This window comes from Carcharodon carcharias, chromosome 20 (genome assembly GCF_017639515.1).
Source record: "Carcharodon carcharias isolate sCarCar2 chromosome 20, sCarCar2.pri, whole genome shotgun sequence".
In the NCBI taxonomy this organism is placed as follows: domain Eukaryota; kingdom Metazoa; phylum Chordata; class Chondrichthyes; order Lamniformes; family Lamnidae; genus Carcharodon; species Carcharodon carcharias.
The window spans coordinates 76,427,125-76,499,213 of record NC_054486.1 but is presented as its reverse complement, the minus strand read 5'-3'; the positions used below and the strand labels follow the sequence as shown (position 1 = coordinate 76,499,213).

Genomic DNA, 72,089 nt, shown 5'->3' with positions numbered 1-72,089 from the left:
TTTGCGTGGGCAGGCCAATTAAGGCCCACCCAGCAGGGTTCCAACTCCCATGTTCATCGGGAAAATTAAATCAGCGGCAGGCGTGTTCAGACCGCTGGTTCCAATGGGGAACCGGCAGTCTGTATAAAGAGCAGCCAGGCATGCTCCTTTAGGCTGTTCACCAGGCAGCACAGGAGGGGAGGGCAGAGGAGGAAGAAGGGGGCAGGCTGTAGAGTAGGCCAGCGGGGGCCACTGTGCCCCTCGGTTCTCAGATGCCTGCCTTGCTGACCTCCTCGAAGAGGTGTCCAACCATCGGGATGTCTTGTTTCCGGAGGATGGGAGGAGGAGGGCCCCCCCACATCACCAGGCAGGCGTGGCAGGAGGTGGCGGAGGCTGTTAGCTCTCATGATGCTGTGCTGCTCACCGGAACCCAGTGCCGCAAATGAATGATTTGCTTTGCTCTGAAAGGGGGACTACAATGTCAGCCTTGCCCAGAAGGTAACCTTAGCCTTTGAGGCCACCACCCCCCCTCCCCCCACCACGTCTTAGTGTCGTTACTGCATTGGGCATTTGGCGCACGCTGGGTGGGCAAACAGATAGTGACCATGCTTACATCAGCTGTAGTGGTTGAGGAAAATATGGGTTCTCCCCACAGTATTTGTTGGTGTTTGTGGCATTTGAGTAGTCTGGCGGCAACCTACAAGGGAGGCCGCCAGACACATACTCAGAACTCCAACACGTCATATTGATGGTGATGAGATGGTGGAAGGGCAGCTTCAAGGTGTCATGACCAAGAGCCATCTGCTGGCATTGGCGCCGCACCTAGTTGCGCCTCCTTGCCATGGGTGCTAAGACCCGTGTGTTATTCAAAGTGATGGACGCCAAATGTGTCCAAGGTGTCTGTTGGGGGAGGGGTTTGGGACCAGCCGTACTATCTCTGGGGACTGGTCACCAGTAGTGTGGACAGGAGCCACTGGAGACCTCAGATGGGCCACTGTGGTTGGGGTGCGGCGTGCACGTGCAGAGTACATGAGCAATCAGCCCCAATAAATGCTCTTCTATGTTCCGCAGGCAAAAACTGAGAGCAATATGTGGCAGCGGCAGCAGACTGGTGGTGGGCACGCCATGCTGCAGCGCCTCACCACCTATGAAGAGCAGGCTATGGAGCTGGGGAGGAGGCAGGCGGCCAGAGCGGCAGGTGTCAGCGAGGCTGGGGTGCAGCGGCCAGGTATTTGAGATCCACAGTCCCATCCACTCTGTCTCCCCACCATCCAAACCATTAATGGTTGCTGTAATCCTTAATGCAGCAACACTGCTCATTCACAGACTGATACAGTCAGGTGTGTGGGTCATACACAAAGGTCCCTCGGCCCCTTGAGGATGCGCGTCTCTAGCACCTTCCAAAGTCGCCATATCCCATTTGTGACCACTATCCCCATGGCCTAACATGCCATGGCATTGCTGCTGCATATCCAAAGATTTATTGCATCTTAGGAGGGTTTGTACCTCCACCACCCTTTCAGCCAGTACGTCCCACATTACTCTGTCCAAAAGGTCCTCAGCACTTCACCTGTCAACCTCATGGTACTGAACTTAAATAAATGCCACCACCTTAGTCATCCCTGCGCCAAGGGGAAATGTTGCCTTCTGTCCACCCGTTCTATGCCCCACATAATGGTATGAAGGTCAATAATGTGACCTGTCAATCTCCTGTGCTCCACCGCAAATATCACAAGTGTTTGCAATATTTCCTCATCACTCCAACTCTCCAGGCCAGCATGCATCCAGGTCAGGAACCTCTGCACTCTCCCCACTCAAATGCCATCCCTCCATGAAGCTTGACAGCGTTTTCTGCACTTGCAACATGAGCTCCCTTTTCCTAAATTCTATTCCTTGGCTAATGAAGGCTAGTCTGGCTTCGACCTTGTTAAACGCCTTATGTATCTGTTCTGCTACCTTAACGGGTCTGCCCAGCAAGGTCCCTGTAATCGTTGTGACTTCCCATGGTCCTACCATTACTCATGTATTCCCGAACCTTGCTTGTCTTGCCCAACTGCTTAACCGAACACTTATCCACATAATATTCCATGTGGCATTCCTTAGGCCATCTAACCAGCCTGTCTGTGTGTGCGTGTAATGTTTGGGCCTCCTCTTGACTATTTACCACCCCACCAATATTTGTCTCCTTAGGTTCTTGAAGGGTGAGCAACTTATGAGGCTGGGGGGGGAAAAGGGATGAATGTTGTTACTGACTGAACGCTAATTGATGCACTGTCCTTGTTGTTAACTTCAGTATCACCACCGCATGGCTGCCACCAATACGTCCAGAGCACCCCCCCTCCACACCTGAGGGCCAAGACTTGCAACTTGTGTCACATCCTTTCAGTGAGCGCAACGACAAACAATTTGGTGGGGATTATGACGTCGGCTACTGTCCCGGGGCACAGTGGAGAGGACACTTCACAATCACTGGAGGAGATGGCACGGACAGAGAGTGCCGATGGCGCCAGCAGCCGGAGGACTGCAGGGGATCAGGCACATGCTGAGTCCGGCAGTGATGATGTGCCTCTGGAGATGTCACCAATGCAGGACAAGCGGCAGGACAAGCGGCAGGAATCGCGGGAGCATTTGGCAGGGTTGTGCTTCAGTTGGTCTTTGGGGTGGACAAGTCCAGGCAGAATGTCAGTGAAGGCATGAACCTTAGGACAAAGCTTTAGGCTTCCTTCACTGAGAGATTGGCGACTCTCATGGAGAGGGGCTTCGATCGGATGGAGACTCTTCTGATTGGGTTACGCTCTGACCTGCAAACCCTCACAGCGCTAATGGCCACAGGTGGTCATTCCCAATGTGGGAGATGTTCTGGGCACCAAATATTGCTGCTCAGTGCCCATCCATCTGCGGTGAGCAGGGAGGTCGAATGAGACCTCACGTCGGCAAAGCAGCTGCCTGTTGTTGCTGCGAGCTCCTCTCAGGACACTCCGGATGAGGGCAGCAGCTCCTCCACCCCTGCCAGTGACTGTTGCATCCGTTGAGGCTGCGACAAATGGGGAGGTGCCAGTTCTGGAACTGGCCACTCCCTCCCAGGCAGGGCCATCACAGGCTCCATGGGCCAGAGGACGGCTGCCAAGATCATTGAGGCCAACAGGACAGCAGAGTCAGCAGGCTGTCTCACAAGCCACTCCGAGCGATGGGGCGGCACCGAGACATAGCACCCCAAAACGAAAGCATAAATCACGTTAGGCACTCCACGGGTTTGTCACTGGTGATTTTGTGTTGGCCCTAGATTAGGGAATATATCATTATGTACGTCTGAGCGATGGTTGTGGTTTATTTTGGTGGGAATAAAGTCCACTTTTCTGACAGTGGCTATGGGTGTTTCCTTTGTGCTGCATTTGTATGTTTCACAGACATCTCACAAGTGTTTGAGTGGACATTGATGTTACTGTACTAAGCCCTTAGTTGCAGCTGATGAGATGGAAGATGTAGCACCTAAGTGCCACGTGTGGAAGCACTAGACAATGCCGGTCCTGCTGATCCATGTGTGTGGAGCTAGCTGAAGGTTCATTGGATTAAAGTGTCCTGGGTGTCCCTGCCTCCTTGGTGTAGTAGCGGGTTGGCGTGCTGCCCCTCATCATTGCCCTGTGTTTCCTCATCCTCTGAGCCACCACTGGATTCATCATGTGCAGCCTCATCCACTGCATCAAGGTCTTCATCGTCAACTGCATTCCCCCCTTTCCAGCGCAAGATTGTGGAGAACACTGCATGCTACCACTATCACAGAGACGCAATCTGGGGGTACTGGAGTACACCCCCTGAGTGGTCCAGGCAATGGAAGCGCATCTTCAGAAGACCGATGGCTCTCTCCACCCTTGTGGTGCCATGGCTCCTATTGTAGTGCTGCTCAGCTTCTGTTCTTGGATGGCGGAGAAGTGTCATGAGCCACCTTCTGAGGGGATAGCCCTTGTCACCCAGCAGCCAACCATCCAGCCAAGCCGGAGCACTGAAGACCGCTGGCACCTGGGAGTGTCTGAGGATGTAGGCGTCGTGGGAGCTGCCTGGGTACCTTGCACAGACTTGTAGAATCAGCATCCTGTGATCACACACTATCTGCACATTCATGGAGTGGAATCCCTTCCTGTTGACGAGAGCACCGGGCTCACCTGCTGGCACCTTATTGGCCACATGTGTACAGTCTATTGAACCCTGGACGCAGGGGAAGCCAGCAATCGCAGGGAAGCCTCTGGCTCATTTTATCTGACTTGCCTGGTTGCAGAGGAAGTGGATGAAGGTCAATGCACATCTGAACAGAGCGTCTGTAACTTGCTTGACACAAGTGTGTACAGCTGATTGGGAGACACCGCAAAGATCACCCACTGACCCCTGGAAGGAGCCAGAGGCATAGAAGTGGAGGGCAGCTGTGAGCTTCAGAGCCGCTGGCATGGGGTGTCCACCCATACAGTTAGGAGAGATCTCAGGGCCAATCATCTGACAGATATAGTTGACCATCTCCCTTGAGAGTCGGAGCCTCCTTCGGCACTGCACCTCAGTCATATTGAGGTAGCTGCTTCACCAACTGTATACCCTGGCAGCAGGATAGTGGCGTCTTCTGTGGCCCCTTGCACCTTGGACAACCTCTTGGCCGTGCACCCCTTGTGCCTGTGCCTGGCCTCCCAAAGGTGGCTCCCCTGGAGGCTGATTGTCCAGTCCTGGTCTCCTCCTTATTCTATCCCTCCCTTCCTCCTCACAGCAGCTGCCTTCAGTGGAGATGTCAGAACCCATACCCAGGCTAAATGGAGGCCCCAGGAAAGCTGCAGGCCTGATAAAGATTGCCGTCTGCAGACTGCTGAGCTGAAGCTTCAAAGTACAGAGAAAGCTGTTGGAAATTGATCTGAACTGCTAACAATCACACAGGCAAGTTTAAAATACTTTCTGCATTAAATACATCAGAAAAAACATGAACAACCCCTCTGAGCCCACATATCCTGCCCATGGATGAGGTTTGTTAAAAAATCAGTTACCCGTCTGCCCGTTGGGCCCGTGCGCTGAGGTGAAGATTGCTCAGGCTCCTCAAAATCGGCTTCAATTGCCAAGTTAAGGGCCTTAACAAGGCCTTTAATTAATGGTGGGCGCCCATCACACTGCATAGTGCGCCCGCCCGACTAAATATCACGATGCTGCGCGCTGACGTCAGGACACCCACATGACATCAGCGCCCGACATTTTAAGTGCTGACGTGTGGGCTTCGCCACCCGTGCATCAGCCAGAAAATTCTACCCTTAATGTTCAACCATACAAGACTCAGAACCTCTCTGTGAGACCTACTGAACATACAACATACAAGAGTTCCATCAGTCAAAAGTCATTGATCTGAAACATTAACTCTGTTTCTCTCTTCACACATGTTGCATGGCCTGCTTCCTGCATTTTATGTTTTTAGTTACAAAGGCATATTCAGAACACTGCTTCAGAATAACTAGGACAGGAATTTAGGAGGACAGGTTCAAATCACTGTAGAGCAAATTCAGGACTGATACCATGAAGATATTCTTTACAGAAAAGCAGTCAACACGTGGCATGAGCCTCTGAATGTTGTAGGAAAATCATTGGAATCATTGAGGAAGTAGGTAATACTGAGGTGGGGGGCGGTTAGGCAGTGGGGGGTTAGGGGCAGGGGATCATTGCTTTTTTCTTCTGGGTGGATGAACTAAAATGGCTCCATTCAATTGAACATATTGTGTCTTGTATGATGAGTAAATTATATAACGTTGCAAGAAGTGCTCTCCTCAGTGTTATGTGGGAACAGTGTTAGCACCAAGGAACCCACAAGACACACATATGGAACCCAATAAGTCTCTGCTTTCTTTTCTGTATTTCACTACCTTCTACTTTCTACGTTAAGCTAGTTTTCAATCCTGCTCGCTAATTTGCCATACAATAATTGCAGTGTTTGTCAAGATAGTTTGTGTTTGAATCAGAATTATACTAGATCAGCATTTGTATAATGTCCTGGAAAAATTGTTGAATAGCAAATTTTTGCACCAGTGCTCATTGTTTAGCAGTTGAGTCCAAATAAAAATTTCAGAAAAGTTTTGGCTTTTGCTTACACAGAATGATTTATTATATATGATGTCTTGCTATCTGAGGGTGAATTTTGGCAGGAATTATACCATAATTAATTTGCTTGATATTAGAACACAATTAATTGGAGACTATTTTGTGTTCGGATCAAGAGTCTGTACTGCAGTGTTTTGTTTGGATCGGGGACCTTGTAGAATGAGAGAGAGTGTAGGAAGAGTTTTGCTGTTGTGGAATTTGGTGCTTAGTACAAGAATGTGCCTATCTAGGATCGACAGAACAAATCGCACAATGCTTGCTTAAATTTGGCTCAGAGAATTACTAAAAATTGTCAGACACACTTGGAAACCATCAAGTTCCTCGCAATAACCTTCCAAAAAAATGTCTTCCATGCACTTTAACAATGGTACAGTAACCATCTTACTATGTGCAGACGCAAAGTTGAATTCCTGGTGATTTTCAAAGTCACCTTTAAAGAGAAAGAAAAAGATGTTGGATCCTGGTCACCAGTTTGTTGGGACTTATGGATCCGGGTTGCATGCTTGTTGTGGGGTGGCCAATTTGGTACAATAGACAGAGTAGGTCAGTAGACACTTCTTAGGTGGAACACATTCTAGTTATTTACAAAGGTAATCAGCAGCTATGCTTGTGGGCACTATTAATCTCAATCTCGTCTTGAAATGGCGTTTCATCAATAATTCCACAGGTTTGACACCTGTCCTTGTGTGAGGGGTGGTCCTATAATGGAAAAGAAAGCATGCTTGGTTGCTATGGAATCTCCAGTTAATTTCTTAATACCTGCCTTGAATGTTTGAACCACCCTTTTGGCCAATCCATTTGAGGAAGGGTGGTAAGGTGAAGTTTTTACATGAGTGATACTGTTGAGGCTGATAAAACGTTGAAGGTCAGCACTTGTAAGTGCTGTGCCGTTATCAGATATGACCACTTCTGGTCCGTGAATGGTAAAACTTTGATGTAGCTTCTCAATTGTAGCAGAAGATGTTGGTGACTTCACCTCATATATGTCCATCCATTTTGAGTGGGCATCAACAATAAGCAGAATAATTGTTCACATGAAACTTTCCATGTAGTCAATAGATAATCATACCTATGGCCTTTCTGGCCATTCCCAAGGGTGTATCGGAGCTGTTGAAGGTAACTTTTGCTCTTGCTGACACTGCATAGAATTCTTCACAAAGCTCTCTATTTCTCCATCCATCCCAGGCCACCATAGATAGCTAGGTGCTATGGTCTTAATTCAAGAAGTTCCTGGATGTGCACTATGTAGTTCAATTAACAACAGTTTCTTCCTTTTGGAAGAACAATCACTCATGCTCCTCACAATAGATAGTTATAAATAACCTGGCTGGTTATTTCATGTCTTCTGTTAAAATACGGTTTCATTTTGTCAGATACCGTGAAGAACCCGTTTTCGTACTTTGGATAAGACTAGGTCTTGACTTGTCCAGTCTCTGATCTGTCTAGCACATACCGGTGATGAATGTAAGGTGTTCAACAATAAAACAAATTCTTGATGAACTGGGACATCCTCATCTTTTTCTTGTAAGGGTAAACGACTCAGTGCATCAGCGCTTGCAATTTGACTTCCAGGCCTGTGGATGAAAGTATACTCATACCCTGCCAGGATCAATGGTATTATTTGTGTTTCTGTCTCTTCTTTCGATGGGCATTCTTCTTTCTGACACTGACTTTATTTTCGGCCTTCTTTTCGGCTTCCATATTGGCCAGACTACTCTTAGATGCAAGCTCGCCTTGAGTGAGCTCAGTGGTTGAGTTTCCCAGAATTTCATCATTTGTCTGCTTCTTGGAAAATTCTGCAACTTTTGTCCCCAAAGCCTCTTTAGCTTCATGCAGCTGTTTCTTCAGCTCTCCATCTATTTTTTGCATTGGTGTACTGCCTCCTGGAAAATTAAGCATTGTAGTGTCTTCTCTGCCAACTCATCCTTCATTTTACTCAGAGAAGTGCAGAACTCTTCCTGTTTCTTCTCATACTTTTCCAAAGGTACATACTTAGACAGGATGAGAACTGGTTGTGTGTGAAGGACTTCTGGCAGGTTTTCACTTTTCTTTTGGGGGTGGTTCACCATGATTCAGATATTTGAAGGTGAGTTCACCAATCATTGTTGTGGAAGCTCCTGTGTCCACTTCCATTCTAATAGGCCTGTCATTTACCTTCACTGTTACATAGATTGGCTCTGTTCTGCCAACCTTCAAGTTATACAATGGATAAATATCTGAATCTGTTACTTCAGGCTCTTCTACATTGTAGATCTCATGGGGTTTTTACTTTTGTTTGAAAGTCTGACTGATTCTTTCCTTGCACTGTCTCATTAGGTGTCCGTTTCGATGACAATAAAAACATCTAATTTTTTTAAACTGCCAATCATTGTACAGTTGTTTCCATCTCTGTTGCCATTCTTCCATGTTTTCACTGCTAAGTAACTTATTTTTATTTGTCTGTTAGCGGTGGCTGTTTCCCACTTCTCTGCAGAGCCTGGCATTTTTGCCTCCTTTTTGGCTGGGGCTTCCCACCCAACATGGAAGATGGCGCCATTTTGTGCTCCCTATATGGCTTCCAAATCCCTGACTGCATTTTCCACGGCCAGTGCTATCTAAAGGTGCACCAAACTCACAATGTCCAGTTAACTGTTTCAATCAAGCAACTGTCTCCCCCAGGGCTCTATTTTTTCAGTTAAATTTGAACCGTTGCATTGTTACTGAGGGTTTTGCTGATAATAACCTTTTACAAGATCCACCAGTTCATCAAAACTTTTTGAATCTGAGGCACTGGATGCCATCAGACTTTGAATCAATCCATAGGTTTTACTCACACATGTGGGTAAGAGGATCGCTCGCCTCTTCTCTTTCCCCGCAATGTCATTCACTTGGAAAAAGAATGTAACAAGACCAATGGTCCGTGGCTGGATTGAGAGGATCAATTCTTCTGAAATGCGGCATTCTCTGAGGGGATTGCTTCAACGATTAGGATGGGTATTCTACTTACAATTACCATGCGAGGTACATCCCGACTTCATTCCTCTTGATTTCTTTTGTTAGCTTGTTTTATTCTTGAAGGCAGTTTATTGTATCTTTGCTGTTTCCTCACTTTTATCTTGCTTATTTTTCTTGCTTTTTCCTCCTCATCGGTTTGTTGGATCCTGGTCACCGGTTTGGACTTATGGATCCAGGTTGCACACTTGTTGTGGGGTGGCCGAGTTGACACAATAGACAGAGTAGGTCAGTAGATACTTCTTAGGTGGAACGCATTCAGTTTATTCAGCAGCTACACTTGTGTGCTGTCAACTCAAACCCTGTCTCTACACTACTGACTCTACCTATAGACTGCTAACTACTAAGGTAGCCTGCACTACTTCTCTATTGGATACTAAGATCATGTGATCTTCTTCCATTATAACATTCTTCTTAAAGGTATATTACACAACAGATTACCACACTTGACAGAGCTGGGCACTTGTTTCATCACAATTCAATGATATTTCTTTCTAACTTGTGGTGTGGTAACATCATTGTGACCTAAATTACATCTTGCATCTTATGATTGCAAACCAATTTTCAATCCAGTACAACTTGATAAAGAGCCATATTCCGGATTAAGAACTTTAAGAACCATTGCCTGAGAATAAGAGAATGTGATGCACGTTCTATCGGTATGAATTACTTTAATTTTCATTCCATTGTAGGAATCTATTTGCTGACCCAGGGATAGAATTTGACATGGGATGCCAAATCAACAACAAATGGGTGAGTGCATTTGGGCTGCCCACTCCATAAAATGTCTAAAAGTCCTGATCCATTATTTGGAATTAGAGCAGGGAAGTTTAAGTGAGACTGAATTGAGGTGTTCAAATTTACAATGGGTTTTCATAGGGTAGGTAGAGAGAAACTGTTTCTACTCACAGGGAAGTCAGTAACCAGAGGACACAGGTTTAATATAATTGGCAAAAAACTAGAGGGAAGATGAAGAGGAATAATTTTATGTAGTGAGTTATGATCTGGAATGAATTGCCTGAAAGAATGGCAGAAGCAGTGACTTTCAAAAGGAACTTAGACAAATACTTGACAGGGAAAAAAATTGTAGGCCTTAAGGGGCAAGAGCAGAACAGTGGGAATAACCAGATTTTAATAAGCCCATGACAGGAAAGCTGCTCTCAAGTTTGTGAGCATTAACAGACAGATTGCTGATGAGAGTTGGGAGGACTTCCAGTGGACAGAGTGTCAATAAAAAGAGAGACCATATCTCTGAAAGCAAGCCGCAACCTCTTAAAGTGAGGACATCCTTATAATTGATTGCAGGTTGGAAGGAGAAAATGAAGTGTTGCTTTGGCACAGACAAGGCACAAATATTTTCAGACGCTGCTTGGAGATTTTATTGGAGCAAGCACAGAGATATCATCTTCCACTCCAGAACCAACTAGATTGCAGGCGAAACACTATAACAGAGTTGGAGGCTGATATCCAAAAAAGTGAATGCTGTCAGCCTCACCCAAGGACATGGCTGCAATGATGTAAGCTATTTAATAAGATGGCATAATAGAGATCAGAGAGGCTTGAAGCAAAAGCAAAACTGTTTTAATGGGAGACTTTCATTTCCATAGAGATTGGGAAGAATGGAGTAGCTGAAATCAGAAAGGTAATGAATTTATAGAGTCCATTCAGGATAGTTTATTGGTGTAACGTGTTCTGGAACCAGCAAGAGGACAAGCCATACTAGATTTAATATTGAGCAATGAGTCAATCTTAGTTAATAATCTGTAGTAAGGGAATATTTATCTAACAATGATCATAACCTCATCAAATTCAATGTTAGCTTTGAAGATGAGAAGTTAAGTTTGGTTCTAGATTTTAGTGAAAACGTTAAAGGATGAGGCAGAGGGGGGTAAATTCCCTTGTTTGAAATGCAGGTAGAAAGCTAACTTCATGCTGCATTTTCATTAGAATGAATGCTTTATGCACCTACTGCTAACTGTGCTGTTCATTGGCTGTGAGAATCAGCAGCCAGCCTACAGTCAAAACTTCGTAGTATTTCTTAAAGCTAACCTGCACCTTTCAAATGGGAGCTGCATTTTGGCTGGAGTGGTGCTGGGAGTAGACAGGGAGTAGATCTGACCTGGGAGACAGTGAAGAATGGCACAGCTTGGAAGAGAAAATGCTCCAAAGTTTACCAATGCTGCAGTAGAAGCCTTGATGGGAGGAGCTGGTCGGTAGGAGTGATGTCCTGTATCTGAAGTAGCTGGGAGGCCCTCCAGACACACAGTCAAAAGGCAATGGGAGCAGAAGGTCATGGAGGTCAAAGCCAGGTGTCATGCTCCGAGAACCTGGATACAGTGCCGCAAAAAGTTTAATGACCTCACGTGTTTGGCCAAAGTCAATGAATTCATCTCCAAATGCCATATTCACCACACTCCCTATCACTCACCTACCGACAATCTTTAACAATCAGGAATCAGACCTGATATTCATTTACTCCACCTTATCCTCACATCCAAAGCACTACAGCAAGTCTTACACCCACATCTCACAGCTTGCACACACTGCCAGATATTCCACCATGACAGCCACATCAGTCAAACAGATTGCATGTATTCACTCTCTCTAGCCAGAGAAGATGATGGGCAACCAGAGACAGGAATTAACTGCAGGGGTTGCAGGTGCACCTGCATGTTCTAACTCTCATGGAGGAGATGGTGTTAGCCATTATTGCAAAAGGCATTGCTGAGGCCATTGCCAGCGGCAGGGCTGAACATTGAAGATGATGGTATCCTCGTACTTAAACCTCAATCTCACATCCCACCTGTCCCTCATCCCACACTCTCTTTTGAATCACCAGCTGCAGTGGTGTAACGGTTCTCTTATATTCTCCCCCTTCCCTCTTGCCACAGGCTTACCCTTGTGTCTTTTACCTTACAGAAACAGAACCCAAGAATTGCAGCCACACCAGGCAGTAGAGGATCAGCATCGTTACTTGATTTCACACTCGCAGCCATCAATTCTGCACATATCTTAGAGGATAGATTAGAGGTGCAATCTGCACTTGCTGAGACACTAGGCACGAGCAGCCAGGACAAGGTACCAGGACGGTTGGCTGCTCACTAAGGCTGGCCAGAAACCCTGACCAGGTGCAGAAAAGAGTCTGGCCGCAACTTGTCAAAGAGTTTTGTGCAGAGCTTGGAGTCCATCCTTTGCAACATGGAAGTGGTGGCCAACTCTTTTAGAACACTTGTGGACTTAACCATGATGCAGGGTCTGGTGGCCAATGTCTCGGCTTCCATTGCAGCACAAGGAGCTTTCACTGGAAGTCTGAGTGCTGCAGTGGACATCATGGCTGATGTCATGCAGGCTCAGGCTGCTGACATCATGGCTATGGGCACCAATGATCAGAGGGGCTTGCTGGATGTCACAAAAGTCCAGCAATCTGTCCTTCAATAGATTGTGAGGATTGATGAGGCACCAACTGGGAAAGCGACAGTGTCTTCTTGGAGCTCAAAACTGCTATTCACACTCAGGGTGACTGAATTCGCTTTCTCACTGCTGGCATTTGGCCAGTGCCCTTGCTGTTGCCTCTCAGTCAGGCAACCTGGACTGCTATTGACCATGCCAAGATGGTGGAGTCCGCAGCCAGCCTTTTAGGCCCAGAGTTGCTCGAGGTCACCTACAAACCATCTACAGTTGCCTTCACTGGAAGTCAGCAGCCTTCCATCAGCCATGTTGCAGACACTGGACAGTATTTCATGGGAGTTTCATGGGTCAGTCACACAGGTGACAGACACTAAGGGGATGCATGGGAGTGATTATTTTAATTTGCATAGAATATGACATGATTTGATTTATAATTTTTGATTACAACGTTTATTTTGTGATGAATTTAATTTTTATATTGTGGCCAAGCAGATACTATGATGGTCATTGATAGATGAAAGTTAAGGAATGTGGGAATATTGGTGCATGTGAAACTGGGGTTAACCTTATGGGCAGAATTATCTCATCGGTGTGCTGGGCCCGCCCCTACACACCAAACTGTTATAGGTCTGTTAATTAAGTCAACCAATTAAATTAATTCTCAATGCTGCCCATCCAACCTTAAGGTTGGCAGGCAGGCAGAGAGCCCAAGCAGCCTTCGCGTTTTGCATGAAACCTCATCCACGGGCGGAATGAGGTTTCATGAAGGTTTTATTAAATTAATAAATATTTTTCATACAATTCATAAACAAGACACTGTCACATGAGGGGACATGTCTAAATAATTTTATTCTTTCTTTATTTGAAACTTTCATTTTGAACTTAATCTCTGTGCCTCAGGGAGGTTTCTGCGCTCTTTCGCATGCATGCACAAAAGAGTGCAAGCCCCGATTGTCTCTCCTCTCCTGCCCGCACAGGTAGTGCTGAGCATTACCGTGTGCACGTCATGCTGGGCAGGCCTTAACTGGCATGTAAAATGGCCACGCGCAGCCAATCGCGGGCAGCGATCGGCTCCCTGCTTGCCTGCCCCTGCTCCTGACCAGCCTGCCCGACAGGGAGAAAATTTTCCCCTATGGTATTGCACTTGAGTTAGTTCTTAATGGACAATCCAGGCAAAAAAAGGGCTGCCTATTTTGATTCCTCCCTTCTCCTTCCCTTTCCTCCTCCTGCTTCTCCTCCTCAGCTGCTCGCCATGATTGGCAAGGGCTGACCCCTCATAGAACAAGATTCTTAGGTCGGTGTGTGGGCATGATTAGCGGGCCCGGGAGCGGCCAGGGAATGGACTGCCGCCCGTGATCGGCCCCTGACCGCGATTTCATACTGGCTGGCCAATTAACGATCTCCAGGGATGGCCATCCATTTCCTGGTTCATTCCCCATGGCAATGCCTTTACCAATCAGAGTTAATCTGCCTGGTTTGAATTTGAACAAAAATTTGGCAGTTAACTGTTCCCTGCTGAATTCTCCATGACAATGCCTCTACCAGCCAGAGTGCACTTGCCAACCAATCAGCACTCTCTTCTCATGCAGTATAATTTGTTGTTCCCTTTTATTGTTGGTATTTCCTGCGAGCTGTCCTAATGAGTGCAAGATGAAAAGCTTCAATAGCATATTGCCTTTTCCTGCAATACTCAAGTTCTGTACTACCAAATTACTATTTGTATTCATATTTACAAATTTCTTTAGTGGGATTTGAACTCATGTCTCTGCATTGTTACTCCTGGCCTCTGAATTATTGATCCATCAACATATCCACTATGCTAACATATTCAGCAAAAATGCTTGCAAAATCCCAGGTCTGCTTGTTAACCTTCAATTTCTATATATATAATATATAATCACCAAAAGCAATGCCATCTGAGAGCCATTATGTGTTATTGTTTATAAAGAGTTTTCGAGTTTAAGTTTTGGGATTTGGAAACGTGATTGCGTTAGCTTTGAAGTATCATTAAATAGTCGGATTATCTTCAGCTTTTTCTTTTAGACTTTTAGTGCACCCAAAGCTTTTCTTTTCAAATCCATCTTACTTCAATGTTGTCATTCACATTGCCCAGAGAAATTCAGCAATCAAATTTAATAACGCGTTCACAAAAGGAAAGAAATTCAGAAACAATTTTCTCATCCAAGTATGCTTGGATGTAGAAATGACAGAAGCTGTGAGAAGTTTCCACAAGAAAATGACATTAAATTTAAAAAATAGAAAAACAAATTTTGTGGCATCTTAATGCACAGGTTTCTGTAAACTCCATTCTCCTAGGACATAACTTGCAATTCTCAATTCAACGGGCTCACATGTTTTGAATATCATGGTCACCAGACACAGAGTAACCAAAAGACAATTTAGTAATAGAAGGAAATATGGATGTCACTGCTGTTGGACAAATAGACACCGATGAAACGTGTACCCTTTTCAAAGTCTGCTGGTCTTGCATAATATATGTTGATTTTTTCATTCTGGCTAACTATTGCATACCTTTCAATGAGGAATTCTGTCTAGCCAGAATACAGTAGACTTTAATCATCAAGACGTGTGTTCATTTTGAGAATTCTAGGGGCCAACTAATCAAGTGGTGATTATTATTTGTCTGATGTCATGCTTCGTACTGTTTCAGTTCTGTCAGTTTATTTTAATCTTTTCCTTTTATGTGTTACAATAGAAATATAAAAATTAAAATTGAGATTGAAAGCTTAAAGGAGTCAAACATTTACTCCCAAGCCCATTGCCAGGTAATATCTATACAAGTAATAGTTGTGATTGTTTAGAATTAAAACCACAATATAACAGCAGAGAGGCTGTTGAACTCGCTGCCAAATGTCTCAATTGTACTGATTGTCTCTCCAAATTCCTTAAAAATCATAAAAATTAAATTGAAAGCATTATTATATTATATTGTTTTATATTATATTGATGGCCTAACCATCAGGAGAAACTTATGCCATTGGTTTCTGTAGTATTATTCTGGAACATTTTGGTTATGTAAGGAAACTGGGAGCAAAGTGAGTTATTCATCTGGAAATTTGAGTTAGCATGGGATGAAATTGTGGTTGAACAATAGATCTAAAGAGCACATAATATTGGTTTCATATTCATTGAGCCAGTGAACTGGAGACATCAAATGAGCCTCCCCATGAGCTGGTCACAGAAGAGGACACAAAGATTTGTGGTGTTGTAGCAGCCCTCAGGTAAGACATTAACAGGGAGGGAGGAGCAGGCCAATTGGGAAGGAGGAAATGGGAAAGGGAGGCGGAAGGAGTGATAGAAAAGTGGGGGTGTGCAATAGGGAAGTGGGGCAATTGGGAAGGGGTGCGATTGGGAAAGACGCTTAGGAAGAGTGTGATTGGGAGTAAAGGTATAGATGCGTGGGAATGGAAGGGTAGAGGCTGTCATAATGAGGTGAAAAGCCTGTGTTTCAAAAGCTTGTGTTTCAATTTTAATAATTCTTTAAGCTCGATGAGCTAAAAATTGGTTTGCTCCCAATTTCAGGCATGAGTCTCAATTCAAGAAACTTGGTGCTGGCTCCTCACTTAACTGGAGCCCAGCAGCATGTGTGACTAACATGCATTCCAACTAGCCTGCACTTCTTAAAGGCAGACAGCACCTCTTAAAGAAGTGCTGCACACATTGTAAGGAAGGTGTTGCTGACTACCTCTGCAGGAATTGGCGGTAAAGAGAAGCATCCCAAATGGGGCAACAGGGAAAAGAGAGGGATCCCATGTTCTCAGATGCAGTGTTGGTGGCCTTAATCAAGGAGACTGACAGGATGAGAAAGGCCATGTTTCTGTGTGGGACCAGGAGGCTCTCATTGCCAACCCTCAGGATAAAATGGGTTCAGGTGGCCAGAGAAGTCAATTTCTGGAGTCTTATACTGTGGAACTGGTAGCTGTGTCACAAAAGTGCAATCTCACAAGGGTAGGCAAAGTCAGTGAACACACCTTCACATGACATCTCCTACCTGCCACTCCAGCAGCTTCTCCCACTGCTCAATGCACCATACCCCATCATCCAGCCGGCACTGATCTCTAGCAGTCAGGATGCAGCCTAACATTCAGATACTCCATCTCACCATTACACACCAACCAATGATACAAGCCTCACACCCACCTCTCGCTGCCTCCACATACCTCCATCTATTCAGCTGTGGCAAGCATATCTTTGAAACATAGCACAATACACTCACTGACATTCCTGCATCTCTTTTGCAGGAAAAGGTGGCCCATAACTACAGAGAGCAGAGCAGAACTGGATGAGGACAGACACACCTGCATACCTAAGCTTGCAGGGTGAGATGGTTCTCTGCATTATGGGCTGGCTGTTACAGAGGCCTTTGCATCCTTTTAGGATTTTCCTGCCTTACTTTCATTACTTCGTAATACCTCAGCTTTGACCTTCTCTTCATCCTGCTGCCTGCCATGAAGTGAAAGCTGTAGATCATGTGACCTTTGCTTTCCACACAATTCCTTTCCTTAACCCCAACACTCCTTTTTGATTTTCTGCTTTCAGAGACCCAAGAACTGCTATTTTGACAGCCACAGCGTTCTCATGAAGAATGACAAAAGCTGTTAGAGACCTCTGAGGAAGAAGCCCTGTCACTAGATCTGACACTCGCATCCAATTACTGGCACAGTGTGTATTTTAGAGCAGTGCTTCCCAAATGTTTTCCAATATGAACTCATTTTAAGATTTGACATCAACAAAAAAGCAACAAAACAGCATAGTAAGAGATAGTATACAATTGTTTAAGTTTTCATATTATAGATCAACATATAATACATCATATAAATATGAAAATCTGTGTTTTTAAAGTTCTTCGTAAAAATATTATTTTATGCACTCACCAATCCATTACTTAATTTGAGCCACTCCAACTCAAGGCCAGGAAGCAGCAGAGGTGCGGACCTTGAGGTGGTTGAATGTGGAGCCCAGGCTGTTCTGCAGGACCAGGGTAACAAGGTTAGGCTCAGACAGGTCACTGCTCAGCAGCAGAGGCATCACTGACAGGTTCTTTGTTGGGCTGGGCTTTGAGACTCAGTGAAGCGGCCATGGGCTGTGTGAAGTTTTTGGAAAGAAACAATAAGATTTAGCAAGATGCATTCAGAATCACAACTGCATGTGCTGTTAAAACATGAATACCTTTATTTCCTTTCTAGATTCCCTCTGTTGGTATATGTGTATGGTAGCTTTAAGTGAACAAAGTGCACAATACAATTCTCAATACAGGGACCTATGGCCTGGGGAGAGAGACTGAGAGACAAGCAGGGTAAGGGCATGGCTGAATGCTGCCTGGGCTTCAGTGCTGGAACAGGGAGGGGGAGTCCAGCCTGGGCTTCACATCCACACTGTTCAATCACTTTGAGGCAAAGTAGTGTCACGCTTGGCTTCAGGGTTTTAACTTTTATCTTTCTGTAAAATGCGCTTTCACTTTGAATTCCTGCTTAATCCATGGCAAATTGTGCACCTTCTGCGTGAATGGCAATGTTGTAAGAATTTTCTTCATTTGACTGCAGGCGTAACTAGAAAAATACTGGTCTCCAACAAGAGCTGCTACAGGGGACTCAGATGAAGACTTTGACTGGGCAGCCTACAGGACAATATTAATACTTAGTGCATGACCAGTCCGCCAGGCAGCCACTTCTCACTATCTAGGAGGATAGAGGAGTCTGGTTCCAATTTGGCACAGAGCATCGCAGGGAGCATCAACAGCTTGGACCCCATGCTTTCTGGTGTACAAGTGGTGATCAACTTAATTTGCAGACCCAGCCACGGTCCAGCATCTGATGGCCACTGCTTCAGCTTCCACTGCAGCGATCCATACTTGATGCCATACAAGCTCTAACTGCTTCTATCAAGGCTGGGATCTGAATACTCATCGGGGTATGCAGGCTCTCTCACAGCAGTGCAGTAATCTGAGCTTCAGCAGATTGTTAGGAATTCTGAGATGCTGTCTGGGGGAGGAGGGTTCCTCTCTTAAGATGACAGTATTTGTGCTCCCAACATTGCCATTCTGCTCGTACCCTTGATGTTGCCTCTCAGACAGCCCAGACTGCTGCCACCCATGCCAAGCTGGGGCAGCCCAAAACTGGGCCATCAAGGCCCACAGCTGCTCAAGGTCATCCTGTAAGGCCATCTGCATCACCCCAGTAAAAGGCTGCAACCTTCCTCAGCTATGCTACAGCCACTGTAGTAGCACTGCATTGGAGCACTAGTACAGGCAAAGGCACCCACAATCCAGGTGGAGCAGAGCCATCAGCCATGAAAACAGGGCACATGCCTTACCCCGCAGGTAACCAGCCTCTGGTTCATCAGGTTGCCCAAAGATGGCAGGAGTGGCTGACTGCCTCAGGATGAAAGTTTCATTTTAGCTGCAAGGGTAGTGAGCATTCACTGACACAATGTTCTGTGCATGGTCACATAGCAAATGCACTTTCAGGGAGTGGAATCCTTAGCAGTTCATGCATCTCTTCTCACATGGGATCCGCAGAGTTATGTGCGTGCAGTCAATGGCTCCATGCACCACTGGGAATCTCACTACCTTAGCAAAGCCACATGCCAACTCATCCTGCTCCTCTCCTGTTAGAGAACAAATGATGAATATAGAGTCCAGAGTCTGTTACATCTGGGATGCAGTGATGAACTGTGACCATGGGCAATGTCACCCACTGCCGCCTGAAAGGATCTGGTCATATAGAAGTGGGGAACCACAGTGACCTTGATGGGCATTTGCAGTGCCACCCTCACCCTGTTGAAGCTGCAGGTTCTGTTGAAGGAGCAGGCACGGCTCTGTGAACATCTCTTTGGTGAATCTCAGGCATTCATCCTGGCTAAGTAGGAGAAGAAATGCTGTCCGAAAACCCACATGATAAGTCAGGCCTTCTGTAGAGAGCCCTCCTCTTCTTCCCATTTCACAGAGCACCCCCTGTCTGCAGCCTCAGCTCTGTTTCCCTATCATTTAGTGGATGCTGGAACACTACAACCGCAGCCCCATACCTGTTGCAGCTTTTCTGTGGTCAAATCACCAAACTCCTCTCCCCTCCCTATCAGGATGCAGCAACACTCCCTTCCAAATCCAGCAAGTCACCAGAATTGCTCCAAACTGAACACCTAAATGTTTCCACAAACTTTGGCAGAGCAACAGTAAGTTTAAAGCACTTCATCCACAAATTGGCCTTATAAATAACTCTCATTTTGGGGTCTTTCAGGCAGCTGAATATATGGTCAACTGGAGTGGTGAGCACTGGGAGTTCACTGGACCTGCAAGCTCCTGACGTCATGACCAGACCAAAGTCAAAGTTTCTGAAGTATGCATGGCATGCTCACTCTCGCACCTTATGGTTTGGGATTCACAGGTTACCCGAAAAGGGGCAGTTAAACTTATAATCAATTTTTGAGTAGTTATTAAGTCGATTATTAAGAATCAACAGTTTAAATATGATACAGAAGCTACACAGGCAGGAAAAGCATACCACACATGACAGGTGAGAATGGTTTAGATGGTTCTTTCTTGTCTGTTCTGTTTGCAGCTTTCTTTCCTTTTGTTCTCTGTCTTTTGGAGCAGACTGTGGGTGATCGGGGTTTAGGGGGGGGCGGGTGGAGGAGCAGTTAGGAAATTATTTTCCAGATTGCTTCTGCTGACAAGACTACAGCCAGCATGGATCATTTCAAAAAAACTCTTTCCTGTCTAAAGTGATTTTTTTTCTCTCATGAGAGCCTGTTTTAACGTTTGCTTCAGACAATTGGTTTACATTTGGGTCATGAGATCCAACATTATTCAGGAATATCTGTACTAGAGACATGTCCTTGGCAGAGATAACAGGTTTGTTCTTTGTCTTTCAGACTATGGAAGTTTTCTTCATAAGATTCCTGAAATATTCAGTTCATTTCTTAAGATCTTATAAGGCTGTTGGACAACAATTTCTTTCATTGCATGAGCCTTTTGCTGGAAGCGGCTAGAAGCTCTGAGCAACATTTTGAGGACCTCTAGCTTCAGTAGCACAGAGCCAAATTTTGTGACCAGTATTTCTCCACCTGATTTAATTAATTATACAGTAAGATGGGTAAGTTGCATCTTAATTGGGTGTTTAATTTTATTCAGAAAATGGGCATTAACCACTGATTTATCTGTGCTTGTCTATGCAGGAGCAAACTGAAACTATGGTTCTTAAATTGGAAGTGCATGATACATATCTCATGTATCTGTAAGTAAAAGCTCATATGTGAATAAAGTCTAGGCTCCAGTTCTACCCTTTGCTGTCTAGCTATCTGAGTTGTCCTTGCTCTCAAGATTCATTTTGTCATCAGTACCATTCGGGTTAAAGACAGTGTGATGACTCTATGGAGCAGACTGGTTTAATCAAGCAACAGTTAAGCTTTATCACAGAGACATTTTCAGTGCTTGCACACTCGCCGGGATTTCGCATCAGAAAAACCCTGCCCTGCGGATTGCCCATGCTAACAGCTCACTGGTCAGAACCCCCACAGTACATCACATGATCCGTGATTGGCAGGAGGGAGTAACTATACATCCAGTTACCACGGATAGGCTTTTTGAGAAAATGATTAAAATCAATTCTGTCTACATGACTGTTTTATCTTCGTTAGGAACAAAAGTAATGTAAAACCAATTTGATATTCTTACAGTTTGAATGCCTATTATTCTATGAAGATGAAATGCAACTTCCATAGGGAAGTAATGGTAGGCATGGATTGGTTTCAATGGAAAGGCAAATCGGACAGGATGTCTAACAAGTATTGATCTGGTGCCACCTCCTTACGTAGAACACAAAACTCAGAAATATTACAGTGTAGAAGGAGGCAATTCAGCCCATCGAGTCTGCACCGGCTCTCCAAATGAACATTTCACTTAATACTATTTTCTCATCACGTGCCCATTAAAGTTGAATTCGACTCTGCCTGTTTTTGTTTGAGTAGCTAACTGCATTTCATAAATTAGTGCAGGTGGTCCCCAGGAATGTGACCGCATTTGCAAGGGTCCCCCAGCAGTTTACTGTTTCGCAAGTGGTCCGGCAGGTTTGAAAATGATCAGTTGAAAGCCAAGCCAGCCACACTGGAGCAAAAATATTTGCTAGATTTTGTCACTAGATGTCAGCCTACTCATGGACCTTGGTGTTCAATAGCAGCATCTTACATAACTCCAGCATCTTTCAGAATATCAAAAGAAGACTAATAATTTCAAATTAAGTATTATTAATAAATAAATATTAGGAATGTTAGCCTAAATTCATCTTACAACAGAAGTTGGCTCCTTGTCACTTCTAATGGGAATAGTTACTAATCCCTTTCTCAAAGATTTACACTGCAGAAGAACTATTAAAAAACTTAAAGCATGAAAAAATTGTCTAATTGTTGGATCCTAGTCACCAGTTTGTTGGATCCTGTTTGCACGCTTGTTGTAAGGGGTGGCCAATTTGGTATTAATGGTAGAGTTGAGTAGCGGATGCTTCATAGGTAGAAAGTCTGTGCTTATTTACTCAACAGCAACTAAATAGGTGTTAATACTTCAAACTCTACCTCTACACTACTCCGCTACTAACTACTGACTATAGACAACTAACTACAGAGGTAGCCCGTGCTACTCTGCTATTGGATACTAAGATCATGTGATCTTCCATTATAATATTCCGCTTAAAGGTATATTACACAACAGATGACCACACAAATATTTGTAAATTAAAGCTAAAGTCCTGACATGGCAAACAGGACTTATTTCTTACTACTTGCCGGAAGTTCACTCCCCACCATATTGCTAAAGGCAGATGCCCAGGAATTAGGAGTGTACATTCGGATTATTTAAATGGTACAATATTTAATTTATCTTCCAGGCCTTGTTGTCAGGTTTTGTATGTTCCAGCATTCCACTCTCCATGTGATGAATTTGCATAGCAACCGGCACTAATGGGCAGGAAGGAACAATCATCAGGAGCACGGAGTACCTGGTTACTGGTTACTCATTTTCAACTGCTGACTTGGTTCTGACCTTATTTTTTGATATTTTTGTCACTCTGGACAGTTCAGTTGATGAAGCAGAGCAAGAATTTTTGAGTGTTGTGCTTGTTATGGCTGTCTCACAGTTAGTTTGGCTGTGGCCATGGGTGCTCTGGTAGGGCTGCCTTAGAGGCTGGAAGACAAGCTGGGACAGCAAGGAAGACACCTCAGAGCAGAGGGAAGAGGAAGACAGAACTGCACAAGAGGCTGTATCCACACAGGTTATTCAAGAAGCATTTCTCAGATATTAACTATAGTCAGGAGCAATGTCTGAGGCACCATCACTTCACACAAGGAGGTTGTCACCGAGCTATGTTACCTGCAACAGCTACAACTTGAGCATCACACCAGGGTATGGGCAGCACTGCCTGTGGCCATCAAGATCATTGTGGCTCTTAATTTTTATGCCGCAGGATCCTTTCAGTGATATCTCCCTCTGAGTTGCCACTCAGCACGACCATGGCTCTCCCTCCCCCCATGAACTCCAGGATGTAAAGGACCAAAGGGGAGTAAGTGTACGGGTGAGCTCGGCCTCCTCCAGTGCCAGCCTCCTGGCACAGGTTGTGCACTACCTTCTCCTGCAGCAAAGAATTGTACCTAATAATGACAGTGTTGTGATGTGTTTAGAGAATGTGGCTTTCATGGCAGAATTGTTGGCGTGTAGTATGTAAGATGTGAAGCGTGTGGAAACGAGGGTTGCAATAGTGGTGAGTGTGTGAGTGTGAGGATTAGGGGGTGTGGAGAGCAGTATTTTTCCTGTGTCAACTCTGGTGAGGCCACTGAACTGATTTTGGCATGCACAAATCTCCTCTGTGAACTCTTCACATTGGTGGTGGAGGTGTTTCCAGGAGGGCTTTGTGCCACCTGGGTGAAACAAGGAGCAGAATATTATGGGGGAGCAGAGGGCTTGCTTCCCCCATCCCCCCACCTCCCCAACCCACTGAAAGAACAGTCCACAGCCATATAGTGCTGCAGGTGGGCTAAACAGGGCCAGTGTGGGACTTTCACCCCTCACTGGGGAGTAAGTCTCACCCTTCAGCTGAATACCCACCCTATCTTACTGCCCTGCTGAAAATATGTCTGAAGGGGGCCTGTAAAATGCAGCCCCAGGATTTTATTTGTCCTGCCCACTGTCTGAACCAAGGCCTCCAACACAGCATCAGAAAACCTGAATGCCTGGCCTGGAAATTTTGTAGTCATTCTAGCCTTTGACAATGGGCTCAATTTCATAGATTGGGGAGACTTTGCGGAGGGTTGGAAATGGCGGCTGGGACCCAATTCCAGTGTTCCTTACCTTCCTTATAGGGGGTGAGCGGGGGGCATGCCTTGGCATGGGCGGGGGCATGGGAGGGGCACGGATAGGACATGGGGAGTGAGGGGTTGTGAAGGGTGAGGTCTAGAGGGCCTTACAATTTTCACTATAATTGGGACAAAGTCCCACAGCACCTAGACTGGCCTTTTAAACAGGCTGCCTCAGCGCCTGGCAGCCCCTGTGGCTGCCTCTGAACTCTTTCTGGGTCGGCTGGCCTGCTGCAGCCTGCACCCCTCTAACAATGAAAATCCCAGCTTGCCCGGTACTTTTCTCCAACTGGGCACACCGAGCCGTGAATTTTGCCAACACTCACTACCCACCTCAAGGATGAGGATACAGCCCATTGTTTCCTCCTGTCTGCCTGGGTGCACCTCCCCTTTAAGAGGTGCTGGTTGCCTTTAATTGGTGTCAAAGACACCTGGTTTCACCAACCACCCCCCCACACCCCCCCCCCCACCCCCCACCCCTCCCGGACCACCCCACCACCCCACGGCCACTACTTCACACAGGCACGCAGCCGATGAGCAGTGCAGGTATGGTTGCTACACATATTTAATAAGGAGCCAGCATGTTAAATCTGCCTGAGATTACATACGCAGCCACATATTGCAAAGCCCCACTCTATGAGCGGAATCAGTAGTGGGCAAGGGAAAAGTCATTTTACCTGCCAGCTGCAATGGCGGGTTTTTGTGTGGTAATGTCTTATTCCCGGCACCTCCTGCCTCATTAATAATGCATTCACGGTGAACACTCCAGATCGCTGGCGGGCTCAGATTTGCCCGCCATGCCGTGACCAAAGCACTTCCTTGCTCCGGGCACCATATTTAAAGCGCATCAGAGCGCGTGCCTACGTCATGTCTTCAGACCAGGACTGCTCCAGGCACAGATGACCCCGAAAGCAAAGGTGACGGCAGCCCCCAAATTTAGATGCATCTCTGGGGTGCCTACTGGATGCATTGGAAGGCCGTTGCGATGTCCTCTACCCCCCTATTTCTGCCTGGATGAGGTCCACCAGAGTCACCAATCTGGCCTGAGAGGCGGTGGCGGCAGTGATCAGCACCACTGGAGCACAGAGGAGGTCAGCCATCCAATTTAGGAAGAGGATAAATGTTCTTATCTGTTCTGCCAGGGTAAGTCACTCAACTCACACACTCACAAACCCATCACACATCCACATTGATCTCACACCTCAAGGTACAAAACCACTAACTCTCACACACACCCTCACATCACCATCAGGGTCATTTCCTCTGGGGCTGATGTCCTCATCCTGTCCATGGCTCCGCTCACCACACAATCATTCCACGCAGTGCCATGCGTCCTGCTCACACTCCCTCCATCTGTTTTCATACAGGAGAAGCTGACTCATAACAGCAGGGAGAGACTGGGGGTGGAGTGGCCCACATTAGTCCCCTCACTCACTTTGAGGAGTGTGCCATTGTGCTGACTGGTCAGGATGTGGACTGTGCCTGTAGCGACAATGAGGTCAGCGGTGAACACTCACATGAGGATCCTGCACCACATCATCCCTCTCTCAACATAGCTGTGAGTGCTCTCGCTCCTGCTTTTGACTCTGCTGCCATGCTATAAACATTTCTACTTTGGTTCACAGGGAGCTCTGCCAGGCGATTGACACTCTCAGTCAGCCAGTTACTCAATCTCCAGCCAAGAGGACACCTCCTCCTTTGAAGAGCTAGAAATAAGCAGCCTGGAAGACCCATCAGCGCTTAACCCCACCCTCCACCAGCGCAGAGACACATGCCTCAGTGTGAACTAGGAACGTTTGAGGACTCTGGGTCTATATTCGATGGAGTTTAGAAGGATGAGGGAGGATCTGATTGAAACTTACAGAATACTGAAAGGCCTGGATAGAGTGGACATGGGGAAGATGTTTCCATTAGTAGGAGAGACTAGGACCTGAGGGCACAGCCTCAGAGTAAAGGGAAGATCTTTTAGAACAGAGATGAGGAGAAACTTCTTTAGCCAGAGAGTGGTGAATCTATGGAATTCATTGCCACAGAAGGCTGTGGAGGCCAGGTCATTGAGTGTATTTAAGACCGAGATAGATAGGTTCTTGATTGGTAAGGGGATCAAAGGTTACGGGGAGAAGGTGGCAGAATGGGGTTGAAAAACTTATCAGCCATGATTGAATGGCGGAGCAGACTTGAAGGGCTGAATGACCTAATTTCTGCACCTATGTCTCATGGTCTTATGGTCTTATAGATCTGGAGCAGGCTCGAGTTCACAATCTGGTGGTCACGTCATGGACACGTGGCCACAGCAGGAGGTGGCAGGATCAGACGAGCTCCCTGGTACTCGGAGGATTGCTGGGGAAGAGGCATCTGTGAGGCGGGAGTCAGATGACAAGCCTCTGGATTCAGCCTTCCAACTCATCGTGGAGGGTCAGCAGAAGGTGGGGAACATCAAGCAGAGCCTCAATATAGTGGCACGCGGTTTGGAGGAGTGTGTCCGCCTGCTCTCTGATGAAGTGGTGCCCACATGTGTGTGTATGGAGGTCTCTATGGTCCAGCAGAACACGGAGATGCACACTGACCTGCAGTAGCCATGAGCGAGTTCCTGCAGTGGCACTGCAAGAGGGAAATGAGGCACCTCGTTGTCCCTCCAGGTGCTCCTTCCCCTCCAGGAGTAAAGCCAAGGCCGCTGGGCACCTGTACGGAGGAGAAGCAGCAGCTGTACACCCCTGGGTCATTCACTCAGGAAACTCAGAGGCTGTCTGGTTCTTCCAAGTCTCCTTTGCCTGTGAGCCCCTCAATTTCATCCTCTGTCACCGCAGAGGGAGTAGCTAGCCAACAGGAGGACAGCCAAAGCAAGATGGGGCTCTCAAGGCCCTGGGTCTCCAGAGGACACACGCCGAAGGCATTAGAGGTAACAGGGCCAACCGCTGCATAGGCTGTCTCCACCCCTCCTGCAGATTTCAGGGCAGCACCTAGAAGAAGTGGTAGACCTAGAAATGTTAAGAAATTCTGATCACAAGTGGTTGCACGGGTGAACATATTTTGCCACTTTATAATCTGAAAATATAATCACTTGCACTGAGTAATGTGTAATGGTATCTTTCAGCTTCATTGACAAGCTTCGCGAATCCTTCCACTGCATCCCTCCCACTAGCAGTTCAGCTGCACACAGCCACACCTGGAGGGAGAGGTGTGTGTGAGGTGGGGCCTTTCGGAGCCTCATGCAAACTCTCTCCCACATACACAGAGCCTTCATGCATCACACTCATCTCAACGTTCTGAGCATTTTCAATGCTGCCTGCTGGGGTTCTCTTTCAGGTGTCCATCTGAGCTGACCTGCATCTCCACCCACCCACTAATTGCACACCCATGCAGCGCCTGTGCCCGTCTAAAACAAGGCTCCGCTCACTTTCAATTTCAACAACAATGATTGTAATCAAGTTTTGGATCAGCTCCCCTATCTTTCCCCTCCCCCAGTCACCCATGAATTTTCCCCATCACTGTTGATACCCCTGGCATCACCTTCCACTTCCCCACTGTTACCTACCAACCCAAACCCTTTTCTTTCCAGGATGTCCAGGTGAACGTGTACATTCACCACCTTCCTGTGAATCCCACCACCATCCACATTGACCTCCCTGACCTCCTCCTTCCCACTCCCAGGGTCCGTGCCTGCATCCAAGACCCCACTAACCACTCTCACCATCCCTTCCACTGCTACCAAAGCACCACTTTCACCCTCCCACCCTTCTGGCTCCCTCTGCCCCCTCTCATACTCACCATTCCCTCCTACAATGCCCACCCTCAGTTCACTCCCCAGGAAGTAGTCATTGACTCCACAGATCCCTCCCATGCACATTCACCTGGACAACCCCCACTCCCTGTCTCCTCCACCTTTACTCCATCCTCTTCCAGACTCCTTTGCCCCTCTGAACTTTCTCCTCCCCCCACACACCTTCCTCCCCTTGGACTCCCTCCCCCCACTCCGAACACCCTCCCTTACACCTTCCTCCCCCTTACACCTACCTCCCCACTTGCCGCATTCTCCCCGTTACACCCTCCTCCCCATACTCCCTCCTCCCCTCTCCCAACTTCAACCCCCTGCTACCTTCATCCTTTCCTCCCGACCTCATCCCCGCCCCCAACACCTTTGTCCTCCCAATCCCAACCTCACCGCCCCTTGGTACACCTTCCTCTTCCAGTCATACCTAGACCTTCCTCCCCCATGCCCCCGGTACACCTTCCTGTCCCACTAGCAGCTGGACCTCCCTCTCTCCCCTCCCTCGCTGATCATCCATAGCAGCCCATGGCCAAGACAGTGATGTCCCGAAGCAGATCCCAGACATAGCGGAGATTACCCACCTTCTGTGAGCTATTTTGTGGCAGAGCCATGGCCGTGAGAATCCACCAACATTGCGATGCACGTGTTCTTCCAAGGTCCAGTAGTTGTAGGCCTCCAGTACCTTCCACTCCTCAAATGTCCACGATCTGAGCAAGGCCCTAACAGTAAGTCCTGATTTCTGCACGTCACACTTTTCCAGACATGTCCTTGACCGGTGTATTCTCTCACCAGGGTAACAGTAAATCTGCCATGGGGGAGACGATTCCAGTCGGGCCTTACTTTGCATCACACAAGCGGGATACAAATCGGGTTCATGCGGCCTCCAACGGAATTGACGTTTCACCATGGCGGACACCATCGGATGATCCTGCTGTGCTTTTTGACTTTCTCCCCATATTGTCCTCCCTGCCCGCCATGATGCCCAATGCCAATGGAGCCAGAAGTTTCTGGTCTGTGTATCCTGTTTTTCAGATATTATCAAATTTCCATGCTGCCATTTTTTGGATGAGACATGAAAAATCTGGCCTGTCAAGTAGATTAAAAATCCCATGGCAACATTTCGACGATCAGCAGAGGAGTTCATCTGGTGTCCTGGCCAATATTTATTCCTCAACCAATATCACTAACACTGTTACAAACATGAAGTTCATAAGGTTGTTATGTTTTGCAGCTGAGTTTAATTTAGGGTAAAATGAAGGAGGTTATGTGACCTGTTCTGAAGTCTGCCTGACCACAGGCCGTGGCTGTTAAAGATTAAAGGGAGGTCCAGGTTGTTTTGCTGGAAAGGTATAAGGTGTTCACACCTGGAGACAATGACAGAAGCCTCTGTGTTTACAGTGTTAAGTCTCCAAAGTCCCAGGAAGACATTGAGAACATTGGTTTTTAAACGGTTATACTTAAACTGTCCATTTATTTACAAGATAACATTGTGATCTAAAGCACAGCTAATAAGCATTTCTACCTTGATACAAGACCCATGTGATTCATGTTTCCATGGAGATGGGCTTTGAGAGGCAATTGAAGGATCGGGTTGCAGTCTTTCCCAAAATATCACTGAAACTCATAGACAAGAATCTGCCAGGATCCGGGAGAGAGAGAGAGAGTTAGAGGCTGAAAGTCTCTATAGTTCACCATGCAGAATACGGATGGGAGCCCATGCTTGGATTGAAAAGACAAAATTCAGGAGAATTTGAACCAAGGCTGGAAGCTTTGCCTTACTTGAGCCAGAGGGAGAAATTGCAGGCAAAACCCTCACCGTGAAAGATAGTTCTGGGATTAAAAGTTACCAGACCGGGAAAGGAAATGAATGGAAGTAAATCCTTGGGAGCTAAGAATCACTTTGGACAGGTCCCAGAAAAATTGAATGTCTACCTAAAGAACAGCATAAAGTATAATTATGAAGTGGTATTGTCAATTGTATAAGTTGCTTACACAAATAGTGTTTAGTCAATGTTGCTCCTAATTTACTTGTTACAGTAGAAGTCTTAAAACGTGAAATTTTGTCACATCATTGGTTCAGCTATTAACTGTAAGCTTAAATTGCTGTTTAGAAGTTACTGGTCTCTAAGGGGATCATAACAACACTAAAAATTATCTGGTTATTTATTTCAATACTATTTGTAGGCCACTGATCAATGAAATTGGCTGTTTTTCCCTACATTACAACAGCAAGTCATTGACTGGGACCACCTGATGGATGACACTATATAAATGCAAGCTCCTTCTTTCTCATTTCATTTGTCACCTTTTGCAGCTATTTGCGTGGATTAACTTGTCTCCCATGCTTGGTGGCTGGGATTTGAATCTATGAATCCAGAAATAGTGAGTTAGCCTTTGACATATTTCTAACTGAAGACTTGCTGAGTAGTATACTAAGGGAACAGTTAACCCTGCAAATAGACATCACTGACTACATAGTGCTATTTATTCAATGCCTCTGCATTTAAGTACATTGTATGGCAGTCAAGCATGAGTATCTATTTGGTCAATGGCTGTAAATTGAATTTTTGTACGCAATTATGATGCAAAATGAACTTTGTCACTATCATTAAGTAAAATGACAAGTTATATAAATACATGAGCATCAGAAGTATCTGAAATTTTTAAATATATATACTGTATATATTCATAAAATTTGATCCCATGTAAAAGTTGACCTGTGATTTTTGGCCTAAAAATACATAGTTTTTCATTTACCTCATGTAAAAGTCAACCCTAGTTTTTCAGGGGACAAAGACCAAAAATTTCAGAAATAAATTATAATTCTGGTGATGTTCATGATTCAATTTAATTGTAAATGTTTAATACTAATTAACTTCAGTACTGGTAAATAAATGCTTAAAATTTATACATTTAAGTTTTGTTTTTATTAATTCAAATTATTAATGCATGGCAAATTAAGTTGTGATTATTAATTACTTACTGGCAATTAATGTGTATAGTTAATAATGTTATATGTAATTATTTTTGGATTTCACTTGGGTCTAAATTAATCATGCATATCAACCTCTTGAAAACATTACCTGTGCAATCACTCCCACAACTTTTGGCCTAAAGATTGGTCTCAAAAGTTTGGCTTTTACACTAGTATATACAATAGCTAAATCTAATGCAGTAGACTATAATAGTTATGAATTCAGATTTAAATAGGATTAAGTTGTCTTGGTTCCAGCAGATCTGCCACAATAAAAGAGGATTTATTTAATTGCTGTCACCATTCTGCAGGTTACAATACAGTGGGAATTTAAAAATACCATCATATTATATACGTTCCCTTGTTTAAACTCTTGGACTAGCACTTCACATATTTAGAAACATATACATATATTTATGACAAATATCAGAAACATTCAAACAATACAGTTCTTAACAAAATGCTAGAATATGCCCTAACAATTATAAATGTTCTTAAATAGTACAATACAATAGAGGTATATTTGATTTACAAAATAAGATTCAGATAGATGTATAGTTTTTTCCATAGTTTGTCAATTTATTCACATTTGGAAATATAATTGTGACTGAAAGGTCTTCGTTTTTATCTTGGAGAAGATGCTTTTTCTGTTTCCAGAGGAGATGTCTATATTTAGCATTTGCCATCCATATTTCACACTTGGAGAAGAAGATAATCCCTGTAGTGCCCAGGATCACAAGACATGTCAATAATCCAAGCACAGTAAAGCAGATCACTTGGCTACTATTGAGCAGTGTGTTGGATTTGTGGATGGTTTCTTTGACTGTGATCTTGAGCATCCCATTATCTTGTTGATGTGTTGATCTTGGAGAGGCATGCAATGGTGGATGGAAAGACTTGCCACGCCTGACCCAACCTGTTCTTGCATGCACATTTTGCTTTGCATCATGATTAACACTCTCAAATGTTTGATGTTGGCAGGTTTCTCCTCCGTATTCAGGCAAGCACGTGCAATCAAAACCTCCCCTAGGATGATCATGGCAAGTGCCTCCATTTCGACATGGATGGCTAAGGCAAGATGTGATTGAATAATCACAGGTCTTGCCAGTGAATCCAACAGGGCAAAAACAGCTAAATCCAGAAACCAGATCTGTGCATGTTCCATTGTTTGCACAAGGGTTTGGGTTGCAGTTATTGATGCTTATTTCACAGAAGTCCCCCGTAAAACCAGGCATGCATAAGCAGTAATCCTTGACTGCAAACCCATTATCATCCAAGCAACTTCCTCCATTCTGACAAAGTGGCCTGCAATCAAACAGATAAATAACAGATACTGAATTGATCTATCCACATCCTTGAAAGCTTGACACCAGCCTGTTTGGAATATATGGTTATGTCTGATATCTTTACTTACTTTAAAAATGGGCATTGTTACTGTAAAAAAAATGGCAGTGATTTTTCTGTTCCTAACCCTGAGAATTTGATCATCTGAGCATACTCAATGCAGGAAAGTTGTGCTGGGAAGAGTGCATGCCATTAACTGAGCCATTCATTTTTGTGTCCATTAATTTAATAAGTTTTGAAAAAGATCACTCTGGCTCTCTTATGGTCATGCATTTCTCTATGCCTTGTTTCCCATTATTAAGGGCATCAAAGCCATCCAATTACTCCCACTCAGAAATAAAAATCTGCTCTAAAATGACAAAGGCGTCTGCTATTCTTGCTTTCTCCAGAGGTGATGCTGCAACCTCTTTCATCCTGTTACAACAAACTCAACTCAGATTCATCCCATTCTTTCCCAATTAACTGTGGACTTCAATAAACTGCAAAACTCAATGATACCATATACAGTAGAGCACTGTTGCCACAAAGAATTCTCACTGTGCACTCCTCACTGCAGCTCATTCATGGTAAATAACAAACTTGCACAAAGTAATTATTCCAAAAATATATACACATAACTTACAACCAGCAAAAGAAAGTCCATAAAGCCAGTTGAAAAGGGGGCTGTTTAATGGCAGCAGTTGCATGTCATTTGCAATTGTGCAGCAGACCTGCAAAACACAATAACTTTATATATATGGGACTAGAAATTGGGGAGCACATCAAAATGTGCATGGGTATTGTGCAGATTACCTGAGCCTTTTGTGAGTACTTCAGACAGCATGTAAAATCTGTGCTGCCAGCTGATTATAGTTACTTACATATGCAGCCAGCACTTCCAGTCCTGTTCATTGGCTGCATGCTGAGAGACCAGTATCAGGAGGCCATAGTGCTACATAAAGGCAGCCATCAACTCTTAAAGGAGGAATAGATTCTGGCTGCAAGACTTCTTGTGTTACATTGCCAAAATGTTTTACTTCAAATGACTTTTGAGGCACAGACTGTAACACCATTTAACTGGGGATTAGATAGAATTTGAAAGAATGCGGAGAAAGAAAAATGGAATTGGATTAGATGGCTACAGTTGAGCTAGCCCCAACACAACTGCAATGGGCTGAAAGGCCTCGTTCTTTGTTCCCATTTGTCACATTATTGAATACTATTCAATGTACAGACCTGACAAAGTGATTGTCAAACCATTTGGTGTCCAGTTAAACATAGACTTTTCGCAGCTTTGGATTTATTCTTAATATGACTTTTTCAGAAGTGCAATAAAACATTTAAATTAATTCTAGTACAGCATAATGTACTTCACCTGCCACTGACATAGGTGGTATAGGCGTGAATGCAGGAATAACTAAATTGAGTATGTTGGGCTTTGGCTCTCTCTTAGGCATATGAACAGGATGGAAATCAAAATGAACAAGTTGAAGTGGTCACATTTTTAAATTAGCGAAAGACAAATTTAGGATTGCTATCAGGCAATTCTCCTTCATATACAGAATGATCAAACAGATTAGGGTGCGATGGGAGCAAAAATGCTGGTATTATTTATGAATCATTCAAATGCTACAGTGGAGGACCTTAGGGTCATTCTGGGTGGATGAAGTCAGATGAGCCAAATATAATTCACTTCTAATATCAATTATTGAATCTGTTGCATACTGCTTGAAAGCCTGTCGATTTTAACAGCATGCAGGTATCCTTTACCCATTGATGTAGCAGGACTCTTTCCTGAGTTGACAATGGCTTCCTATAAACTCCTGTCCACAGATACATATGTAACCACCATCTTCACTCTCTACGCATGTAGAATTATTAGCACAGGGCTGTGCAGGTGAGCAACTGTGAGAAGCTGTAATAAAAAAGATGCAGTTAATTAAAACACAGAAAACATTCATGAATATAAATACATAAAGAAAGGAGGTGTTCAGTTTTTAATGGTTATTAATTCAAATTATTTTACGTGAAGAATAACTCAATATTTACTAATGCACCTTGTTAAAGGCACCTGAACGAATACATATAAATCATTCAATATGCATGAGATTATACGCAGGTACAGTTGAGGACGGCAGAGTTTTAAAACTGTGGCTTGCCTATACTTCCCTCAGAATGCCCTTAAAAATCATAGATCATCATAGCGCTGAAGGGAATTTCATATTTTTAGAAAGAATACATGACATTTTAAATCAGTCTGTTATTAAGATCTAACTTGAAATCTCAAAAATAATCAACCTAATAGCAAGAACTGACCATGACAGAAATTACAGATTTTTTTTGAGCTAGTTTGAATTCTTAGCAGAGGAGTGGGAATACCACTCACACATATGAATTATCCATCACTAAACCCTGGCAGTTTCCTTCCAGAGACATTTGCCGTACAATGTCACTCCTGATCGACCGTTGGCATCAGGGAAATACAGGATACAGCCAGACATCACTTCTTGATCAGCGGCAGCAATTTTGAGTTGAGGGGTTGAGGAAAGATCAGCAGCTGGAAGAGCTCCCTGTTTCTCAGGTACATCACTGGAGGTGTAAGAAGCATAAGTGAGGCCAGAAGAGGCACACTGTTGAGAGAGAGGCAATAATCTCTGTAAGTAAGTAGTGCAGGTAACTAGTGAGGGAATTGGCAGATGGAGTAAGTCCCAAGAACTACCACACAGAGCAGGAAGCAGCTCAATGACCACACAAGAGTGGTCAAGGCAAGTCAAAGTGCTAATCCTCTACCACTCATAAGGGTTGATTTTGCCCTTTGCCTGATGTTAATGAGCTGTAATGGTCTCAAAATGGGGTCAGTGGCCAGCACCATTTTAATGGTACGTGTATGTGGCTGTTACATCACCACCCTGATTCAGGCAATAGACCCCTTTTAATTTGGAACTTGGAGTCCTATGATGTAAATAGAACCACAGTTGCCGTCTTAGGGATAACTGGTCAGTGAACATGAGTCAAGGGCACTCAGTATCCATTGCAGAGCTCTGAGTTCATTTCTGTGCGTAGTTTCTTTTTGTTGGGGTTTAGATGATTATACCACATATGCAGACTTCTGTCTTATGAAGGAAGCTGACAGAAGTCTTTGACAATGATGGACTTTGTAAGGGCGTGGAAACAAAAACAGACAGTATGGAATGACTTTTTTTTGGCGGGTGAACATTTAGCAATTGAAAGTTCTGGGCAATCAGGTATGGCTTCCTTTCTCTGGCTTCCAGCTATCTAGTTACTTTTCTGCTTTTCTTCAAATCTTCCTGGAAGCAGCAAGACTCTTTCCATTAATTTCAATAGGAATGAAAATTGAGATCTATGCATAATGGATGCCTGATACGATATCGGTGTTATACAAAATTGGTCAGTGTTAAAATTACCCCTAGCATTTTAGTTCTTCCCTCGCACCAGGGAAACCCTCCCAACATCAGCTGCCATTTGTAATGATGCACATAAGAGTGGTGGCATGGGGATGCTGTCACTCAGGGAACATTAAATCAAGGAAAAGTCATTACTGGCTGAGTGCTGTTGTGTACCAGCCTGCTCTGTCTGAATTCTGTCTGCAAGTCAGGTTAATAGTATGGTACTCAGAATGGGCAGAAACCAAGTTTCAAAATTTTCATAGACTAAAAATTAGGAGTTAAATTAGGAATATGTCCTTCACAGTAGGATAATGATTAAATGGAAAATATTATACAATCACATATATTTAAGTAATAACATTAAAATTGAAAATGCTTAAAACACTGCAGGAAGTTGGGGTTAACATTTCAGGTCAATGGTCTTTCACCAGATGCATTAAGCCTATGGCCTGAATTTTTCCCGCATCGGGTGGGCTTGATGGGTGCAGGCAGGGGTGATCGTGGAGTCGATCGCTGCCCACAATGGGCTCCGCACTGCCATTTTACGTGGGTGGGCTAATTAAGGCCCGCCTAGCGTAATGCGTGAGCGGTAGCATTCAGTGCTACCTGTGCAGACGGGGAGGAGGGAGAGCTGGGTCCATCAGGAGATTGAAGCACTTTTGAAAAAAATAAATAAATGCAATAAAAATTTAATGAAACATCCCCTCGTGTGACTGTGTCACATGAGATGGGACTTGTTTTTATTTTTCAGAAAAAGTTTTTATTTAATTCGTAAAAGCTTTAGGAAACCTCATCCCGTTAGTGGATGAGGTTTCCTAAAAAACGTAATGGCCACTTGGCCTTTTCGCCCGCCCGCCAACCGTAAGGTTTGACGGGCAGCGTAAACTTGAAAATAACTACTTCATCAATGGCCTTAATAGGCGTTTCAATTATTGGCGGGCGGGAAGCCGACTCTGGCGCGTGCCCGCCGAATGAAATATTGCGACAGTGTGACGACATCAGGACACGTGCCCAATGTCATCGCGTGTCATTTTACGTGCCGGCATGTCGGGCCCACCCCCGCACACCAACTGTAAAATCCTGGCCTATGTTTCTCTCTACACAAATGCTGCCTAACCTGCTGAGTCTCTCCAGCATTTTCTGTTTTAATTTTAGATTTCCAATGTCTGCAATCATTTGCTTCAAATAATCAAGTGACTGTTTAGGGATGTGCCTGTGTTTTGAGCTACTATTTGAATACCTTCATTATGTTGATTTGCAGCTGTAAATCACACACTAAAAATGCTGATATCCTCAGGACTCCTGTAACCATGCCAACGTAAACAGCTAATATAAAAAACAAATACTGCAGATGTTTGAAATCTGAAATAAGGTTGGAGAATGCTGGGAATACTCAGCAGTTCAGGCAGCATCCTTGGGGAGAGGTTGGGCAAATACAAGATGCCATAATTCTAACTTTTTCCACTTCTGAAAAAAGGTCGTTGGCCTGAAATATTGGCCCGGATGTTCACTGAGTCAGGCTCATTCAGGAAGCTTTTAAAAATGCCAGGCAGGACCCAGTTCCAGGATTCCTGCCCCCATTCCCATTTCCAGCAATTTTCACCAGCATGGGATAATAGTGTGGGTAGCAAGCCTATACTATGGGATTAGGCAGGTGTTTCTCACGTGTCGGTGCAGGCTCGATGGGCTGAAGGGCCTCTTATGCACTGTGTGATTCTGTGATTCTGTGATACACACAGCAATCCTGCCCTGGCTGGCTCCATTGAGAGGGTGGGCAGCTCAACTTGCACCCCCACTTACCCATATCCCACACAATTTTGGTGGAGTTAGGCTCCTTCTGCATGGTTCACTGTCTTTCAGAGGAGTCGGGGGAAGACTAGACCTGCAGGGGAAGACTGGACCTGCGTCATCAGCCAAAAAAATCATCAATTCAACATTCTCATTGAAATACATTGGCCCCCTCTACCTTCGTCAAAAGCTGTCAACTAATCACATCTATTCAGTGTCAATGTCAGAAGTTGCTTTCTACTTCACACCTTGTAATCTTGTGTAAATAATCACACAAATCACATCAAAGAAAATGTAACTTATTAGAAGGTGCTGGAAATGTCTATCAAACAAAGCTCTCACTCCCCTGCAAGCGGTATAAACATTGGCTGCTGAGCTGAGCTGAGTGCATTAGTCATTATTGGAGCTCAGCCAAGCATTCATAATGAGACTGTCTAGGAAAACGGACATATAAATCTATTGATACAGTTGCCAGGTGACCTATCATGAATCCTTGGCCAGGCTCCAAGAATGACTAGTGCACTTAGCTCACAATGTTTATACAGCTTGCAGGGGAGTGCGAGCCTTGTTTGACATCTATTAACCCTTGTAATAAGCTCATTATTCTTTGATCTCGATCTCAATTTTCCAAGCTCCAATAACCCAATGTCCACAGTCATTTGGTAGAGAGTTCCAGATTTATACTACTTTTTGTATGAAAAGGTGCATTCTGATTTTGTACCTGAATGACCTGACTCTAATTTTAAGGTCATGACCCCTTGTTCCTGATTCCCCATCACAGTCATTAGTTTCTCACTATCTACCTTATCAAATCATTTTAACATTTTTAACACTTTGATCAGATCACTCCTCAATCTTCCACAACTAAAGGAAATACAAGATAAGCATACACAGCATGTCCTCACAAATTAACCCTTTTATCCCTGGTATTATTTTGAATCTGCAATAACATCTCTCCAAGGAAATTATACCCTTCCTGAGGTGTGAGGCCTAAAACTGAATGCAGTACTCCAGATGGGGCCTGACCAAGGCTTTGTACAACTGAAGTATAACGCCCCTTTTTTTATCTCATGGAAGCTGGGACACAGAAATAAATGAAACAAAACAATTGCTCCAAAATCTGCCTAGAGATCCCATAATTTCTACGACATGGTTGAATTGTATACAATAACATTTAATCATTTGCTAGTATGCTGTCTAAGAGTCTCCTTGTCCATGTACTATGCAAAAGTCAGAACAAATTTTCTTCCTATTAATAAAAAACATTTACATTTACTGGTATTACAGTGGTGTTTTGGGGCATTAAATAATGAAAGAAGGCTGTAGCTTCATTTATGGGATCAAATAGAAATGTTTCAGGTTACTAGAAGCTAAACCATTGAATGGAACTAAAAATAGAAAGGTCATTTGATCCAGCTGGCATGAATCCCAGAATCTGAGGAAGCTTGGGGAGGACACAGTGGAAGCACAAGCCAAAAGGTTCTAATGTCTTTTAAAACAGGATTTGTCCCAAAGGACAGGAGGATGGAAAATATTACACCTCTATTGGTGAAAGAAAAGGAGTGACATAGAAAATTATTGTCCTGGTGTGGTTAAACCTCTTCAGCCAAAAGATTCACAAGCTATTTTAAGGAGGCAGAAGGTCATGAATGGCAGTATCTCCATCCACCATGCTGAAAGGGCCTTGACTCGGTCCCAAATCGCATGAATGGGGTCATTAACATAAAGAGGGTGGGTGATTTAAGCATGTAGAGGTACTAAAGAGGCACCTGCCCCAAAAGGAGACAGCGAGAGGGTGCAATTTGAAGGAGCAGCAAGGCTTTATTAGTCTGAAGATTAATATCCGAAACACAGTTTTATTATTCTCGGGAAATATCTGGACAATAAGCTTTAAGCAATCAATCATATTTTCAGTGAATTGGAAATGGCTAAAGGGTGAGAAGTTTTTAAAATAAGAATAGTCTTGAGGATAAATAATTGAAAGATTGCTTCAACTGATTGATAATTTGGTGAATGGTGTATATAATCAGCATTATAATCAGAATAATTAAAGAAGGTAGATTTTTTCACACAGAGCTATTAGATTAATTTACCATAAGTATCATTGGGATAGAAGCTCAAATATATTTAAAGAAGAAAAATATAACAAAGTTAAAGGATGGAGAAATTGTATTAAAGAAGATACAGCTCCAGTTAAGGATGCACTTCTGTCTCTAACTTCTAAAATGCTATAAAATGTTAACAATATGGAAGAAAATACTAGAAATGGAAAACAAAGCTCATATTAACGCACCTTTGTTAAAAGTTCATGTGAATATTTCTAGGGAAGTTTCAGTCTTCAAACTTAAAAGTTCCCTTAAAAATAAATTTACTGATAAGTTTTGACAGCCCAAATTGTTGATTCTGGATATACAATTCTGGATATTTTCCAGTTGTTTTTAATTTATGAACTGTATTTTATGGTTTTTCTTTTGTATTTGCATGATGCAGCAAGAATCAACAGACCTGTGTCGCAGAGGCTGCCTGCCCAGCCCTCCTTACATACACACTCCCAAGATTTGGTGCAGGTCCCATGTAAACAGCCAGGAAACGGAATGCACTTATCACACAGCTCTCCCTGCCAACCAGACTTACACCTGCGACAGAGAAACAGCCATTAGATTCCAAGCAAAGTGCAGCAAATGGTGCTCGGCTATGAACCAGGTTTGCAAACTTCCTCTTTTCGTACAGTTGATACAAGCAATGATTATTAGCTGGCACTGAATTGAACTCATGACTTTTGGTAACTCTTGAGAAATATTGCTAAAGCACTTGCCTTTTATATTGCATTTTCGATTCCTATTTGCATTTTTGCTCTGTTCGCAAGTTTCCTTCGCTTCTGTTCTCTTCTCATTTTTTTTTCTGCTTAAAACATGCTGAATGAGTATGCCTAAAGATAGCACAACCATACTTCACTGAAATAAATATTTTTGGCAAGCTACCTAGAAATGATGAAATTTTCAAGGTAATCAAAGCCTGGCTAGTAAAAATGGATTTAAAAAATTAATTAAGTGTTAATGCCAAAGACTTCAAACTTAGCATATTCTTTGATATGGTAATTGAAGGAAGATATTTTCTTCTCCACTTCCAACAAACCCCAAATCTTGACTGACAAGGAAGGTAGGCAAATTTCTCCCAGATCTCTGCCAATGTTTGCCCAGTCACTATCAGTTAGTCACATAAATGATGTCCCTTTAATCCTTGCTCCTTCACAATGGCAAAGGGGCTTGGATTTCTTCTCATAATAGCATGTGAAGAAATATAGTCACTATACATATATAGATAGCTGACCGTTTTATGTATAGGATACTGGCAGTCCAGTATAATACACCACTCCACCACCTTCTCACGTTCCATTTTGAAAAAGAAATATTCCATTTTGTTTTGACACTTAAGTCAACTAAAAAATTTATATTAACTGTGCCTAGCCACACAATCATTCCTGTAAGTGTGGCCACATGATATGCTTTTCAAAGCAAACTGAAGCAAAAAATAAAATGGAAGGTATTTATTGTAATTAAATTAAATGAGGCTAGTTAACAACTACCTGGAAAACTGGAAATCAAAATGAATATAATGCCTCAAAGCATTAGTGAGAAATGGACAAAATAAACCTACAGCAGCATGATCATTAAATTATTCTCTCACAATCAAGAAACGCTTTGTAATTTTATGCATGGTTGTATGAATCTGCAGCAAAGGAGAAAGCATGATGTTTTAACATCCACACTTGGAAAGTAAGAAATAAAAATAGATAATTGAAACATAAAAATAGATAATATTAAAATAGAAAAAAAAAATTAGAAAAGGAATCAAAAGCTAAACATAAATTACTGAAAACATGAGAATGCAAAAGCGGGATGTTTCTACCCTACTCCGGTTGAATAATGCTGGTGAAATGGGAATAGTTCAGAGGAATTTCCTGACCGTCGGCCAAAATTATTCATGGGATACCAACACATGAAAGCTTAAAAAATTTGTCTAAAACTCTATTACTTTAATTGAGGCATTATCTGTTTGAAAAACATGCTAGTACCCTCACTAAAATATTAAGATAGCAGTATTTAAGATAAATAATTTAAATAGTTGCACATTAAAAGCCACTGAAAATCTATAGATGCCATTACAACTTTGCAAATGTAGATGAAGAAATTTAATTTAATTGGTCAATAGTTTAAAATTAGCAAGTGACAAGGGGCAGAATTTCCCCAAGTTTGCAGTAAGTGCCCGCTGACGGTGATGGTGAGTTTTCACTCCATATCGTCCCAAGCCGGACTCATTATTTATGCACTCCCGGGAAACACGTCATCTCCATGGCAGGCAGGCTCCTCATTCGCCCACCTGTGATCACCCCGCCATTGCATCATGCCAGGCACCATCTTTAAAGGTCAGCACTCATCGCTTCCAGCTCACCACTGCTGCCCAGGAGGCACGGCCCTCAAAGGTAAGGAGACTGCAGCCCCCCGGTTTAATGATGGGTAACTCGAACGACTGCTGGATGCCATGAAGGCCCACCAGGATGTCCTGTACCCCAGCTCTGGCCGCTGGATGGGCAGTAATGTGACCAATCTGGCTTGGGAGGTGGTGCAAGCAGTAGTCAGCACCAATGCCCTTCAGAAGAGGACAGCCACCCAGTGCCACAAGAGGATGAATGATCTCTTCCGTTCCACCAGGGTAAGTCACTCTTTTCATTACTCTCAACTCACACACTCACAAACCCAGCACACATCCAAAGGGCCCTGACTCACTGACAGTTCAAAGGACATCACCATTCACTCTCTCACACATGCCTTCATTGTCCTCATCCCATCCATGGGACCACTCACCAGCCACACAGGTCAGGCACATCTATCATCTGGCCCGGCAAGTGTCCTGCTTACACTTTCTCCATCTTATCCATTCAGAACAAGCTGGGACATCACAAGAAAGAGAGAGTTCATAGACTGGTGGTGGAATGCCCGAAATCAAGGTCCTCATGGACTTTGCAAACAGAGACATCCACCTGGCTGACAGTGAGGTCAGCAGTGCTCTACCAAGTGAGGATCCAGTAGTGAACATTCATCAGACAACCATGCCATGAGTGATGTGTCCTCTTTCACAGGCCACTGCCATGCACTAATTATCTCTCCTTGCTTTCACAGGCACATCTGCCAAACAGCTGACAGAATCCATGACCCAGGGCCTCCAATCAAGCCTCAAAGAAACCTCTGAAGAGGAATCTGGAGGCACCCTCCCTGAATTCCTGTCACAACGCTAACCCACACCCTCCACCAGCGCAGAGACACACACCTCGGTGGGACTAGCTTTAGAATAGCCTTGGGATCACAATCTGGTGAGCACATCGCACTGCCTGATCCACAGCAGGTGGCAACAGGGACTTCCCAGTGTCTGGCACACGGAAGACTACTGGAAGCCAGAAATTTGCTGAGGTTGAGTCAGACAATGAGCCTTTGGATTCGGTCATGTCTCAGTTGCTGGAACAGCAAAGGCAAGCTCAGGAACATCAGGAGGGGATGTCCACTACATTCCTCAGATTGCAAGGCACGATGGAGGAGCCCATCCACCTTCAGGCTGAGGTGATAGCACCGGGATGCCAACACTCCGAGATCAACACTGGTAGGATGGTAGCCACCATGGAGACCTTGGCCCAGGACCTCGCTCTTGCATTGCTGTGTGGGCTCAACTCCATTGCTGATGCCATATTTGGGCTCCAAAAGTGTGTACACAAGAGGGGTGCCAAGCAGCTTGATCTCACTCCAGCTACCTCTTCTCAAGGAGTAAGCCTGGGGTTCCCGGCCACCCATAGGGAGGAGGATCAGCAAGTACAAACTCCATGCCCATCCACCCAGGTGGCCCTGAGAGTGTCCGGCCTATCCAACTCCCCTCTTCTTGTGACCTCAGCAGCTCCAGCTCCACAGGCCAAGGAAGGTACCACTGCCACACAGCAGGACCCCGAAAGCAGGCCGGGGCCTTCCAAGTCTCAGCCGTCCAGAGGACGCCTGCCAAAGTCATCACAGGATGTCGCAGTCAGCAGCCTGCCTCCACTTCCTCTGTGGATGTCCGGGGAGCACCAAAATGTAGCGGCAGGGTTAGGACAGTTAAGGAGAATTAGTTGCACAGCCTGGGCTGTGTACATTCTGTTCACTATTGTCAATAAACTCCCAAGAATGTCTCCCTGCCCGTGGCTCCTTGTTCTAATGAGCAGTGTTCATATTAACCAGATGTAAAACCTTTCTGCACAAGATAAAGGCAGGTGTCTCAGTCTGAGGCCTCTTCCCTGTGCTACGTGCAGCCTTCAGACCAAAGTGATGGTCCAGCCTTACACTCACTGGAAACATTACTGATGCCTGCACCTCGGCGGTGCTTGTCATTGTTGCCAGAATGTAGTGGGCAGGTACCATAGAGTTCTCTCATTCTCTCGATGTGCTCTCAGTACCTATAAGGAGGGGCTGGCCCCCATCTCCAGCGTCTGTGACTACTGATGCTGTGCTCCAGCTCCTGAAAGGCTCAGGTGCTGAAGGCAGACAAAGCATCAGCTGCATCCCTATGTTTTGACCCTGATCATGGAGCACAAGTGAGCTGCCCTCAGCCAGACAGGAGTCAGGCATTCTCAGAGGCTGTGTGAAGATCTATGGAGAGTCCTCACTGCATGTTGTCATTATCTTCCTGGAATCGAGCAACTATTAGGGCCTCCATCACCTCTCTAAGACAGGAGCATTCTCACAGAGGGTATTCGCACTGCCATTAGCCAGACTGGAGTCAAACATTCACAAATGCGATGTGAGGAACTATGGTGTCTCCTCACTGCATGTTGTCATCATCCTTCACAAATCTAGCAGCTGTGAGGGCCTCCTGAACGTGCCTGCCTTGTCTAGCCAGTGTGAGGGCCTTACCTCCATCATTGTTGTCTCCGAGGATCTCCTCACCCTCATCCCCATCAGTGTCCTCCACATTGGAGGAGACGTGCAGCTCCTCCATCTCCTCCTTAGCCAGCTCATCTTCCTATTGGAGCACCAGGTTGTAAATGGCGCAGCAGACGACGATGATGCATGATCTGTGGACCATATTGCAGGGCTCCTCCAGACCAGTCCAGGCACTAGAACCTCATCTTCAGCATCCCAATGGTTTGCTCCACCAAGTTGCGGGTTGCAGCATGAGCCTCATTATACCGTCGCTCTGCTGCAGTTCGAGGCCGCCGCAGAGGTGTCATCAGCCACGGCCTCTGTGGGTAGCCCTTGTCGCTGAGGAGACAACCCTGCAGCTTCTGTGGGCCATGGAAGACTCCAGGGATCAGTGACTGACTGAGGATGTAGGAGTCGTGCACACTCCCTGGAAACAGTGCGCAGACCTGCAGGATGCGATTCTGGTGATCGCACACCAGCTGCACATTCAGCGAATGAAAGCCCTTATGGTTGATGTAGTCCACCGTGCGTTATGATGAAGATCTGAGCGCCACATAAGTATAGTCGGTGTGCACCTGTGGGAAACCCGAGACCTGGGCAAATTCAACACTCTTGCAGCCTGGCTGTCCTGGTCCCAGGTAAAATGCACAAAGTTGTGTGCCCTCGCAAAGATGGCATCCATGATGTTATGGATGCATTTGTGGGTGGAGGCCCAAAAGATCCCACAGAGGTCACTTGTGGAGCCCTGAAAGGAGCCACTGGCATAGAAATTGAGTCCTACAGTCACTTTCACAGCCACTGGCAGTGGATGCCCTCATGTCCCCTTGGCGGCAGGTCCTGCAGTAACTGGCAGATGTGAGTGACCAATTCCCTAGACATGCGCAGTCTTTGGTGATACTGGTTCTTGGTCATCTGTAGGAATGAAGGGCAGCATCTGTAGACCCTGGGTGTCACTAGGCGCCGACCAGCGATGGCTTGCTGTGGCTCTTGGGCGGCATGTGCAGGAGTCCCAGCCCCACTTCTTCCTGAGGTTGCTGCTCCTGCACAGCCAGGAGCCTCAGTCACTCTCATCCGTCTTCTTTGCTCTCTGTAGGCCATTAGGCATACAGCTAGTTTACCAGGTCTCATGATCCTGATGTACTCCTCCTGGAGGATGGAAGAGAGACATGTGGTTAGCATGGATGTACTTAGAACCTGTTCTGGTTAAGTGTGATGACCCCTTAACACTTCCCGGAGAGTGCTGGCCAACACTTGGATGGCTAGAGATTAGTGCACTGCATGGCCACCCGGTTAGCTTGAAACATGGGGTAGACTGCTCCTAACTGGGATGCTGACATTGCAAGGGGCTGTGAGCGCCTCCAGCAGAGACTGATCCATGGCCAGCTTTAGCGAGGAGAGTGTACAATATGTGCAGCCCAATTGCTCTGCAGTCCACTAAAGTGCTCACGAATTTGCAGTCTGTGCCAGGGTGGGAGGGGTGGGGGGTGGGGGTGTGGGGGCGGTGGGGGTGTTAGCTCTGAAGCACTTGGTGGCACTTTGATGCCTCTGCGTTGCTTGAGTGGGCAGATAAGCTAGAAGCCCGACCCCAGTCATATTAATGTGCTGTGTCTGAATTGTCTCAGTTGCAGAGGAATGGTCACTTTATACGGGTTTCCCGAATGCGTGGCCACTTCGCTCAGCCACCCCACCCCGAATGCTTGCACATTGTATTTAACAGGTCCCCAACCCCAACCACCAATCCGATTGCTCCATATTGTCCGCTCACGCCACCTATCATGCCTGCCTATCAGCAGGCATGGAAAACTCTGTCCGGGGGCTCTGGTTTTAAAGTTAAAATTGAAACATTCATTTATTTGTTGTTCACTCCGTGGGATAATATGCATCATTGAAAGACAAAAGTATGTGAGGAGTGCTTTTAAGTATAAAGTATTCCCCTCATCTAAAAAATGTAAACATCTCTTATTTCAGAAAAATTTTGAGTTTGCACGGTCTTCCTTCCTCTCGAACCCTGCCATTTTCAAGTTCAGCCCAGTCGATGCCATGAGTGGTGACATGGGCACCCAAACTGCAGATTTCCAAAGGAAAGGGGGAAAGAGACAGACTGAAATGGCAAATCATGTATAAGGTAAGAGCTTGTATAAATGGTTATCAACCATGGCTGTTGAATGTTGTACCTCTCCAGAAAAGGGGAGTCAATACTAAAGAATGGAGTTTGAACTCACTGCAGCCTCCTGCCCCTTTTTTGTAATAAGTGAAAGCGCCTGCACGAATTCAAGCATACACAATCAGACTAAAGATAACATTCCTATTTATCAATTGGTACTGTTCACCTCAAAGTCATGTGACTCAACATTTTATTCCATTATTCTTATTGTGCATAATTACAGGTCAGGCCATTTCTAATCTTTGCCATCCTATCTTCAAGACAGCATTGATGCACAAGTGACAGTTCAGAAATGAGTGACAGCAGGAATTCTGGGACTCAAGCGTATGAGGAGGGAGCTTACATTCTAAACCTATTGTAGACAAAAGACTGAAAGAAGACAAATCTATGTCCTACATACATTCCAGGCATAGTTGACAGAATTTAAGTAGGCTATTTGGCTTTGAAAGGGAACGTGGAAGAACAGGGATTAAAAATCCTCAAGCACAATCCCTCTGCCTCCCACCCAGTAGTGGATATTTTCAGCAAAAAGTAGTTGAGGTTTGCTGGTTAACTCCTCCAAAAGAACTTGATAACTATCTGGATGGGAAATGATAGGTATGGAGTGAAATGATGAAAAACTCCACTGAATACTGCTCTACTGAAGCTGGGGAAAGTTGGAATGTGATCAATGTGGGCAGCAGCCAGACTTGAAAAGTATAAATATGAAATGAGTATGTATTCCAGGATTTACTTGCTTACCTTTGGAGATCTGGGCGCATTTATGCATAACTTTTGTTCAGGAGACTAGAGATTCAGCAGAGTTCATAATGAAGTAAACTGTACTGACTTGCTTTCCAAGTGATCTGGATCCAGACATAGTTCGACTCAGCTACAGTATTTGTCGTCAGGCAATATAAAATTAACAAATTGACCACGACACAATGCAGAGAGGTTACACTGGGAGTCCCAGCACAGTAGAGTCAATTTGTTTACCTGCCATGGACTTGCTGACCTTATCATCATAGTGAAGAATAGTAGGATTTTTGAACAGAGTGCCACTATGAGTATAAAATTCCCTATCTTACCAACACACGAGGGTATCATTGGTGGTGAATAGCAGACACTTAGGCCGGAATTTTCCATCTCCGTTGGCATCAGGCATCATGGAAGACGTGAGCAGACAAAATGGCGGGAAGGCCAAAAATCGGTTTCACGATGTCATGAAACCAATTTGCAATCGTCCGCTCAGCCCATCAACGGCAGGCCACATTTCCTGCTGCTGGACGTCAGGAGCTTCATTTTAAAACATCTGCATATCATTATAAGCCCTGCTCACCAGAATCAACCCCCCCAACGTGGGATCATCCAGGCACGTGTTTCACAACTGTACATAAGTGAAGTGCACCTGGTGAGCTGCACTTCGCTTGGGGCTATGAGGTTTGTTTGCCTACCTTGCTTCGGGCAGCACTTGTAGTCATCAGCGCCAGGCTTCACAGGCAGAACCACATCACTTTTAGGGGGCTCCTGGGCAGGTCTCTACCATCACACCAGCCATAAAGCGGGACTGGCTTATCAACGTCTGCAAGGCTAAAGCTTGCTTGGGGAAGGGGGAGAAGTGGCCTCAGGCAACGGAAGAGACTGCAGATGTCCAGAGGATGGGGGGGATGGGGGTGTGGGGGTCCAGAGGTCGAGGAGTAAGAGGGTCCAGAGGTCAGGGGGTCGGGGAGGTCCGAGGTCAGGTGTGGGAATCTGATGCCAGGCAGCAGATACATGGGAACACCACCACCTGGAAGTTCCCCTCCAAGCCACTCACCATCCTGACTTGGAAATATATCGCTGTTCCTTCAGTGTCACTGGGTCAAAATCCTGGAACTCCATCCCTAACAGCACTGTGGGTATACCTACACCACCTGGACTGCAGTGGTTCAAGAAAGCAGCTCACCACCACCTTCTCAAGGGCAATTCGGGGTGGACAATATTTGCTGGCCTAGCCAGTGAAGCCCACATCCCTTAAATGAATAAAAAAGTGTTCACCCGGGTAACTACATGTGATCAGAATTTCTTAACTTTTCTAGGCCTACCACTTCTTCTAGGTGCTGCCCTGACATCTGCAGCAGGGGTGGAGACAGCCTGGCCTTGTTGCCTCCACTTACTTTGGCGTGCATTCTCTGGAGAGCCAAGGACTTGAGGGCCCCGGCTTGCTTTGGCTGTCCTCCAGTGAAGCCCAACGCAAACTGGAGGAACAACACCTCATCTTCCGACTAGGCACTTTACAGCCTTCCGGACTGAATATTGAATTCAACAACTTTAGGTCTTGAGCTCCCTCCTCCATCCCCACCCCCTTTCTGTTTCCCCCTTCCTTTTGTTTTTTCCAATAAGTTATATATATTTTTCTTTTCCCACCTATTTCCATTATTTTTAAATATTTTTAAATCTTTTATGCTCCCCCCACCCCCACTAGAGCTACACCTTGAGTTCCCTACCATCCATTCTTAATTAGCACATTCGTTTAGATAATATCACCAACTTTAACACCTATGTGTTCTTTTGTTCTGTTGTTTGTGACATCTTTTGATGATCTGCTTCTATCAATGCTTGTTTGTCCCTGCAACCACACCAACCCCCTCCACTTCTCTCTCTCTCTCTCTCTCTCCCCTCCCACCACCCCACCCCCCCCACCCCCCCACCACCCCCCCCACACACACACCCACACACACACACACACACACACACACACACACACACACACACACACACACACACACACACACACACCTTAAACCAGCTTATATTTCAACTCTTTCTTGGACTCACTCAAGTTCTGTCAAAGGGTCATGAGGACTCGAAATGTCAACTCTTTTCTTCTCCGCCGATGCTGCCAGACCTGCTGAGTTTTTCCAGGTAATTCTGTTTTTGCTCCAGTGGGCCAACTGCTCCTTCTGCAGTGACAGAGGATCAGGTTGAGGGGGTCGTAGGCAAAGGGGACTCAGAGGGAGTGGACAGCCTCTGAGATTCCTGAGTGGATGATCCAGGGGTGTCCAGCTGCCGCTCCTCCCTTCGTGTGCCCAAGGGCCCCGGCCTGGCTCCTTGAGGAAAAGAAGCAGTTGGAATGACATTGAGGTGCCCCATTTCCCTTTCACGTTGTCATTGCAAGAACTCGCCCATGGCTACCATGATGAAGTGCAGGTCTGCACGCATCTCTGCGTAATTCTAGGCCACAGTCTCCATGGCGTCTGCCATCTTTCCCATGCAGACCTCTATTTATGCACTTGTATGCTTCACTTCATCAGAAAGCAGGTGGATGCACTTAACCAACTTGTGTGCCACTCTGTTGAGGGCTTCCAACAGCTCAGCGTGATGTTGCCCCACCTTCTGCTGACTCTTCACAATGATTTGGAAAGCCAAATCCAGAGGCTCGTCATCTGACATGGCCTAACAGATGCCTTTTCCCCAGCAGTCCTCTGATTGCCCGGGAGCTCGGCTGAACCTGCCTCCTCCAGCTGCTGACACATGTCTGTGCGGTGAACACCAAATTGTGAACCCAAGCCTGCTCTAGATCTAGGTCCCACTGAACTGTGCATCTCTGCACTGGTGGAGGGTGTGGGTAAGTGTTGTGACAGGGTTTCCAGGCTGCTTATTTCCAGCTCTTCAATTGAGGAGGTGTCCTCTTGGCTGGTGGTGAGGACCTGCATGGAGCTGAGGGACTGGCTGGCTGAGGGTATCGGCCGCTTGGCAGAGCTCCCTGTGAACCAAAGTAGCGATAATTAGTGCATGGCAGCAGAGTCAAAAACAGGAGAGAGAGCACTCACAGTTGTGTTGAGAGATAGTTGAAGTGATTCAGGATCCTCACAAGGGTGTTCGCTATCAACCTCACCGTCGCCACAGGCACGGTTCACGTCATCCCCAGTCAGCGCGATGGCACACTCCTCAAAGTAAGTGAGGGGTCTAATGTGGGCCACTCCACCCTCAGTCTGGGACCTCTCCCTGCTGTTGTGAGCCAGCTTCTCCTGCATAAAAACAGATGGGTAGAGTGTGAGCAGGACACATGGCCCTGTGTGGAACGTGTGTGTGGTGAGTGGAGCCATGGACAGGATGAGGACATTCGCGACAGAGGGTATGAGCCTGATGGAAATGTGAGGGTGTGCGTTAGAGTTAGTGGGGTTGTCCCTGGAGGTGCGAGATCCCTGTGTGATGGGTTTGTGAGTGTGTGAGTTGAGAGTGATGAGGTGGTTGACTTAGCCTGGTGGAACGGATGAGATCATTCATCTTCTTCCTGCACTGGATGGCTGACCACATCTGTGCTCCGGTGGTCCTAACCATCGTTGCCACTGCCCCCTACCAGGCCAGACTGGTGACTCTGGTGGACCTCCTGTGGCTAGAGTGGGGGTACAGGACATCGCAGTGACCTTCAACTGCATCCAGCAGGCTCCCCAGAGAGGCATGACTATATTTGGGGGCTGCCGCCTTCTTTGCTTTTGGGGCCATCAGTCACCTGGAGCGGTCCTGGTCAGTAGACATGAAGTAGGCTGCGCTCTGGTGCGCTTTAAATATGGTGTCCGTAGTGAGGCAGAGCTGATTTCATGGCTGGGCGGGCAAATCCAAGTCCGCCCGCTAGCAATCCGGCATATTTTCCACAAATAAATTATTAATGTGATAGGACACACCGGGAATGGGACGATATGGCACAAAACCTCGCCATTGCGGCCGGCAGCTAGAATATCTTTTTTCCCGCCCACTACCAAAATTTGTACAAATCTGGGTCAACTCCACCCTTTGAGGTCCCCATATCACAGATGCCTGTCTTCAGCCAATTCAATTCACTCCACATGATACCAAGAAATGGCTGAAGGCACTGGACACTGCAAAGGCTTTGGGCCCTGACAATACTCCGTCAATAGTCCAGAACTAGCCACACCTCTAGCCGAGCTGTTCCAGTACAGCTACAATGCTGGCATCTACCCAGCAATGTGGAAAATTGGCCAGGTGTGTCCTGTACACAAAAAGCAGGACAAATCTAAACCAGCCAATTATTGCAACATCTGTGTACTCTCGATCATAGCAAGGGGTCGTCAACAGTGCTATCGAGCGGCACTTACACAGGAATAACCTGCTCACCAATGCTCAGTTTGGATTCTGTCAGGGCCACTCAGCTCCTGACCTCATTACAGCCTTGGTTCAAACATGGATAAAAGAGCTGAACTTCAATAGTGACGTGAGAGTGACAACCCTTAACATCAAGACAGCATGCGACTGAATGTGGCACCAAGGAGCTCTAGCAAAACTGGAGTTAATGGGAATCAGGAAAAACTGGAGTCACACCTAGCACAAAGGAAGATGGTTGTGGTTGTTAGAGGTCAGTCATCTCAGTCCCAGGACCTCAGGATAGTGTCCTAGGCCCAACCATCCTCAGCTGCTTCATCAATGGCCTTCCCTCCATCATAAGGTCAGAAGTGGGGATGTTTGCTGACGATTGCACAATGTTCACATCATTAGCGACTCCACAAATACTGAAGCAGTCTGTGTCCATATGCAGCAAGACCTGGACAACATTCAGGCTTGGACTGATAAATGGGAAGTAACATTCACATCACACAAGTGCCAGATAATGACCATCTCCAACAAGAGTGAATTGAACCATTGCCCCTTGACATTCAATAGCACTACCATCACTGAATCCCACACTATCAACATTTTAGGGGTTAGTATTGACAAGAAAATGAACTGGACCAGACTTATAAATACTGTGGCTACAAAAGTTGGGAATTCTGTAGTGAGTAACTCACCTCCTGATTCTCTCTAGCCTATCCGCCAAGTAAGGAATGTGATGGAATACTCTCCACTTGCTTGGATGAGCGCAACTCCAACAATACTCAAGAACCTAACACCATCCAGGATAAAGCAGCCCACTTTATTGGCACCACATTCACTACCTTTAATGTTCATTTCCTCCACCACTGATGAACAGTGGCAGCAATGTGTACGATCTACAAGATACACTCCAGCAACTCACCAAGGCAACTTCAACAGCATCTTCCAAACCTGTGATTTCTACCACCTTGAAGGACAAGGGCAGCAGATACATGGAAACACCACCAAGGTTCCCTTTCAAGCCACACACCATCCTGACTTGGAATCACAGTTCCTTCATTGGCGCTGGGTCAAAATCCTGGAATTTACTTCCTAACAGCACTGTGTATGCCATACGGATTGCAGCAGTTCAGGAAAGCAGCTCACCATCACCTTCTCAAGGGCAACTAGGGATGGGCAATAAATGCTACCCTAGCCAGTGACGCCCACATCCTGTGAACGAATAAATAAAAAAAACTTCCTTTGCCTAGAGTACAAAAATCTATCAATCGCAGCCTTGGATATAGTGAACAACTGAGCATCACAGCCCTTTGGGGTAGAGAGTTCCAAAGATTCACATCCCCCAGTGAAGAAATTACTCATCTCAACTGAAATGACCAATCCCTCATCCTGAGACTCTGTGCCCTCCTAGTTCAAGTCTCTCCAGCCAAGGGAAACAGTAGGCTGTATTTTACCCTGGGGATGGTGGTTCCACCCTCTCATGTAAAAGTCAGGCGCAGGTTTGCCTCTGCTTGGCAGCTTGCTCTGTAGCCACTAAACAGCTGCCAGCCCTTCAATTGGATTCACGTCTCACCAGGAGTAAGCCCCACTTCAGAGAACTCCCAGCCAAGCAGGGAGCCGGCAGCTCTCATGTCCCAGCTGCTCTTTCAGGAACAGTGCCACTGCTGGGCTGCAGTGAGGTTGATGGGAAGGCATCCAGCATTGAATCCTGGATGTAGGGTGAGTCTGGGGTCTCACTGGTGGCATACTGGCAGGTGCTAGTGAGGGGGGTGGGGGGCATGATTGGAAAGGGTGGAAAGGGAGCTTCATACCTTAGGAAGGACCTTTGATGGGCATGGGTAAAATTCCTATAGTGGCAGGAGAAGGCCCTTAAGTGTCCATTGTTGGCCACAAAGGTCTCAATTGGCCCATGGGCAGATGGGTAACAGGTATGGTATCGCTGGCCTGACATCCAATTTTACACACCCCTCCAACATTTATATCATCTGATATCTGAGGCATAAAATTCAGCCCAGCCTCTCTGCAGCTACCACATCAAGCTTCCTCAGAATCCTATATGTTTCAGTGAGACCACCTTTCATTCTTCCAAACTCCAGACAATATAGGCCCAAGTTACTCAGCCTTTCATCATAGGACATTCTCTCATCCTACGGACCAATCTAGTGAACAGTCATTGTACCTCCTCCAAAGCTGGTATATCCTTCCTTGGATAAGAAGAAGAAACCTACGCAAAGGGCTCCAAGTGTGTGATCGCACCAAAGCCTTGGGCAATTGTAGCAAGGCTTTCTTACTCTGGTACTCCAACACCATTGCAATAAAGGCCAACATTCTAGTTACCTCCTTAGCTACTTGATGTACCTGCATGCTAACTCTGTGTTTCTTCCAAAAGGAAATATATCCTCATTCCTTCACTGTCACTGGGTCAAAATCCTGGAACTCTGTCCCTAACAGCACTGTGGGCACACTTTCACAACATGGACTGCAATGGTTCAAGAATGCAACTCACCACCACTTTATTAAGGGCAATTAGGGATGGGCAATAAATGTTGGCCTTGCCAGCGATGCCCACATCCCATGAACACCTGAAAGTACTGATAAACATCAATCACTTCAAGATTACAATAGTTAGGTCGTAGATGCTTCTATTGTTGACAGATCTATTCCCCAAAAAGCAAGATAATCCTTTAATTGTTGAATTCCACCTTCTCTACAGTTGGGATATTATCAGAGTCACCTTTGAAAGATCATTGCAGCAGGGGTTCTGAATCATTTTGCTTTTGAAGCCCCCTCCCATGTTATAAAAATTCCATGGATCCCCTGTAACACAACGTGCTTTTTCTGCACAAAAATTAGTTAAACTGTTTAACAAAGAGCCATGATAGACATGTTAGGCACATTGTCCTTCTGTACTCTATGATTCTATGAAAGTTGATCCATCAGTTTTATACACTTTAAGTACAAATGGCATCATCTTTCAAACTGTTCTCCTGGAAGAAAGACTCCATCAGGACTTCATTTAAAAATATCATGAACCCATTTAAAATGAGCAAATATAAATGCAGAGATTCCACCTCAGGCCAGCAGCTCTCTCAATAACATAGAAATATGTGACCAAAAACACGACCAGAATATTGACATTATTTAGCGACAGTTCTGGAATATTCCCCAAACCAGGCACTAATATTTCCAGCAGTGTGAGATCTAAACAACTGACTGTGTTTATATCCAAACAATATATAACTTATGTAAAGATTTGATGAATTCTGGCATGTTAAGGTCAGGATGTGGACATTGTAGAGGGTTAACTGATCTGCTGCACCATCATATAATCAAATTGATCACCTGTTCGATTTCAAATTCCTAAAACTCACAACTGTATTAGAAGCAAAAGGATGAGTTAACATGCTTGACAGGAGTCTTACTGATTTACTTACTGAAAACATGGCAAGCAAAAAGTTTATTTCATAAATTCAGTCATTTTTGTAAACTTGACTGTGCCAGTGTTATTAAGGTAAATCAGGGATCTGAGAACTAGATGGGGCAATGCAAAAGTAGGCCTGATATTCGAGGAGGTGGTTTGATTCTTTAAAGCAGCAAAATTATACTTTAATGTTTTCAACCTGTCACTTATTAATCCAGGAATCAATGTTCATAATACCAAAAAATGTGATCCATTATTTCGGATGAAACATATTATAAATTAGTTAAATCTCAAGGTTTTTTTTATTTATTCATGGGATGTGGGCTTCGCTGGTTGGGCCAGCATTTGTTGCCCATCCCTAGCCCTTAAGAAGGTGATGGTGAGCTGCTTTCTTCAACCGCTGCAGTCCATGTGGTGTAGGTACACCCACAGTGCAGTTACGGTGGGGGTATTTCCAGGATTTTGACCCAGCGACAATGAAGGAACAGCAATATATTTCCAAGTGGCGGTGTTCCCACCTATCTGCTGCCCTTGTCCTTCAAAATGGTAGTGGTCGTGGGTTTGGAAGGTGCTGTCTAAGGAACCTTGGTGAATTCCTGCAGTGCATCTTGTAGGTGGCACACACTGCTGCTACTGTGCGTAGGTGGTGGAGGGAGTGAATGTTTATGGATGTGGTGCCAAATAAGAGGGCTGCTTTGTCCTGGATAGTGTCAAGCTTCTTGAGAGTTGTGGCAGCTGCACTCATCCAGGCAAATGGGGAGTATTCCATCACACTCCTGAATTGTGCCTTGTAGATGGTGGACAGGCTTTGGGGAGTCAGGAGGTGAGTTACTCATCGCAGGATTCCTAACCTCTGACCTGCTCTTGTAGCCATAGTATTTATATGGCTAGTCCAGTTCAGTTTCTGGTCAATGGTAACCCCAGGATGTTGATAGTGGGAGCTTCAGTGATAGTAATGCCACTGAAAGTCAAGGGGAGTTGGTTGGATTCTCTCCTGTTGGTCATTGCCTGGCACTTGTGTGATGCAAATGTTACTTGCCACTTGTCAGCCCAAGCCTGATTATTGTCCAGGTCTTGCTACATTTGGACATGGACTGCTTCAATATCTGAGGAGTCGCAAATGGTAGTGAACATTGTGCAATCATCAATGAACATCTGACTTATGATGAAAGGAAGGTTATTGGTTAAGCAGGTGAGGACACTATACTGAGGAACTCCTGCAGTGATGTCCTGGAGCTGAGATGACTGACCTCCAACAACCACAACCATCTTCCTTTGTGCTAGGTATGGCCCCAACCATCGGAGAGTTTTCCCCATGATTCCCATTGACTCCAGTTTTGCTAGGGCCCCTTGGTGCCACACTCAGTCAAATGCAGCTTTCGATGGTAAGGGAAGTCACTCTCACCTCACCTCAGGAGATCAGCTCTTTTGTCCATGTTTGAACTAAGGCTGTAATGAGGTCAGGAGCTGAGTGGCCTTGGAAGAACCCAAACTGTGCATCAGTAAGCAGGTAATTGCTAAGCAAGTGATGCTTGATACCACTGTTGATGACTACTTCCATCAGTTTTCTGATGATCAACTGTAGACTAATGGGGCAGTAATTGGCCGGGTTGGATTTGATCTGCTTTTTGTGTATAGGACATATCCGGGCAATTTTCCACACAGCCGGGTAGATGTCAGTGTTGTAGCTGTACTGGAACAGCATGGTGGTGATGGAACCAACAAGAGAGATGCAGCAAGATTTGGAGCACAAGTCTTCAGTACTATTGCCAGAATTTTGTCAGTGCCCATAGCCTTTGCACTATCCAGTGCCTTCAGCCATGTCTTGATATCACGTGGAGTAAATCAAATTGGCATGTGTGATGCTGGGGACCTCTGGAGGAGGCCGAGATGGATCACCCACTCAGCACTGCTGGCTGAAGATTGTAGCAAACGCTTCAGCCTTATCTTTTGCACTGATGTGCTGGGCTCCTCCATCATTGAGGATGGGGATATTTATGGAGCCTCCTCCTCCAGTGAGTTGTTTGTCTACCACCATTCACGACTGGATGTGGCAGGACTGCAGAGCTTAGATCTGATCCGTTGGTTGTGGGGTCACTTAGCTATGTTGATCACTTGCTACTTATGCCATTTGGAATGCATGAAGTCCTGTGTTATACCTTCTCCAGGTTGACACCTTGTTTTTAGGTATGCTTGGTGCTGCTCCTGGCATGCCCTCCTGCACTCTTCATTGAACCAGGGTTTATCACCTGGCTTGATGGTAATGGTAGAGTGGGGGATATGCCGGGCCATGAGGATACAGATTGTATTCGAGTACAGTTCTCCTGCTGCTGATGGTCCACAGCGCCTCATGGGTGCCCAGTCTTGAGTTGCTAGGTCTGTTCAAAATCTATCCAATTTAGTACGGCGGTAGTGCCACACAACACGATGGAGGGTATCCTCAATGTGAAGGCGGGATTTCGTCTGCACAATGACTGTACGGTGGTCACTCCTACCGATACTGTCATGGACAGATGCATCTGTGGTTGGCAGGTTGATGAGGATGCGGTCAAGTATATTTTTCCCTCTTGTTGGTTCCATCACCACCTGCCACAGACCCAATCTGGCAGCTATGTCATTTAGAACTCAGCCAGTTCGGTCAGTAGTGGTGCTACCGAGCCACTCTTGGTGCTGGATATTGAAGTCCCCCACCCAGAGTACATTCTGCACCTTTGCCACCCTCAATGCTTCCTCCAAGTGATGTTCAACATGGAGGAGTGCTGATTCATCAGCTGAGGGAGGGCAGTACGTTGTAATCAGCAGGAGTTTTCCTTGCCAATACTTGACCTAATGCCATGAGACTTCATGGGGGCTGGAGTTGATACTGAGGACTCCCAGGGCAACTCCCTCCCAGCTGTATACCACTGTGCTGCCACCTCTGCTGGGTTTGTCCTGGCGGTGGGACAGGACATACAAAGGGATGGTGATGGTTGTGTCTGGGACATGATCTGTAAGATATGATTCCATGAAGATGACTATGTCAGGCTGTTGCTTGGCTAGTCTGTGTGACAGCTCTTCCAATTTTGGTACTAGCCCCCAGATGTTAGTAAGGAGGACTTTGCAGTGTCAACAGGGCTGAGTTTGCAGTTGTTGTTTCCGGTGCCTAGGTTGATGCCGGGCGGTCCATCCTGTTTCATTGCTTTTTTGAGACTTTGTAGCGGTTTGATACAACTGAGTGACTTGCTAAACAAAAACAGAATTACCTGGAAAAACTCAGCAGGTCTGGCAGCATCAGCGGAGAAGAAAGAAGTTGACGTTTCAAGTCCTCATGACCCTTTAACAGAACAGTTCTGTTGAAGGGTCATGAGGACTCGAAACATCAGCTTTTTTCTTCTCCGCCGATGCTGCCAGACCTGCTGAGTTTTTCCAGGTAATTCTGTTTTTGTTTCGGATTTCCAGCATCCGCAGTATTTTGTTTTTATATCTGAATGACTTGCTAGGCCATTTCAGAGGGCATTTAAGAGTCAACCACATTGCTGTGGGTCTGGAGTCACATGTAGGCCAGACCAGGTAAGATGGCAGATTTCCTTCCCTAGAGGAACCAGATGGGATTTTACAACAATCGTCAATGGTTTCATGGTCATCATTAGACTTTTAATTCCAGATTTTTACTGAACTCGCATCCCCAGAGCATTGTCCGGGTTCTCTGGATAACTAGTCCAGCGACAATACTACTATGCCACTGCCTCCCCCCAGGTACAGGTCAAATAGATCAAATTACAATGTCTGGCAACCTGTCCCCACAAAATCAATATTATTGGCAATGCAATCCTATTTAAAGCCAGGTAGCCCACTAGTGAGATACACGTGTCGATTGGTAAACTATGCCATGGGCATTAGGCTAGTGTGTAGAATTAAAATTAAATGTGTTACAAAAATACACACAAAAATCATTATGGCATATGTCAGAGTTGGATTTTCAGTGATTTCTTTGAATAGCTCTAACACATTCAGGAATTAATCATTTTATTTAATAAGCTGGTTACAAGAGCATCATTCATTGCTCCCGAAAATCGGTCTCATAGCATCATGAAGTACTGAAAGGCAAAGTCTTGATTAGAGCAACAACATTGGATCCTTTGCCCACCCAAACAGCAGGCTGCCTTTGCACAAGTGGACATCTTCGTCTCCTCAACATACACACACTAAAATATGTCTGAAACCTTCATTTGTGACAAGCGAGGTGGGCGGGATGGGGTTGGCAATCTTTTAAATCCTACAAAAAGGTAATCAGTTCTAGGGAATTGAGTGATCAATAGTGATACCAGCAGTGATCATTGAATATGAAGCAATAGGAAATCAAATCATTTTAGAAACCATATGAAGATTTTGTAGACCCTTTGAAAGATTCTTATGAACCACTAGGAGGCTGCAAATCCAGTTGAGAAGCCCCTGAGCTAGAACATTGAAAAAGTAAGAGCAGTCCTTTTATGTCTGCAAAACTGTCCACAAAAGTCTCAGGGTACATATCAAATGTGAAGTTGTGTTTGTAAAGAAACTAAGACTGGATACAGGAATGATCTGATGGTATTATTATTCCATGCCATCCATGGGTGCTTCTTTGAATCCAATTCAACACATATTCACGCTGGGAAAACCAGCGGTGAAATAAACAACTGAGACTAAACTCTGTCTGAGAGATGGAACATTAGGGGAATTGAACTGATGTGTGGGTCGCTTACAGCTACAGAGTGGGATATTGTTTGGTGAAGTTTCTTGAAATTGGCCCTGGGCAAGTATTTAAGAGTCTTCTGAAAGAAAAAAACGAGTTTCATTTTAACACAGATCAAAAAGAGGAATGGCGTGGTGGGGGATACAAATTTCTGCAGGGGTTCTTCCACTCGCATGGTATACTTTAGTCTGGGAACTCAAGAAAAATAATGAATGGTAGAAAGCCACATGAAATATTTCCTCTGGGCCCTCTTAAATAATTTAAAATTGGAATGTAATTGGCTTCTATCCTAAGGAATTATAAGTAATGTTCAACTCCAGACTGGTTACATAAACTGGAATTATTCTCAATACAATAAATCCGTGGTATCAATCTCAGTATGATTGAACTTAAATCCCACCAGAACATTGCACTGTTTGATACATGTTAGAACATCACAAAGGGAAAACATGTGACCAGATGTACATTATTTTACAGGATTATATTTTGTTACTGATTAATAACCACTGCCCTATGTCTACCTTGGTTCAACCATATGCTGCTGTCTATGAAGTCATTGTCATAGATGTCATTGTCCATTTTCTTTTATTCATTCATGGCATGTGGGCATCGCTGGCTAGGCCAGCATTTATTGCCCATCCCTAATTGCCCTTGAGAAGGTGGTGGTAAGCTGCCTTCGTGAACCGCTGCAGTCCATCATGGTGTAGGTACACCCACAACGCTGTTGGGAAGGGAGTTCCAGGATTTTGACCCAGCGACAGCGAAGGAACAGTGATATATTTCCAAGTCAGGATGGTGAATGACTTGGAGGGGAACTTCCAGCCAGTGGTGTTCCCATTTATCTGCTGCCCTTGTCCTTCTAGATGGTAATGGTCGTGGGTTTGGAAGGTGCTGTCTAAGGAGCGTTGGTGAATTCCTGCTGTGCATCCTGTAGATGGTACACACTGCTGCTATTGTGCATCAGTGGTAGAGGGAGTGAATGTTTGTGGATGTGGTGCCAATCAAGTGGGCCACTTTGTCCTGGACAGTGTCAAGTTTCTTGAGTGGGAACTGCACTCATCCAGGCAAGTGGGGAGTATTCCATCACACTACTGAATTGTGCCTTTTAGATGGTGGACAGGCTTTAGGGAGTTAGGAGGTGAGTTACTCATCACAGGATTCCTGGCCTCTGACTTGGTTTTGTAGCCATAGTATTTATATGGCTAGTCCAGTTCAGTTTCTGGTCAATAACAAGCCCCCAGGATGCTGATATCGGGGGAATTCAGTGATGGTAATGCCATTGAACATAAACGGGTGATGGTTGGATTCTCTCTTGTTGGAGGTGGTCATTGCCTGACACTTGTGTGGCACGAATGTTACTTACCACTTGCCAGCTCAAGCCTGGATATTGTCCAGGCCTCGCTGCACTTGGACATGGACTGCCTCAGCTTCTGAGGTGTCGTGAATGGTGCTTAACATCGTGCAACCATCTGACCTTATGCTGGAAGGAAGGTCGTTGGTGAAGCAGGTGAAGATGGTTGGGCCGAGGACATTACCCTGAGGAACTCCTGCATTGATGTCCTGGAGCTGAGATGACTAACCTCCAACAATCACAGCCATTTTCTTTTGTGCTAGGTATGACTCCAACCAACGGAGAGTTCTTCCCCTGATTCCCATTGACTCCAGTTTTGCTTTGGCTCCTTGATGCCACACTCAGTCAAATGTGGCCATGACGTCAAGGGCAGTCACTCTCACCTCACCTCAGGAGTTCAGCTCTTTTGTCCACGTTTGAACGAAGGCTGTAATGAGGTCAGGAGCTCAGTGGCCCTGGCGGAACCCAAACTGGGCGTCAGTGAGCAGGTTATTGGTAATAGGTACCGCTTGATAGCACTGTTGATGACCCCTTCCATTACTTTACTGATGATCGAGAGTAGACTGATGGGGTGGTAATTGGTCGGGTTGAATTTGTCCTGCTTTTTGTGTACAGGATGTATCCGGGCAATTTTCCACACAGCTGGATAGATTTACTGGAACAGCTTGGTTAGGAGCACGGCAAGCTCTGGAGCACAAGTCTTCAGTACTATTGCCGGAATATTGTCAGGGCCTATAGCCTTTTCAGTAACCAGTGCCTTCAGCCGTTTCTTGATATCACGTGGAGCGAATCAAATTGGCTGAAGACTGGCACCTGTGCTGCTGGGGACCTCTGGAGGAAGCCAAGATGGATCATCCACTTCTGGCTGAAGACTGTTGCAAATGCTTCAGCCTTATCTTTTGCACTGATGTGCTGGGCTCCTCCATCGTTGAGGATGGGGATATTTGTGAAGCTTCCTCCTCCAGTCAGTTGTTTAACTGTCCACCACGATTCACAACTGGATGTGACAGGATTGCAGTGCTTAGATCTGATCCGTTGGTTGTGGGATTGCTTAGGTCTGTTGATCACTTGCTGTTTATGCTGCTTGGAATGCATGCAGTCCTGTGTTATAGCTTCACCAGGTTGACATCTCATTTTTAGGTATGCCTGGTGCTGCTCCTGGCATGCCCTCCTGCACTCTTCATTGAACCAGGGTTCATCTCCTGGCTTGGTGGTAATGGTAGAGCTGGGAATATGGCAGGCCATGAGGTTACAGATTGTATTCAAGTACAATTCTGCTGCTGCTGATGGCCCACAGCGCCTCATGGATGCCCAGTCTTGAGTTGCTAGATCTGTTCAAAATCTATCCCATTTAGTATGGTGGTAGTGCCACATAACATAATGTAGGGTATCCTCAATGTGAAGGCAGGATTTCGTCTCCACAACGACTGTACGGTGGTCACTCCTACCGATACTGTCATGGACAGATGCATCTGTGGCTGGCAGGTTGGTGAGGATGCAATCAAGTATGTTTTTCCCTCTTGTTTGTTCCATCACCACCTGCCACAAACCCAGTCTGGCAGCTATGTCATTTAGGACTCGGCCAGTTCGGTCAGTAGTGGTGCTACTGAGCCACTCTTGGTGCTGGATATTGAAGTTCCCCACCCAGAGTACATTCTGCACCCTTGCCACCCTCAGTGCTTTCTCCAAGTCAACATGGAGGAGCGCTGATTCATCAGCTGAGGGTGGGCAGTATTTGGTAATCAGCAGGAGGTTTCCTTGCCTATGTTTGACCTGATACCATGAGACATCATGGGGTCCAGCGTTGAAGTTGAGGACTCCCAGGGCAACTCCTTCCCGACTGTATACCACTGTGCCGCCACCTCTGCTGGGTCTGTCCTGGCAGTGGGACAGGACATACCCAGGGATGGTGATGGTGGTGTCTGGGACATTATCTGTAAGATATGATTCCGTGAGGATGACTATGTCAGGCTTTTGCTTGACTAGTTTGTGAGACAGCTCTCCCAATTTTCGCACTAGCCCCCAGATGTTAGTTAGGGGGACTTTGCAGGGTCGACAAGGTTGCGATTGCCATTGTCATTTCCGATGCCTAGGTCGATGCCGTCCGGTTTTATTCCTTTTTTGTGACTTTGTAGCGGTTTAATACAACTGAGTGGCTTGCTAGGTCATTTCAGAAGGGAGTTAAGAGTCAACCACATTGCTGCGGGCCTGAAGACACATGTAGGCCAGACCAGGTTAAGATTTCCAGATAAGAAAAGGGAAAACAGATTTCATCACTGGTGACCCTGAGGTACATGCTAATGCTTCAGGTGGAAAACAGCTGTTTCAAAAGAAGAGCCATGTCAGTTATCTTTTTCAAGTAATTAAAATCAACATCTGTTATCCTGACTCAGATTTACTCCTTGAAAAATAACACACTCAGCAGATGCATAAGGTATTTCTTGTACATTTAATTAGCTTTATAAATAACACGGATGTAAAATTATTTAGCATAACTTTAATTTCGATGAGACAGTAATGACATTATGACATAATGAAATGTCCTAAGGTGCTTCACAGGAATATTATAAAACATAATAGAACACCAAGCCACAAAGGGGAGGTATTAGGGCAGATGACCAAAAGCTTGGTCAAATACGTAAGTTTAAAGGAGTGTCTTAAAGGAGGAAAGTGAGGTAGAGGGGCAGAGAGGCTGACACAGTCTCAGAACTAGGCAGCTGAAGGCAAGACCACCAATGGTCGAGTATTAAAATCAGGACTGCTCAAGAGGCCAGAATACAACAAATACAAAATTGAAGGAGTACTGCTATCTCGGAGGGCTGTAGGGGATGAAAGAGATAGGGAGGGGCCAGGCCTCAGAGGGATTTGAAAAACAAGGGTGAGTATTTTGAAATCAAGGCATTGTTTAACTGAGAGCCAGTATAGTTCAGCGAGCACAAGGGTGATGTGTGAACAGCATTTGGTGCAAGTTAGAACACAGCTACCAGAGTTTCGATACCCTCAAGATTAGAGAGAGTAGAATGTGGGAGGCCGGCCAGCAGTGCATTTCAATAGTCAAATCTAGGGATAACAAAGGTGTGAATAAGCAGCAGAAGAGGAGCTGGGGCAGGGAGAGATGGGCAATATTACAGAGGTGAAAATAGGCTGTCTTAATTATAGGCAGATATATGGTTAAATGCTCATCTCAGGGTCAAGTATGACATCAAAGTTGCTCTTGCAGAGTGCTGATATGGTCTCAACAGGCCAAATAGTCTCCTTCTGTGCTATGACCATTCAATGATTCTATGATAAAATGTCATTAGCCCAATGCTGGACAGTTGAGTCAAACAATGGTACTTTGTAATTATACATTAAAAAAATTCTTCACAAATCTGGAACTTAGGTAATATTTCCCTAACTGAATGTTTAATTGAGTTTGTACCTGCATTCACCAGTGGTCTCACAGAATCCATTTAATGAGTGACAGCCAAGTTTGCATTCAGTCCCTACAGGTACAGAAGAAAAATGTAAATTAGTAAATGATTGTCCAAGTAATGAGCAGAGTTACCATCCCTAGAAAACATTTATAAATATCACTCTGCAATTTCCAATGGACTATTTGACTCCATTATGTTTTTATTACTATCTACAATGGGCATTTAATATTATGGATAATAAAGATTTAATTATTCCTAGTATGCTATTTGTATCTCAGAGGTATGGTTTAATTGCTTACCCAATGATCTACTCTTTGTTTTAATTTCAGGTCAATTTCATATTTAAATCCGTAGAGCTTAATTCAAAGAATGGACTGAATTAATAATGGGATTGTCAGGCACTTGAGGTCTGATGTTCTTCTGCTGGTGAATGTTAAAGGGAAGTAAATATGAATAAAAAGTTGTGGAATGTCAGTTAATCATCTGTGTTTAGTTCTCCGCTGAGCATTCATATTCTTCAAGAACAGAAGTAAAAACATTGATGAAAAGTTTTACAAAGTCAATTTAACTTATTGAAAGGTGAGGGTGTGGAAAGGAGGAGAGCTGTCAGTACTGTAGGAATTTTATGAGCTGGGGCATAAATGAAGTATAATGAATGACTACACATGTTATGTTACAGGATGATAAAGAGATCCAGAAGTGCAAGGAGCATTGAACGTTTATTTGTAGGTACCATCCCTGTCAGTATGTCTTCTGCAATAGAGTCAACTACTTGTGAACAGTGGAGCAATGCTTCAGATTGCTCATGCTCACCTGAGAGGTGGCAGGTGAAATATGCCACTTGGTCCATGAAACCTGTAAGAACAGTCAACTATCTGCACCAAATTAAATGTGATATTGAAAATCACTACTGTCTGCAACACACATGCCATAGAAGCCCAACAGAGCTGGTGTGACAATATTAATGTGCCAATTTGGCTACTGCATTATTATTACATACACTACTGTGTCCTTGGTAATGTTTATTAATATGCTTGTGCAATATTGTGTATGTTATAGAATAATGATAAATATGGTATTTCCCACTCGTTCTGTTTCCCCTTCTAACTGCACAAATCCAATCCTTTCTAAACTCTAACCGAATAAAAGAAAGTTGTTTGCTTAGATGCCATGAGTACCTTCAACTCCTTGGTTACCCCAGCTGTTGTGTGATGAATCTTTTATTACATGTGATTTTTGCCTTGAAACTTATAGCGAGTCTGTTCTCATTGTTGTGGGTCTCAGATGTGGTAGTCATAGGTCTGGACTCATAGACAATGCTGGAGGCAAAGCTTTTGATAAACTCTGCCTTCTATTGAATATATTAACTGTGTACAAGACAGACTCAGCATGAGGCTCTACATAGAACTCTCTCTCTCCATGCTCTGGTGTCATGTGATCTTATGTCACTGATGATGTTGATTATATATTTACATATTTAACATTAACCCTTTATAATAATCTCCCCCCAGTCTCTGACTTCAATAAATATGACTTATATTATCCTTCATCTTCCCTGAAGTCTCTGTCTTCATCTCATCCCAAGATATTCCATGGACTCGATGGAAATCAGGATACCCTCAGTGGTTCTTTTTGTTCTTGGCAATGGTTGTAGTTTCTGGTCTGATTTGCATGATACTCATTCTTTTTCTTCTCAAGGTTGCATTGGAGTTCAAGAATTTCATTGCCTTTCTCATGACGAAGTTGCAACAGTTGCATCAGTCTTGGTTTTTAATTTGACATTCAGCCAACTGTTCTGAGTTGACAGCAATTCCTTTACCTGTTCAGGGCATTTTTTCATGATATTTAGAGACTACTGATACACAAAGTTCATCAAGTTTTAATGAAGATCTGTCTTCATTGAATTTGCTTCTACAAGTTTATCATTCAGATATTTTCAAGTCCTCATTCAAAAAACCTTCTGCTTCTTGTGGCTGACAGTCCAACATTCTCACCAGTTCTTGTTTTTCATTAGCAAACTCATCTTTCATGCATAAAAGTTGGTTCCCTTTACTGATCAGTTTTTCCTTAGCAAAGCCTAATTCCTCACACAGCCTTTGACATTTGTGCATTTCTGATACTAACTTTTCTTGGTTCTGGGCTAGTTGTTTTCCTTGCTCAAGTTTGTCCAGTTCCTTCACCTGCTGTTTCTGGGAAATGTTCTGTGTGGTCTTCTCAAGGTTTTCCAATTCATCAACTTTGTAGCTGAGTTGTAGACCTGTGCAAGCTTTTTGACTTAACACTGAACGTACTTGATGGTGGATCACATACAAAGTTTCTGTGACTTCTCCTCCTTTGCACTGAACTTTTACGGTCAACTGTCCCTTGACTTTCAGCCGAAAGCATCCTGGACTGTGGAGTGTTATTGTCAATAGCTGGAGGAAATCTGGTTTTAACCACTGTTCTGTGTTGAAAGAATTGAAGCTCCTGCTCTAGTATCTAATTTGATGTTTTATGTCATTAACCATAATGCCTGCATTCCAATAGTTCCCATTTGATCCTGTAATTTCTCCCAAGAATGATACTTCTGGTTCTTTTTATTTTTCAACTTCTTGATGCCTTCAATTTATTGAATGGTCCTTGATCTTGGCTGCTTCTCTATCAATGATTTTGTTAAGAGCTGTTTGCTGTGGAAACCTGATTTAAAATGGCCTCTCTTCTTGCAGGAATGGCAGTCTGCATTCTTGGGGCGGGAGGGTATCCTTCACGCTGATGCAGCCTTATCCTGCCACAATGCGAACACTGAATAATGGCGGCTAGCATGCCCTCTTCCCTTTTTCTTTGTTTGGGATTAGGTGTGCTGCAATTTCTATGTGCTATGAACTGGACTGTATCAGCCTGTTTATCTCCATGAGATTTCTTTTTCACCTTGAATAAAAATGTTGCTTTGCTTTCACTTTTCTGCCTGTCTCATTATCTGTACAGCCTTTAATAGGGTCAAATCCTTCCTTGACTGCAGAAAATCCAATACTGTCTCTTCTATGACTCCCAACACATTGCGATCCTGAATTAATTCATCTTTCAGGACTCCATATTCACAATTCTCAGCTAATCGATACAGCTGATTATTAAAGGAAGTTATGCTCTCTCCCAGTCTTTGGGTGTGCCTATTGAGTTTTGCATGCTCTATAATGGTGTTTTCTGAATAATGAAATAAGTATCAAAGGCTTTGATAATGTCTTCATATGTCGCCATGTCTTCGTTTATGTCCATGTCTGACTATTACATTCTCTGCACTACTCCCAAGGCATGGAGTAAATACTGACCTGCTCCTTGCTAGACGTTTCTACTAGCCCCAATGTTCTTCTGTACCTGGTAAACCTGTGACGCCAGTTTTGCCACTTCTCAGCCTGATCCAGGCTTCCGAAGTGGTTGAAGCACTCTGGTAAAGATAGGATTTTTTTCCATGTCTTTGTTTTACTGTTAGCTTCTTTGGAGCTCAGTTGAAAATTTTTCTGTCCCTGTCCTGCAGTCATTTCTCTTGCTACTTCAAGCAGTCACTGGGCTCTTCACTTATTGCTCCTTATTTATGTTTTTCTGCTGTCACCATCTGTTATTATTGTTGTGTAGTCATGGGTCTGGACTCACAGACAATACTACAGGCAAGGCTGTTGGTAAACTCTACCTCTTATTGAACATTGTATTAGCTATGTACAATACAGACTCAGCATGAGGCTCTACATAGAACTCTCTCTCCATGTTTTAGTATCATGTGATCTTATGTCACTGATGATATAGACTATATATTTACGTATTTAAGAGTAATCCTTGATACTTCAGTAGGGAATGAGACATGACAATTTGACCTGGGAAATTCCTTTTTGCTGTGAATTCACTGTCCCACCATGGCATATATAATGTAATTTGGATAACCCTATTTATTTTTAATGTTTTACTTCATTATGGTTAATATTTGTTGCATCAGCAAGGCCTTTTGTTCTAAATATCTTTGATAAGCACAATTTATGTTATGTGCAGATTGCATCCTCTGCTCTGCCTTTGCATTAATATTCATTCTTCATTGTGTTTCTCTAATCCTGCAATTCCCCCATTCCCTCCATATCACCTGTCAGGAAGGCATCTTTAATGCCTACTTTCACTTCCAAACATTTTTTTCAGCCATATTACTATGGTGATTCCATTCCAATCTCCCAGTTTCTCTGCCAAATTTATTCTGATGCTGCACCCTTCCATACCAGTGCTTCCAATAAGTCCTTCTTTTTCTGAAGTGAGGATTCTCCTCCACTATGGTCCTCAACTGTATCTGTTCCACTTCCAGCACTTCTACTCTCACCCCTTCCCCTCTCTCCCAAAATCATGATAGGGATCCTGTCGTCCTCAGCTTCCACCAGCTTCCATATTCAATTGATCATCCTTCACCATTTCTGCCACTTACAGCATGATGCCGCCACCAAATACATCATTCAATCCCTTACCCTTTCAGCATGCCATTGGGACTATTGCCTCCAAGACATCCTGGTCCTCTCGTCAATCACCCCAAACATTCTCTCCCTTTCTCATGGCATTTTCCCATATAAGTGCAGGAAATACAACACCACCCTTTTACCTCTCCTTTTCTCATCAACCAGGGCTCCAAACACTCTTTCAAGGTGAAACAATGATTTACTCTCACTTGTTTCAGCTGCTCATGTTGTGGTCTCCTCTACACTGGGGAAACCAGGGCCACTTTCAGGAACACTCCTGATCAGCCCACAAGAGTGACTCCGAGCTACAGTCACCTACCATTTTAATTCACCACCCCACTCCCACTGTTACCTCTCTTTTCCTGGTCTCCCATAGTGAAGCTCAGCATAAGTTTGAGCAACAGCACCTCATCTTTTAGGTAAGCACTTTACAGAGTTCTTGTCTCAACATTGAGTTCAACAATTTCAGACCATAACCTCTGCTCCCATTTTCTCCAACTGCAGCTGTTGGTAGTCATTCTGCTCTTCTCAGTTACACCTCCTCTAGACCCAGATTTTCTTTCTTTGCTCATTCTATTACCATCTCCTTTTGCCTTGCACTATCATCATTTTCAATCTATAATCTCTCCTGCCTTCCACCCTATTACAGAACTATAATTTTGTCCTTCCCCCTTCCCTGTCTTTGTTGCTTCAAACTGGGCATTTTTCTAACCTTCTCTAGTTCAGACCAAAGGTCATTGACCTGAAAGGTTGACTCTGTTTCTCTCTCCACAGAGCCTGATATGACAGCATTCTCTTGTTTTTATTTCAGACTTGCAGTATCTTGAGCTTTTGTGTTAGCATGGTGGGTGCCTGCTGCTGCTTCCATGGTAGTGTGCTCACAGAGCTGTATTCAATCACATATAGAGTCTGGCTATGAAAAAAACACAGCTTTTGTATATTGATACTGACATATTTCCCTTTAGATAGTGCAACTGGATTCTAGGACGTTGATGTTGATGCAGCTCCTTTCAGAAGTCGTGAAAAGATCATTATTGTGATGAGTAATATTATCCCAGCACTACATATCTTTAAAATGGATGAGAAACATGCTTTATCCGGGTTTAGTTTTGTTACAGCAATGAATGTCGACCGTTACGTTATTGCCCTCAAACTGCTTCGGAGATGACCATAAGCAGATGGCTAAGGTACAAAGCTAAGCGAGCGGGTGAACATTTGAAAAGTCTTAATGCTAGCAATGGAATGACATAAAATATACAAAATTTACATCGTGGGGTTGGTGTAACTGCAGCAAGGCGTCTCCACATTCACTTGCAAGGACACAAGGGGGCAGGTTATTGTCTCTGCACAATGGGGCTGAGCAACATCTCACCATCTTAAAGTTCAATACACTGTCCATCTTCATAACCATTTTGTATTAAAAAAAGATTGCTAACAAACCACCGCGTATTAACATTATCTTCACACTTCCTAAAACAAAGTTATGTTCCTGTCTTTTTTCTATAGGGGGCGGGATGATCAGTGGATGTTATTCCGCAAGATCTGAGGGACAGTGGGGTGGGTTACTGAAAGCTTGTTGTGTCGGTCTTCCTCTGTTTAAAACTCCACACACAATACTGAGTGCAATTTGCAATATAACTCTTAAAGTAATGCTAGTTTCACTGGATTTGCCTCCACTAGGGATGATTTTATACAGGTAAGATATACTGTATGCATTTGCTTTAATAACGGATTGTTCGAAAACTAGATCTCACCAATGATAAAATCCTTGGAAGTGTCACTTATTTCAATCTTGATGTGCTCTGCATCCTAATATGTAGGTCTGAACCATCTGGTCTAAGAAGGTCCATTCGAATGTTAGTCCTGTTTTACTGTGCTTTATAACCAACCTTTTCTCAAAGAAACGTCTATGATCGATTGGTCCTGTCAGAGATCTAAACACGTCCAGGCACAAAATAAGGTCTGATTACATCGTGGCAACAATAATTTGAAACTAAGTCTGATGAACTCTGCATCCAGTGTTTGATATTAACCTGATCGAGTTTCTACATTTTGACTTCAGTTTGTTTCGGACCTGTGTGAATCAATCCCATTTCTAAAAGTTGCTCATTAAACTGATCCCAGTGACATCCAAACGCAGAAATCTAGTCTCATGATTACGGTGAGACCGGCTCGCAGTCGCGGTCATCGTAAACACCTTTGTCACAAACATAAAGCAAATCAGTCCGGATAGGGTCAACAGCGGGTCTAATGAAACTGTCCTTGTGGCTGTCTTTGTGCCGACCAGAATTTGAGTCTGGCCCCCACGTTTCCACGGGACATGGGTAAAATAAATCTCAATTTACCTTGAGCAAAACCGCCAGCAGCGAGGGTCAGAATGCAGCAGGCTAACACCAAGGGAGCCGAGCGATGATCCATTGCTGCTTTCCAGCCGAGAGCTTTCACTCTCCTAACAGCCTAAATAGTAGTTAAGAAAGATTTACAATTCAGATCGAAATGTATTAGCAACAATACACCCATCCCAGCATCCTGACATCTCGCACTGGGTTCCCGGGACTAGTTTCATTGGGCTCCTTGTAAGGGCAAAGTTATAGATTAGAGGAGCAGCGAGTTGCCATCACATATTCCTGGCACAATTTACGCTTGAAGCCAGGTTGAGGTCCGCAGACACAATGATGCTCGACTGCCAATGAGATGGAAAAGTGAGACTCTTTATTCTCAGGTGCGGTAGACCAACGGGACAGCTACCCACTCATACCCTCCGTTGTTCGCTAAATTTGGGGCTGGAGAAGGAGGAGATGAATCACTTTTGACATTAACTTTGGTGTAAAGGGCGCTTTACCTGAGGCTTTCCAGCCTTGGCCGGCAGCAGCTGTTGCACTTGACTTTCAGTTAAGCTTTTGTGACCTGACCTCGAGTAGCTGTGGTCGGAGATGCACTGGAGTTTGCTGCGCTAGATTGATAGTGTTTTACGGCCCCAGCACCTTATCAGACCCGAGAGCACGAACACGGATCAAATGTTGAGGAGATCGCTGTCCAGCCCGGAGTGAGCAAGCTGAAGGACGCATGCGTCCAATTCAACACAAACTCTGCAGAGAAGCGCAATTCTTAAAGAGGGCTTTGTGGATGAAATCGCTTCTCCTTACCACAAAAATAATAATCCTTCCAAGATGATTGGTTTATATACACGGAGAATCTTACAGCAAAGGAGGCCATTCGGCCCCTCTTGTCTTTTCCAGCTGTCCCACTGGACTGTTTTTTCCTCACAGCTCTACAGATGTTTCTTTTCCAAGTATAGGCCCTTCTGAAAGTTACTATTGACTCTGCTTCCACCTCTTTCTCAGGCAGTACATTCCAGATCATTGCAAGACCCCGAGCAAAGCCCTTTTTCCCCCTCATCTCTCTTCTGGTCTCTTTACCAATCATCTGAAATCTATGACC

General features: G+C 44.8%; 1 protein-coding gene across 1 annotated transcript; it reads right to left on the bottom strand.

Annotated features, from left to right (window-relative positions):
* Nucleotides 1-31,135: 31,135 nt before the first annotated feature.
* Nucleotides 31,136-65,943, bottom strand: LOC121292349 (protein delta homolog 1). The gene is made up of 5 exons (XM_041214201.1): nt 65,803-65,943; nt 64,999-65,060; nt 39,617-39,747; nt 33,687-33,831; nt 31,136-31,898 (listed from the first exon to the last, which is right to left on the bottom strand). Exons 1-5 carry the CDS (start codon nt 65,941-65,943, stop codon nt 31,136-31,138), a joined length of 1,242 nt encoding a protein of 413 aa, XP_041070135.1.
* Between the last annotated feature and the right edge of the window lie 6,146 nt (nt 65,944-72,089).

Coding starts and splice junctions, on each gene's coding strand:
- LOC121292349 (XM_041214201.1), bottom strand. CDS start 65,943: ATGCAACTGTTGCAACTTCGTCATGAGAAAGGCAATGAAATTCTTGAA. Junction 39,748..64,998: donor TTTCACCTGCCACCTCTCAG/GTGAGCATGAGC, acceptor TCTCTGTCGCAG/GTGTAAGTCTGGTTGGCAGG. Junction 31,899..33,686: donor GAGTCCTGCTACATCAATGG/GTAAAGGATACC, acceptor GTTTGATTGCAG/GCCACTTTGTCAGAATGGAG.